The following is a 69,111-nucleotide window of genomic DNA, read 5'->3' as shown; positions in this document are numbered from 1 at the left end:
TGTAGAGGGAGCAGAGATGGGGAGGATGGGTGGGGGGCTCAAGGTCAAGGAAGGTTTGAAAGGGGTGGTGATCAGGCCCATTGTGTGCTGAGGAGGGAGGCTGATGGCAGTGAGGCCTGGAAAATGGGCCAGGCTGCTTGTCCCTGCTCAGTGAAGGGAAGACAGACCCTTGCATCAACTTGGGCCTTGTGCATTGTTCTGGATTCACTTCTGCCAGGAAGTGTGAGCAGGGCCACCGATCACCTGTGAAGTACAGGGAACAGTCAGACACCGAGCCCACGGGCAAGGGCTTCAGTGCAGGGTGGGAAGCCCACCCAGGACCTGGGTATGGGACTGGCAGGTGCTCACACCTCCCTCCCATGCTGTGCTCAGCAGAGGGTGGCCACATTGCTGTCACTCCCTGGGGCTCTAAAGTAACCCGAGTGGGGCTGGCTCCCAGAGCTGCAGGAGGGAGCGTCGGCTTCCCAGGCTTCCCACCGTCCTGGACTAGAGAGGCCCAGAGGACAAGTTGAGCTCCACACCTGTGTTCCCTGCTCAAGGGGGGACGAGGCTGGGCCCTGCTCCCTGGGGTTACTCCCCCAGCATACCCTGGGGGGTGGGAGCAAAGAGACCCTTCCTAGCAGAACCCCCGACAGGAGCTGGGCTTGGGAGGAGAGCAAAGGGGAGAGCTTGGTGTGCCCAAGACTTGCACCCAAGTCGAGTGACACGTTCTTTTTGAGTCTAACAAGCAGTAAGCATACGTTACACATATGGTATTTGCAGGCATTTGGAAATGAAAAAGGTGAGAATCCTTCCTTTAAGAGACTTCTAACCTGCAGCGCCTGGCTGGCTCGGTCAGTGGAGCACGCAACTCTTGATCTCAGCGTTGTGAGTTTGAGCTCCACATTGCGTGTAGAGATGACTTTAAAAAATCCTAAAAAAACAAAAACAAAAACAAAAACCCAAAACTTTCCAACCTAGAGGGGGAAATGGGGATCTTGGACCAGCTGTGGGGCAAGTGGGATGATGGGCTCTGGGGGAAAGCTTGGGGAAGGCTCTAGGGAGCAGGTGGCATTTGAGTGGGGCCTTGAATGATGGGCAGAGACAAAGGGCATTCTAGTGGGGGGCAGTTTTGAACAGAGGTGTGGAGGTGTGGGTCACAGGAGGCAGAGCTGGAAAAGTAGATGGGGGGCTAGTCTGTAGAGGGCTCTGAGCGACCTCTGGAAGAGACTCCCATATCTACACATCCCGTTGACATGACACAATTACATTGAATTATATGCAAAATGTATGCATTTCGTGTCTGTGTTCCCTGTCAGTGGTCTGCAGGAAGACAGGGGCCCACTGGGTGCTGTACCCCAGAGCCTGCCAGACTGGCACATAGCAGGCACCAGTAAATAAATGTAGTATCAGTGGCCAGGAAAGATGTTTAATTGGTGCCTGTGTGTGTGTGTGTGTGTGTATGTGAGAGACAGACAAAAACATCCACTGGGTTTTAGGACCCCCTGTCAGCTGTCTGGGAGCAGGGTCAAAAGCTGGGTGCCAGTGATGGGGCTGGGGGCCTTGGCCCAGGTAAGACATTTTGAAGGTTCAGTGCAGGGCAGAGAGCGGGCCCTGGGCTGGGAAGGGGGAGATTCAGGTAGGATTTGGTGCCAAGGGAAGGGGATGAGTTCTCAGCGGCCCTGGGGACTGCCCCTCTGTGCCTCGGGTGGGGCTGGCCATGCTCAGCTGTGGCTGCTGAGTTGGATGAGCTCTGTTGGGTAGATGTTTGGACCTGGCTGATGGTGAGGCGGGCAGGGCTGCTGAGACCCCAAGCCTGGTGGTGGGGGTGGGGAGAGCCCAGGCTGTAGGGACCTCCAGGAATCCTTGTCCCTGGGCTCTGCTAGTGCTCCAGCTCCCTTCCTTCCCTGCTGTCTGGGTCCCAGCTGCACTGGCCTCTGTTCCGTTCTTCAGACTCCCTGGACCATGGAACCCAGAAGCCTGTTCCTGACTGGAAACCCCTGGTCATCTTTTCAGCGTGCCACCGAGGCCTCATCACTTCCTCTGAGAGTCCTCACCTGGCCCCTAGACCTCCCGTGTCCACGCGCCGGTCCCCCTCTCTGACCACTCAGCATACCCTGGCTGTGGGGGCTGCATATATGGCAGTGGCGGCCCCAGGATGTGTAGTAAGGGATGCTGGAGGCACAGCCACTTAACTGCAAGGTGGGGTGTGGTAAGGAACTGTTTGCAGACACAGCTTCTCTTTACTTGGGACTCCTACACTTAGCACCCACCATTGCTGTTCCTTACATGCCTGTCCTGTCTCCTGCCACCCCCAGGAGGGTGCCGCATGCTACGGGGCTTGGGGCATCTCTGTGAATGGCAGTGATGAGCTGGGGCCTTCCCTGTGGAGGAATGGTGGAGATGCAGAGGCGGGCCATGTCTCCCAGGAGAGCCCAGCGGGGAGGCTGGAGGGCCGGCACCGAAGTTGGGGTATGTGGGGACCGCAGGGCAGTTTTGAGGGTGTGGGGGCTGAGGCAGAAGTGTGGGGGCTGGGAAGACGTGAGGGAAGTGTGGGTAGAGTGGCTGGGGAGAGAGGGAGAAAGGCAAGCCCTGAGGAACCTGAAGGCAACTTGCCGCTCAGGACCTGGAGTCCTCAAGGGGCCAGATGGGGCCCAAGAGGCCCAGGTCAGGGCCAAGCTGTCAGGTGCTCACTGGGGCTGGCGTTGGCTCGCTCACTTGGCAGACATCCCCGGAACCTTCTCTGCCCCAAGCCTTGTGCTGGGTGCTCGGATGCTACAGTGAGTGAGAGAGGTGGGCCCTTCTTCCTGGAGCCTATTCTAGCATGACTCATCCTAATGAAACATTCGAAATGCCCTGTGTGTCCAACAGTTGGGGATTATTAGAAGCAGGATGGAATGGTCGTACAATGAGCCATCAGAGGATGCGCTTTATTTATTATTTATTTATTTATTTATTTATTTATTTATTTATTTATTTATTATTTATTCTTCTGCAAAGATGCTTAGGACTTTGTTGCTGAGCAGGTAAAACGGCTCCAATGACTAGAGGTAAAGTAGAACTCCTTTTTGTAAAACAACAAAATCTACAGTTTTGCCCCATCTGTCTTTCTCCATCTACATGGACAAAGGGCTGCTTAGCTCTGGGTGGTGGGGATGTGAGGGTTTTTGGGAAATCTTCATTGCTTTTCCTGCTCCCCAAAAAAGATTTATGAAAATGTTAAACACTAGTGAGCCACAAAAGAAAGAAACCTCAAGTTTTAACTTTGCCTGTTGGTTTTCATAGTGGATTTTTAAATCTTTCCACAATGCCTGCATGTTATTTTGTAATAATAATAATAAAAATATACGGATACAAAAGTTTTTCCTAAAGAGCGCCAAGTCTGGTGTACCTCTGGCGGGGAGGCAGGAGGGAGAGGAGGGAGGAGACCTACTCAGATGGGCAGGCTTCCTGGAGGAGGAGAGCTGTCGGAGGACTGATGATGAGAACTTCAGCGGGCTGGACTCAGCAAGGGAGGGCTCCCTGGTGGGCATCTGGGCATCTGCAGCCTCTCCCGGGGCTGGCGGTGACCGCTGGAGCCAGCCCCTGCTCTCAGGATCCCAGCGAATGTGGGCTGAGTCCAGAAGTCAACCCCAGACTTGAGGTACACTTTCTCCCCTGCCACCAGCCTGGAATGGGGGTGACGATGGTGATAAGCCAAGGGAGGGATGGTTCCGTTTTCTAATGCTTGTGATACTGCGGAAGGTGGCTTCCCTACTCAGCAAAGGGACAGAGCCCGGAGTCCTAGCTTCATCCACCACTCTCCTCTGAGCAGGGGGCATTGAGGGCACTGTGCCCAGCTGGAGATGTCTGGCGCAGGATGATGTCTCTAGGGAGCACAGTGGTAGAGAGGACTCGGGAATCGGGCAGATCCGTGTGACCTGGGACAAGGTCTTCACCTCTCCGGGTCTCTCATTTCTCTCATCTGTGCGTGGGGATGGCAAGCAGTCTTGAGCCATGGCCCGGAGATAGTGTCCACAGCGCCTGGCATGAGGTCAGTGCCCCATGGTGTCCCTCTCACAGGGCAGACCAGCTGGTTCTGGTCCCAGTGCTTTTCCCTCTGTTCACTGCCACTGCTCTGTGACACTTAGCCCCCTCTCCGGGCAGACCTTTGCCAACCTCTACATGTAGGTGTCGACAGATCCCTCTTCCCTCCTTATTTGCTTAGGACTAGGTGAGGGCTTTTCCCAAGGGGCACTGCAAAGGCAGGCAGAGTGCAGGTGCCCCATCCCCAGATAACCAGAGCCCAGCCTCAGTTGGACCAGACTGCTCAGACCTCCACATGGGGACTTTGGGGTTGGTCTGTTCTCTAGGCAGACTGTTCTAGAATCTGCTCCCTAACCTCTGCAAGGGGTGGGGAGTGGGCTGGTCAAAGGGTGCGTGGGCTCTACTTCTAACTGTGTGGCCTTGAGCCAGTTACTTAACCTGTCTGAGCCTCAGTTTCCTTATGTATTAATTGGAGACAAATAAACATGGTCTAACAGGGATGACCGCACAATCCTTTGAAGGGGAAACACTTATGCAGGGTTTGCATTATCTCTCTCTCTCTCTTTTTGCATTATCTCATGTAATCTTTACCAGCCTACACGGGTGGGTGTGCAGGGGCAGAAGCACAAGGAAAGGACAGCTCTGGGGAGAGGGATGCACACCCGGGCTCTTGGGCTCCAACACAGCCATCCTCACTGCTGGGCTCAGTGATGCCCTTCGGTTCTTCATAGAGGTTTTAGAATGTACAGGAAAGCCTTTAGGGGACAATGGGCCTGAAGAGGACAGGGCAGGGGAGGCTTCCCTGCAGGTGGACAAGGACTCCAAGTAGCGAGAACCCCTGGGAAATCTCCGAAGTATAGACAGTGGGGCTCGTCCCATTGCTGCCTCCAGCCCCGGGCCCAGGCTCCAGCCTGGACCACACTGGCCTGGTGAGTCCTCCATGCACATTCTTGACCCTGCCATGTCCTCATCTGCCACTGCTGCTCTAGGATCCAGAAGCTGCCTGTAGCCTGACTTTGGGGTGTCCCTAGGAGACCTTGGAGCTGGTGGTTCCTGAGCCCAGCCCTTGTGTCTGGCCCTGTGTGAAGTGCTTAAAAGCACATCTCCCTTTGTCCTACTATGGGTCAACTATGTCCCCATTTCACAGAGGAGGAAACTGAGGTCCTGGTGAATGAAGTCACTGGCTGGCCAGGGAGGTGCTGGGTCTATTTCCTGTTCAGGTGCACATTCCTGTGGCCTCTCCCCAGAGACTTAACTGAAACATCAGGGTGGCCCTGGGCTGGCTTGTGCTGTCTCCACTCAGGTGGCCCCAGAGCCCTCCTCCTCCTCCTGTGTCAGAGCCCATCTCTCCAGGACCGGCCCCACATCCTTGTCCTGTGTGAGAGGCACCTACTTCTAGAGCCCCATTTCCTTCCGGGAGGCAGGGCCAGTCACACAAAGACAAGAGGAGGCAGGATTGCAAGGACCGTGATAGCCATTGTGGCTGGTAGCCATGTGCCAGCCTACAAGATATGCTTTCCTTGAGCCCTCATGGAGTCCCCATGGTGAGCTGAGAAAGTCACGTCACCTTCCTGCTCAGGGAGGGGGAAACCAGGGGGAGAGGGGGATGGCACAAGGACTCCAGCTCCCGTGAGTCAGGATGGAACCTGAGTTTGTCTGACGTGGGTCCTACATCATCAGCATGATGGGGCACTTCCAGCCGGGCAGGAGGAAGACTTCTGGTCCAGTGGAAATTGCTTATTGACCTAGGTGCTCCCAGTAGTCCTCCAATCTGGGCAGCCCAACTAGTGGACAGCATCCAGCAGGCCCCAAATCCTTGCACTAGCCTCTCTTTCATCCCCCAAATTCAACCCGCAAGCAGGTGCTATTGGAGCCTTCTTCAAATTATAACCCTAATCTGTCCACTTCTCCCTCACCTGCACCGCGGCCACCTCGATCTCAGCCCCTGTCAGTTCTTACAGGACCAGCGTGGCAGCCTCCTCTCAGGTCTCCTGGCTCCGCTCTGCCCTCCAAACCCTGGTTCCACATTGAGCCGCTCGAAGGTAAGTCCCATCATATTCTTCAAGTGGGTTCTCACCGCTGGCAGAACAGTCCACCACATGATCCAACTCCTCAGATCCCTTGTACTCTTCCCCACTTCCTGCCCCTCCAGTCACACTGCTCTCTTCGTGGTCCTCTAAGATGCCAAGCTCATTCCTGCTCCAGAGCCTTTGTACCTGCTGTATCCTCTGCTTGGACAGCTTGGGTCTCACGGTGAGCAGTGGTTCTGTCTGGTTGTTCAGGGCTCAGCTCAGATGCTGCTACCTCCAAGGGGCCCTCCCTGCTTTCTCTGAGAAGCTGCTGACGGGGCCTCCACCAGGCCAGCTCTTCTCCATCCTGCCCTCTGTTCTAGTTGCCTGTATGACTCTCATGATGATCTGAATTTATTATCTATTGATTTGCTTACTTGGTCATCATCTTCTCTCTCAATAGAATGTAAGCTCAGTTGGAGGGCAGGGAGCAAGTTTATCGTGGTCACCACTGACTCTCCAGTGCCTGGAACAGTGACTGTTCCACAGTGCACAGGTGCCCAACACCTGAGTGAATGCATGAAGTAGACTCCCCGTGCCTGGAGTCATCCTAGAAAAAGCTGGACAACAGGTGCTGGATGGAGTCCCGGCTGCCAGGCTGTCCATCCCCCAACTCCAGTACAGGAGCTCTGGGGCCCTGTGGAGAGCCACCCTGGCAGGTGGCCTAGGTGGACAACTCCCCAGTGTCCCAGGCACTGAGCTTTCGTGGTTCTGTGGTTCACTACCAAGCTTGGGCAGTACCCATCGAGCTCGACTGTGTGGACTTAGCCTTGGTAGGCTGGGTTTAAAGGAGATTCCCACCCCCACCCCAAGAGTGGAGGGGCAGAGGAGGAAAGAGAGACACTAAGCAGGAACTGCCCTGCTTTGGATGACCCAGAGATGCCCCCTGACATAGCAGGTCAAGTGTCCATCCTGGCTCTGAAGCCCCCGCCCCCAAACCACCAGGCCCCCCTTGCTTCCTCTCTGCCTCACAGCCTCCCCCCACCGGGGCCTCCCTCCTCTCACTGATGGGGCTCTTTCACAGCCACCTTCCCATGCTTTCCTGGCCCACAGGAGGTTGGGTCTTTCAGCCAACAACTTTATCAAGCACCCACTGTGTGCCAGGTGCTGTTCTCCAGATGCAGCGGCCTGTGAACTCCCTGCCCTGTGGAGTCTACACCCCAGCAAGGAGACAGCTGAGCGAGAGAAGGAATTCACGCTGGAACATCAGCCCGCTGTAAGGGTGACGAGAAAAATGTGGGTCAGGGTGGTAGAGGGGTACCGTTTAGGGGGGTGTCGGGGCGACACTAGAGCACAGACCCAATGGGGAGAGAGTTAGCCAGCAAAGGGCCGAGAGAAGAACCCCCCCCCCCCCCCCGCGCCCAGGGCCTAGCCAGGGTGGGAACAGCCTGGCCGCAGGAGGCGGGAGCACCCCAACTCACACAGAGTGGGCACTCTGCCGGGCTGGGGTGGGGGCACCCAGCAGGCTAGAGCAGGCACTCTGTATTCGCTCCCTGCGGGGCAGGAGCAGTGGCGGCTGGGCCTCCTCAGGCTGGCTTCCGGGGTGCAAGTGTATGCGGTGATGACACGGGGACAGCCGGAATTGCCAAGGTGGCCCGTCCCCACCACAGGGGTCAGATGTCGGCCAGGGAGGTACCACTGAGCTCTGCCCCCTCCCCAACGGGCTTTCAGCGATTACACCCCCGGGGAAGGTTGGGAGTTGGGCAGGCAGGCCGGGATCTGACTTCATGGTTCTCAATTGGAAGAGGGACAGTAGGAGAGCAAGAGGGAGCGGAGGGAGAGCAGCGAGCAGGGGAGCTCAGCACCGTCATCCAGGCGCCCCGCCTGGGGCCCTGCAGCAGAGCAGCTTCCTGAGGAGAGGGAGAGGGCATGTGGGAACCTCTTCTGAAGGAGGGCTGCCAGGGGTTGATTGAGGGCGGGGAGCAGGGACTGGAAGTGCATTTATGGGAAACAGTCCAGACGTTCTGGGACTTGGGGCCTGAACGGGTTGGCGATGGGTGGTACCATGGACTGGATGGGAAAGGCTGAGGAAGAAGCAGGAGTGGGCTCTCAGGCGTGTGGGTGGAGACAGGGGAGCTCTGAGATGCCTGAGACCCCAAGAGGATAGGTCACGTGGTGTTGGGACCCCTAAGCCACGTTCAGCATAGAGGTCCCAACTGGGGACAGTAGTCAGGGGGTTGGTGGGACTGCATGACTTGTCCAGGAAAAGGTGGCAGGAAAAGAGAAGGGTACTAGGGCCAGAGCCCAGGACTTCTCTGGCATTTCCAGGAAGGGGAGAAGGACCCAGCAAAGGAGATTGGGAAGATAAGAGCCAGGAGAGTGGAACCAAATTGTTCTTTACCAGCTGGGTTGTTTTTTTTCGTTTGTTTTGTTTTCAAGATCTTATTTTTTTTAAGTAATGTCTACACCCAAAGTGGGTCTCGAACTCAGAACCCTGAGATCAAGAGTTGCATGCTTTATTGGCTGAGCCAACCAGGTGTCCCTATTTTTTATTTAATTTTTTTCAGACTTTATTTATTTGTTCCTGAGGGACACAGAGAAGCAGAGACACAGGCAGAGGGAGAAACAGGCTCCCTGCAGGGAGCCCAATGCGGGACTCTGTCCCAGGACCCGAGGGATCACCTGAGCCAAAGGCAGATGCTCAACCACTGAGTCACCCAGGTGTCCCTGTTTTTTTATTTTTTAAACTGAGTTTGAGGAGTGTGTAGAGGAAGGACACTGGGGTTGGTGACCAAGCAGCCCCCATTCCTCTGGGAATAGGATCCCTTCTTCCCTCATGGAGAACCCACTGGAAGGGACTGAGGTGGGGCTACCAACCCCCCAGTCTTAGGGATAGACACAAGCCCAGACCTGGCCAATCAGAGGGCCCCTGCCTCCCATCTGCTGTGATTGGTTCGGGAATGAGCATGTGACCCAGGCTGTGCCTGTGAGCTTGATGGCTGGTACTTCTGTTGGGAGCTGTTGGGTAGGTGCCCCTGCTGCCAGGGTTGCTAAGCTGAGACAGTGTTGTCCTGGGGATGCTAAGACCAGCTGTGGCATTGTGGGGCCCAGCATCAAAAACAAATGCAGGGCCCCTTGCTCAAAAAGCAGGAAAAAGTACCATTAAAAGTACCTAGAATGCTTTTACTTCCTTTCGTAGGCTTGTACTCAACTTGTCATGGTGTTTTTTTATTTGCTGTTTAATGTCATTCTAGTAAAGAAAAATAAAAAAATTTAAATGATTAACATGGATTTTACCATTCATCTCTATGTTGTGCAATACCAGTTTTAAATGCAAATGTCAGATCATTTAATTCCTGTGCAGAATCACCAAAATTGTATAATTTTCATTTTGTGGCTTGTCCCTGAGGGTGCCTTGAGCTGGCCAGAAAAGACAAACACAAAGCAGACTCAGGAAGGTTATAGGAGGAGGAGTGGCTCCTTAGCCACACACAGCCGGCCAAGGGAGTGCTCTTGGGCTTGGGGATACTGCAGACCTTCCCAGACCCCGACCCTGCCCTGGGTGCCCAGATGCATTCTCCCTTGCTCCCTTGGGCCTGACGGTTGCTGAATTACCCCTCCCACCAACCACCAGACTGTGTCTAGCCCCTGGCCTAGAGGTGGGGCCTGGAGAGGTTGACCAGGCCCCCACCTCAGCCTGCAGCAGAGGTGATCCAAGGATCTCAGGCCTTGGACGAGGGTAGGTGGCAGGCTCGTCCCTGCCTAGACAGGGGCTCCAGTTGCATGCCAGACGAGCAGTGGTGTTGCCAATCCAGGGCAATGATGGCTGCTGGCACACCTTGTGATACCTGCCCCAACCCTCCCTGTGCCTGTGCCCAGGGTGGAGAGTGGCATGGTCACAAAGAGGGGGAGGCCAGGCAGGGCCAGGGTGCCAAGGGGTAAGGGGGCAGCTGAGAACATGTCCCATGGAGACAGAATAGTACATGGCCTGAAGCTCCAAGTCCTTGGCGCGTGCTCCATTGTACCATCAGATTTCACTTACAACACAGATTCAAAGACAAATGGTTATGGATTTCCAGACAGCAGCTGCGGAACGTTAAACCCCAAGCATGGGGTCCTTTGAATGTGAAGCCCTGTGTGATCGCCCTGGTCACAGGCCTGTGAAGCTGGGCCTGGCCGGTGGCCATCTTGCTCATGCCTCTGAGCAAACCTAGGAGAGGCCAAGGAGAGCCAGGAAGCACCAAGGGACGGTGAGCAAGCCCTGGTGACGTCACATGAGCCTCTGAGTCCAGCTGTGCCCGCAGCTGAATACCCAAGAACTTCCCAGTTCCTGAGCCAGTTAATCTCTTCTGTGCTCCAGCCAGCTGAGGCCTGAGTGCTCAGGACCCACAGAGGTGAGGATCCAGGCTTGCCAGTCTGGATACCTGGATTCCTTTCTTGACTTAAAAGAGTTTCATACCTGTCCATCCAGTTGGAATGCCTGTAGGTCAGAGATCTAACTGCCCTCCCCACGTGGACCTGTTCTGTTCTCAGCCAGGTCTATTATCTGTCTCAGACCTCCAGTTCTTTCTCGGGAGAAAGGAAAGCTTTATTCCTTGGCTTTCCCAGTGCTCCCCAGGCTGGGTAATGTGGATGTTGAAGGAGAACCTCAAATTCCACCCTGGAGTGTGTGCATGCGTCTGTGTGTGTGTGTGTGTGTGTGTGTGTGTGTGTGTGTGTGTTTAGTGCCCTGGAGGGCAACTGAGGGCATGGGGGTGGGTAATAAATGTGGAAGGTACATGAGAATGTTCAAGAAGCTTCCAGAAAGAGGGGAGAGGAGTTAGAGATGGAGGAGGAAGGGGGTGGGAATTGCCTGACTAGGGGAAGACAGGCAAACAATCCTATACCAACTGTTTCATCTTTACTCCTTGGTGGAAAAAATAAATAAACAAATAAACTACTCCTTGGTGGGACACCTGGATGGCTCAGCGGTTGAGCGTCTGCCTTTAGCTCAGGGCGTGATCCCAGCATCTGGGATCGAGTCCCACATCGGGCTCCCTGCGAGGAGCCCGCTTCTCTCTCTCTCTCTCTCTCTCTCTCTCTCTCTCTCTCTCTCTGTCTCTCATGAATAAATAAATAAAAATCTTTAAAAAAAATAAAGAAAAAAAAAATAAACTACTCCTTGGTGGGATGCCTGGGTGGCTCAGTGGTTGAGCATCTGCCTTTGGCTCAGAGCATTATCCCCGAGTCATGCGATCAAGTCCTGCATTGGTTTCCTTGCTGGGAGCCTGCTTCTCCCTCTGCCTGCATCTCTGTCTTTCTATCATTAATAAATAAATAAACAAAATTAAAAAAAAATAAACCACTCCTTGGAATGGACAGATAGCCCATTCACTCAGCCATCCATCTGTCCATCCGTCCATTCAATCTCTAAGCATATGTCCTGAGTGAAAAACTGTTAAACACACACTGAGTACATGTTGACTGTCAGGCATAGCCAGGCCCTAAAGATACCCAGACACCTTCCTGGAGATTAACCTTTTTGAAAACATGAGTGCCAACTATGGAAAGACAAAAAAAAAATTTTTTTTTTCAACAAAGTTTATAGGGTACCTCCTCCGCCCTCCGTCCCCAGCCCCAGAGTAAAAAGATCTGGATTGGATCTCTCTGAAGGAAGTTGCCACCTTCTTACTTCTTTGGTCATCAGTTTTGCTCACTAGGAGAGAGTCTGTAGAAAAACAGCCCTTATTTCTGCAGCGAAGATTTATTATCTGGGCAGATATCAATATCAGAACTCTCATGTACTGGGTGCCTACTATATGCCAGCTGTGGTGCCGTAGGAGACTCACTGTGCAGGTGAGTACTCACGGGCAACCTCATTTTGTAGACAAGGGACTGGGGAGGGCTGGAGAGGGATAAGTGAAGAGCCTGTTGTTACCTAGAAAGCGGCAGAGTCCAGTTCGCGCTCAGGTCTGTGTGCTTGGAAGCACAAGGCTGGGCTTTGGACAGGCACACCCAGTGGGGGCGGCCACCCGGAGCCCCCTGTTGCTTGGCCTCACATGTGCTGGTCCGCCTTTGCTCATCCAATATTACAACTTCCAGGGAGGGGATGCCACACAACCCATTATGCGGCACTGGGACCACCGCCCACCCGCCTCCCTCTTTGCTGAGGGTCCCTTGGATGGGTGCGTCCATGGGGCCCAATCCATTAGCAAGAGGGTCAGAGCTCCAACTGGCCTGGAGCCTTGGCCAGCCCAGTGTGACTAGGGAAACTGGTTGGGGCAGCTGACCCACACTGTGGTTGTACTGGCCTATCTCCTCCCTCTGCACCCCAGACACCCTCCCCCCGCTGACCTAGGGAAAGAACAGAAATTCCCAAAACGCCAGTAAGGGCTCTCCTGTTTCTTGAGTGCTTTCTGTATGCCAGGCACGGCTCAGCATTCCTCTGTAGGTCACAGCCGCATCCTCAGTCCCTGCCTTCCCCCTGGTCCCATCTCTTGCCACCGTCCCCTGTGCCCTCTGCCTCAGCCCCACAAGCTACCTTCCTGGTCCTCCGACCTGCCCAGTGAGGCCCTGTGTTCAGCCTCTGTCCTTGCTGCTCCTGCCTGGACTGCTCTGTCACTGTGTCCCCAGAGGCTAGTGGTAGAGATTTCTAGTACCCCACCACCTGCCCTTCACCTCCCCTTCCCAGGCCCTCCTGCCTGCCCCCAGCCCTGCTCCTGCTGGACCCCTGCAATTAGGAAAGGTCAGGAGTTAGGCCAGGTCAGGAGACTAACTGGGGCCAATGGCCCATGAGGAGAGGCGAGGGGACTCGCTTCCTGACCACGAGACTCTGCACCCCTGAATCACTGAGTCATTTTGTGGAGCATGCAGCTTCGGAGAGTTGCCAGTTTGGCTGGACATTGCTTTGTCAAGAACTCCATCTTCGCTGTGTTACACCTCTGAGATTTGGGGGTCAATTTGTGGTGACAGCATAGCCTATCCTATCCTGACCAATACAGCTGACCCATCCAGTTCTCAGCTGACACGTCACTTGCTGTGACCACCGCATCTGAGCGGCGCCACCCTCTTCTCCTGAGCCCTGTCTAGCCCTGTTTTTATTCTCCTGTAACACATAACTTAATGTTTATTTCTTCCTTTGCTTCTCGTCTGTCTCCTCTGCTGGAATGTAAGCTCCATGGGGGCAGGGCCCTTGGCTGTCTTGTTCACGGCTGCATCTTTGGTGCCTAGCACAGTGCCTGGCGCTCCATAAATATTTGAATGGCTGGATGCATAAGTTTCTTTCTTTCTTTCTTTCTTTCTTTCTTTCTTTCTTTCTTTCTCTTTCTTTCTTTCTTTCTTCTTTCTTTCTTTCTTTCTTTCTTTCTTTCTTTCTTTCTTTCCTTTCTTCTTTTTTTTTAAGATTTACTTATTTATTTTATTTTTAAAAACATTTTATTTGTTTATTTGAGAGAGGGAACACAGTGAGAGAGAGCGAGCACAAGCGGGGATGAGGGGCAGAAGGTTGGAGGGACAAGTGGACTCCTCACTGAGCAGGGAACCTGAGCAGAGCTCGATCTCAGGACCCTGAGATCATGACCTGAGCCGAAGGCCAACTCTTTTTTTTTTTTTTTTTCCAAGCCAAACTGTATCCAGCTTTATTAAAGATACTTCTCATAAACAATCATGGTATTTCAGGCAGGACATGGGCAGACGATCGTTAACAGTATACAACAACTTTCAAACTCCCTTCTTCAACGGACTACCAAAATCAGAAAGCCACTATAAAACCCAATGAAGTGGGATCCCTGGGTGGCGCAGCGGTTTGGCGCCTGCCTTTGGCCCAGGGCGCGATCCTGGAGACCCGGGATCGAATCCCACGTCGGGCTCCCGGTGCATGGAGCCTGCTTCTCCCTCTGCCTGTGTCTCTGCCTCTCTCTCTCTGTGACTATCATAAATAAATAAAAATTAAAAAAAAAAGAATATCTCATTTAAAAAAAAAAAAAAACCCAATGAAGTCTTCATGTGATGCTCTGAACAGGGAAAGTTTAGAGTGAGGGTTGACAGTTCACATTTAGCATGTTGTTTAACAACTTTTCACAAGCCGACCCTGATTTTCAGGAAATGAAATGAAAATGGCAGAATTATCAATCTGAAGATCCACAAGCTAAAAAAAGGAACTCTTTTGAGGGACGCCATCTCAGTGGTGACACCGTAAAGTCCAGATTGCCTGACATACTGGGAACCATTTCATGGGGTCAGGTTCCAACAGGTCTCTGGGTTTAAGGGAGTCAAGTCTATGTTGAAGGCAGAGAGGGAGAAGAGGATATAAAAAAATGAATTTTAGTTTTTCCACACCACCAAGGTGGCTCATGTGTGTCAACATCAAGGAATCCTTCCTCCTGGGAGCCAAGAGGAAGTTTCTCAAAACTAGAAGGGGAAGGTGTTTTTCCCTCTTGTTATCAATCTAGCTTCGGAGATATTCTATTAGTGACATATGCCCTTCCCCCAAAACAACAATGAAGTGTTCTGTGTGCTAACAACATAGCTTAAAAAAAAAAGTAAAACAAAATTCTGCATTTTTATAAACTTGATAAAAAATAGTATTTCAAACTGTACAGTCACCAGAAGTACACAGTTATCAAAAATGCACATACTTCACTTGGCATCTCCAGCACCTTCAGCTTTCTGTGCCTGGACTGTTTTGGCATCTCCATTTTCTGCAGGGTTATTTCCATCCTTGCCAGCATCAGCTTTCCCCTTTATCCCTTTGGGTACCTTCTCTCCCTTCTTTGCAGGGGCCTTTTTAGGCTTGGGCTCTGGCTTTGGAGGAGCAGGTTTAGCAGATAACCTTGCAGATCTTCTCTGTGGCTCATCCTTCACCTTGGCTTTATCTCCTTTAGCATCCCCTTCAGCCTTTCTCTTGGGCATGGTGGCGACGGCAGCAGGACGTAAGCGCTGGACGCGGGGATGTGGCGGCACGCGGGCTTTGGCCGGTCCGGGGGTCTCGCCTCTTCTTCTTCACATTGCTCCCGAAGGCCAAGTCTTAACCGACTGAGCCACCCAGGCGCCCCCAGATATACCTATTTATGTTAGAGGGAGAGAGAGGGAGAGAGAGAGAGAGAGAACGAGCAGGAGGGGCAGAGGGAGAGGGAGAGAGAATTTTAAGCAGACTCCACGCTGGGCATGGAACCCAATGTGGGGCTTGATCTCACCACCCAGGGATCAGGACCTGAACTGAAACCAGGAGTCAGACGCTTAACTGACTGTGCCACTCAGGTGCCCCCGAATGCATGGATATCTTGAGTGCGTGAGACAGGCAGATGACCATTGCTCATGGGTAGTTGTGGAATCTGATAAATGCCTCCTGCATTTTCCTTGCTGTGATTGGACATAAAGCCTCAGATCATCAGAAGGCTGGAAGCAATGGCTGCTTTTTTCCACTTTGGGGTCTTGATTTCTCTCCTCTTACCGGGTCTCCACAGGTGAGGGAATGTGGGCCTGATAGGAGAGGGACTCTCCTATCAAGGTAGGCCTGAGCCAGAACCTCCCCTCTGTCTCCAGACTCCTGATCCAGTGCTCTCTAGGCCGAGCTTTGCCAATTGCTCTTTGGTTTCAGCCTCGGTTGCTGAAAACATTTACCAAGCACATTTGCCTCTTCCTCCCCACCTTGCCAGGTTATCTAGCAACTCGGAGCAAATCATTCGGGTGATGATTGATGGGTAGGACTGGGTGGAGCTGGGCCAGGGGTCAGAGGTGAGAATGAACAAGGCTCCCTCCAGAATGCCTCCTCAACAACATCCTCAAGATGAGCTGTCGTTTTGTCTCACGCCTCTTTTAACAAAGACAGAGCGCAGGAGGGTGAATTCTGGTGAATCAAGGCTTTTTGGTGTGTATTCTGTTTCTCAGGGGGTGAGCCTGCCCCAGACAGGCTGAATATAGCGGCTCCCCCTCTCTGCTCTGTAGCAGGCTGTACATCGATTACAGCACCTGTCACGTCACATTTTTCTCTGAAAAATGTCTTGTTCATTTTTTCTTCTGCATAAAAAGCAATACGTGCTCATTGCAGAAAATTTGGAAAATATGGAAATGTATTAATGATCAAGCAAAGGTCATCTGTAAAGTCCCCACCTAGTAATAATCACTAGCATTTCAGAGCTCGTAGTCAGCCTTTTTTTCACCTGCACATGAGAAGAGATGTTACCTGTACCCCAGATGTCCCCAGACTGCACCAGCTGGGGGTATGATTCACCTAGGCATGGCCCCTCCCTCTCCATCCCGCTGGCACCCCTTGATCACCCTGGCCTTTCTTTCCCCAAAGCCTTTGCTGTTGTATCTGGGAGTGCTTGGAGGGGGCACATATGAGCTCCAGCCAAGTCCTTCCAGTTTGGCCTCCCCGCAGCTTGCCCACAGCTCTTAGCCCCTCAAGGGTGGCCCTTGTCACTGTCTCTGTCACGGAGCCCACTGGCTCCCCCAAGACCCTGCCCCCTGCCCCGGGGGGCTGCAGGCTCCCCTCTCCTGGTGATTCCTGAGTGGCAAATCTGGGAGGCACCAGATGGCCCTTGGAGCCTCATTACTTTGGGTAGGAGCTAGGAGAATGTTCCTTCCTCAGGGGCAAGCCCTGAAGCAGCCATGCCTGTGCCCTGGGTCTCCCCAAGTCTCACGTCTAAATGCTTCCTTTAGCTTGGCTTGCAGCCCCTCTCTCTGGAGGACATCTTTGGTCTGCCACCCTGTGCCACCCACTTCTGAGAAGAGCACCCCTTTTCTGCCCAGGAGTTTCCAGTGGGGACTACCAACCGCCCTCTGACCCTAGCAACAGGTCCGGCACAGGACACAGGCTTGGGACATGATAGGATCCTTTCTTGAGATTTTCTGAATTAAAAATAAGAGGACAGTCCCTGTTGGGTGGCAAAGCTTTGTGATGGGAAGCCAGGAACTGCCGTCTACAGCCATGTTGACAGACCCCCCAAGAAGTGGGTCTGCAGTTGGGGAGTGGTAATCTTAGTGCAGAGAAGGAAGTCACAGGACACACACACACACACACACACACACACACATACAGAAAGAGAGAGAGAGAGAGAGAGACAGAAGGGAGGCCATCCTAATGATTTGTCCCTGGATCCGGTTGTACCTGAAGCCAGATGTACCCCTGTCCACTGCGCAGTTTAGTTCCATCAGCCAAGAAATCCCACCTTTTACCCAAGCTGGTTCCAGTAACGTTGCTGTCCTCTACCATAAGCATCCTGAAAAGTACCAGAAATAGGTCAGTCTTTGTCCTGGGCAGGGTGGGATACAGATACCATGGTCCTGTGTGTCCCTCTGTCTATTGCCCAGGGTCCCAGAGCATGAAGCAATAAAGCAGTGGGAGGGCGGTGCTCCCAACCTGCTAGTTGAGGTTCAGCTGGAACTTATCAATATTACCATTTAGATGAGACTATTGCTGGCTCACATTGTGTCATATGTTACAAATTCCTCCCCACTAGACTCTGCATTCCAATAGGAAGCCTGGCCACTTCTTAACTGCGTGACTTTGGGCAAGTTTTCTCATTTCTAAAACAAGGATGCTAATAGTATCTATCTCAGAGAAAACCATATGAATGAATCCATAAAAAGGGACTTGCTGTTCTTTTATTTGCTGTATTTTTTGTGGTGCTTAGCTCAGTGCTCTGCACAGGCTAGGCGCCAAGTGGGTGCTCTGTAAATGTGTGACCAGTGAGTGGGGATGCAGAAAGACGCAGCTCCTGGTGGGCATGCCCTACACCGGAGGAATACCATGGACACTTACACACCCTACACCACGTCAAGGGCAATAAGACCTGCAGTGTTCTAGGAGCACAGGGAAGTGTGTGTGTGTGTGTGTGTGTGTGTGTGTGTGAGGGGTGGTGGTAGTGGCGATGATGCTGGTTAACCTGGTGGGGCTTGCAGGAGTTTTGGCTTTCTACTGCTCTCTGGAAACTCCCCCTCATCACTCCTTGGGTCCCCCAATCTCTTCTATTCTACTTCCAGCACCCTGACTCCTGCCTGGGGCCTCTTGTGGGGTGTGGCTTGGTCTTTTGACTGGAGAAAGAGGGCGTTATCTGCAGATTTGGATCTATGGACTCCTACATGGACGGAGGGGCTGCCCCCTTCCCCCTTTCCAAGGACTGTCATGGCCAGGCATCATCTGCCACCCCAGCCTTTCAGTTGTGCTATGCACCAGAGTATTAGTCTCTCAGGATGTTTGGGCCGGCTGCGTGCTGTGCGGTACCCTGGGGGACTGAGTGGAATGAAGATGCCGCTTAGACCTTCTGGTGTTGGGGACCGTGTGGCTGGGTGTGGCCCCCCAGCGTGTTGTGCAGCATAGCAGCAAGTGCTTGTGTTACTGTTTTCTATGGAATGTCTTAGGGTGAGGTGTAGATGGCCAGTGGGTTGTGTTTTGGGTCACTGCATATTATGGTCAGGGCATTAACCCCTTGCGTGGATGTCTGGGCCCTGAAAAATAACGGGGGTAGAAGGGTGCCTCCCTTCTGGGTGCTGTCAGAGTCTTCCGTTCCCATCCCTCCGCCAGTTAGATCCTAATGTGCCTGAGTCTCCTGGTATTGCTGAAGCTCATAAAATCTGGCAAAAGGGAAGGGAACACAGGTCCAGGGTCCTGCTGGGTTCCGAGCTCTTATTTGGCAGCTTACCACCCACATTCCTCTGCCGTAGGGAGCCGGGCGTCGTAAGGCGGGGACGCCGAGCCCCTTGGCCGGTCCCTTCCCGTGCCCAGGTCCTGCGCTCCCAACAAAGGCGACAGGCCACGTGCCCCCTCCTCGAAGCGGGCCTGGAATGGGGACGCACGTGGCCCCGGGCTCCCGCTCCAGCCGGGGAGGGATAGGGACACTGCGCTGCGACCCAGGTGGGCGCTGACCCGGCCCCCAGCCCCAGGCCCGCGCCCCGGGCTGTGCCTCGCCCACTCCCAGGAGCAGCCGCCGCAGAGCGCGGGAAGTGGCGCTAGGGGGAGCTCTGGCAACTGGCTTGGTGGATCAGAGCAGAACCGTGCAGCAGCTCTTCCCCGTACTTGCAGGGAAAAAATGGGGAGCGGGGAGACACACTGGTCCCCCTCCCCAGCAGCTCCAGACTCTTCCCGTGGGAGGCCGAGAAAACAGCCCTCGGGGGTGAAGGTGCCGCTCCTCCCCCTCACTCACGCCTCAGTGCTCTCTCTTCCCCCACCCCCCTCGCGGACCTTCGCGGCCCCCCGCCCGCGCTCTGGAGTGTCCCCGAGTACTAAGCCTCGCGCCACCCGGGGCCCCGGAGCCGAGCGGGCCCCTGGGACTGGCGTGCGACCTCTTCTCGGAGCTTGGGGTGGGGCCTCTCGGCGGCGGCCCCTCCTGTCGCTGCTGGAGGCGTGGAGGCTGAGCGGGGGGCGCGAGTGGTCCTGCCGGGTGGCTCGCGCCGGAAAAGGGGAGAGCTGGGGTGAGAACACTGGGGAGACGGCCGGGGACGGAGGGACACCGAGAGCCACTGTCAAACAAACAGGAGCAAGCTGCCACTTTGCTTGTTTTTTTGTTTTCTGTTTTTTTCATTTTTTTCTTTTCTTTCTTTCTTCCCCCCCCCCCCCCCAGTCTTTCTTTCCTATCCCCTATTTGCAAAGCTGGAACCACCCCGCGCGCCCCCGGGCTTGAGCCGCGGCTCCAGATGTGAATTTGGTTCCAGTGGGGAGAATGCGAGCTTCCTCGGGGCCTTGGCACATTCTCCCACTCTGAGGTCATTCCGTAGGTGGTCAGAGGGGAGAGCGCGCCTGGAGCCTTCCTGCCTCCATCCACTGGGGAGGGAAGAGAGGCGGGCGGGAGGGAGGAGGGAGGGAGAGGGGAGGGGCCGAGGAGGGAGGGAGACGCCGCCAGCACACCACCAAGTGGCACCGAGCAGTGATAACAAACTCAACTTAAAAAAAAAAAAAAAAAAAAAAAAAAAGGAAAAGGAAAAAACTTCCCCAAGTTGCAGCCCGAGACGTGCGGACTAGCGGGCGGAGGCGCGGGGCGGGGAGCGTGGGTGGCCCAGAAGCCCCCCGGCGTCCCTCGGCTGCTTTCCCCGGCCGCAGAGAGCTCAGACTCGAGGCCGCTCAGGCCCTGCGCCCCTGGCTGCGCAGGAAATGTGCTGAAGGCAGGCTCGGCTTCCTGCTGGGGTCCCCGGGCGGAGGGGGGGCGGCTGTTCCCGAGGGGGGCAGGCCCCTCTGCGGAGGGCGGCCGGGGAGGCGCACAGCACTGGCTTCATCCCCAACAACCAACACCCTCCCCCCTACAGAACTACCAATCCCGCTCCCACCCCCCGGCCCTGCGGATGTGGGCAGGTCCAGTCCGCCCAGGCCCCGGGGAGCTGGGATTTGCACGGGGGTAGGGGTCTCTCCCCACCTCCCCCAGTTCTCCCCATCACCTCCAGGCCTGTCTGAAAACAAGACACCGCCATCCTCTATAGCCGACTTTTTATTAAGATTATAAATTTAAACAAATCATCTGAACAGTTTTACCCGGTGATATACAATTCAGTATGCACAAAAATACAGAAGGACGAGGGAGAAGGAAGGGTTGGCAACTTGTTTGGGAGTCCACATGGGCCGCCGCCGAACCCCACCTTTTTACAACAAAAGGCTTTAAATTAAACAAAATCTATCGAGCCGAAGACACAGGACAGGGTTCTCACAGCCTCGAACAATGCTGGTTTCATGAGACGCAACCGAAGCCTCAACCAGGACAGTGCAACTTAGAAGCACACACACAAACACATCTGACCGGGAACTTAGTGAAAAGTCTCCAACGCAGTCGGCGGCCCCGGCCCCTCCCTCCCTCGGGGCCGCGGGGGATCCAGGTGAAGGAATCGACTTCCTTTTTTGTTTAGTGAGGACCGCAGTGCTGGGCATGATGGGAAATGTAGTCCGCCGTGCCCGCCCCCCACCCCTTCCCCAAACGGCGTCCGGGAGTGTCGGGGTGTCGGGCGCCACCCCCGAGTCCGGGAGACGGGTGGAGGAGGGGAAGAGGGCCAAGCCAGAGGGGCGGGGAGAGGAGGGGTTCAAGACACCCGCCCCGGGAAAGAAAAAAAAAAAAAAAAAGTTGAAGTGTTTTCATTTCTGCCTTCTCATTTTGAGAACTTTGGAGGCCGCCCCCGGAGAGGAAATGTGACCCAAACGTCCCTTTCGGAGATAGAGAGTTTGCCTTTGTTTTTGCTCGGGATTTCACAAGACCCAGTCCTCACCCCGCGGAGGGACTCGGGAGAGCCGAGCGCCGGGCTTTCCGGGTCTGACAACTGATTGGAATCGGCGTCCCGGGCCCCGCGCCCTCCTGCGCTGCTCCCCCGGCGCGCCCCGGCTGCCCGGGCGCCCTGCCTCGCCCCCCGCTGCCCGGCATCTCCTCCGGGCAGCGGCCCTCCCTCACGTGGCTGGCTCCTCGCTAAACACCACTGCAATCACTACAATAAAAAGAAAAAAAGAGTAGGAGAAACACAAAGCATACTTAAATAGGCGCTTTTTCTCTCTGCAAAAATAAAGTCCAACATCTTAGATTTCTTTCTTTCTTTTTTTTTTTTTTTTTATTTTACAATTTATAAAACATCAGCCGCCTCCCCCGGCTCACCCCCAGCTCAGCCCCGGGTGGCCAGGCGCCCGTTCACTCCCTCCTCTCGCCCCTTGGCCGAGTCTTTGTCTGGCCCCAGCCCCGCGGGGCCCCGGGTCCCCGTGCCCTCGGGGGTCCCTAGAAGGCGACAATGGCTCGAGTCCAGGCGCCGAGGCTGGCGAGCGCCTGCTTGGCGCACAGCTGCCCGTTGAGCGGCGGCGGCTGCTCCGAGGAGTCCGGCTGTCGGCTCACCAGCCCGGAGAAGCCCGAGCCAAAGATGGAGATCAAGTTTGAGATGTTGGACGCGTCCGGGGACGAGTCCGGGCAGAAGTCCTCGAAGCGGGCGCGCTTGCAGGGGGCGAACGGGGCGCCCCCGGGGGGTTCGGCTCCCAGGTCGCCCGCGTCCTCCTCGTCGTCTTCGTCCTCCTCCTGGCCAGGGTAATACTTGCGCTTGCAGCCGGCGGCGGACGCCAGGCCGGGTCCTGGGGCGCCCTGGCCACAGCAGGGGCAGTGGGCGGAGGCGCAGCAGTCCTGGTGCAAGTAGCCGTTCTCCACCGTGGTCACCACGTGAGTGTCCAGGTCCAGCACGGTGGTCTGGCTGCTGCAGTGCACGCCGAAGTCCGAGGGGGCCGGGTACGCGCCCCGGTAGAAGCCTGGGGAGGAGGCGGGGGCCGGGGAGGCGGGCGGGGAGGCGCCAGCAGCGGCCTGAGGGGCGGCCGCTGGGGGCGCGGAGCAGGCGGCGGAGGCGCGAGGGTCCCGCGGGCAAAGCGCGGCGGGCGCGGGCGGCGGCAGCGGCGCAGGACCCGGCTGCAGCGGCTCCAAGGGCTGCCCGCGGTGGGGCGCGCCGTGCGGCGGCTGGAGCGCGGCGCACCCGGGCAGCTCCGAGAGCGCCCCCGCGCCGCCCGCGGGCGCCCCAGCCGCCGCCGCCGCGCAGCCCCTGGGCGCCGGGTGCTGGTGCTGGTGCAGCTGCTGCTGGAGGTGCAGCTGGTGGAGCTGGTGGAGCTGGTGCAGCTGGTGCCGGGCGGCCGGCTCGCGCGCCTCCGCGTCCCCGCCACCGCCAAGTTGGAGCGGGCCGAAGTCGGCCGCGCTGGCCGGCATGCCGGGCGCCGCGTACGCGAGGTGCTGGTGCTGGTGGTGGGGCGGCTGCTGCTGCTGCTGCTGCTGCTGCTGCTGGCGCCGGTAGAGCTCGGCGTAGCGCTCGCTCAGGTAGAGCTGGCGCGCGTTGCGGAGCACGTAGGACACCAGGAGGTTCTTGTGCAGCTTGATGCCGCCGCGCTGGGTCCGGGAGCTGTGGATCTTGCGCAGGGAGATGCTGATCAGGCTCTGGGCGTCCAGGGCGCACTCCATGCTCCCGCGGAGACGGTGGCGGCGGAGCAGCCGCGGCCGCTGCTGCTGTTAGGGCTGCTGCTGTATCGGCCTCCAGCCGGTCGCCGGGGCGCGCCGGGCAGGGGAAACGGAGCCCGGGTCAGCGGGTCGGCTGCGCTCCGAGAGGAGCCGCCACCATGCGCTGCGCGCCACCCGCGAGCCCGCACTCCCCAGTCGGCGCCAAAGCAATGAGCCTCGGCCGGCCCCGGCCCCAGCTATTTAGCCGAGCGTCCGGGCCCCGCCCCACACCTCGTGAGCCAATAGGAGCGCCCGAAGCCTCCCGAGTGACAGGCGCTGCCCGCCCCGGGGCCACTCGGCTGGCCAATCAGACCAAGGCGGTTCCTTTGTGCTATTCAAATACCGAACGGACCCGGGGCCTCCAACGCTGCCGCTGCCTCGAATGTTCTCCTGGGGCTGCCGCGCCGCGCGGGACTCGCAGCCGCTGGGGCCGCTGTGTGCAGCCCGGGTCGCCCCGTAACCGCCACGTTGGAGCCCGCTGCCGCCCTCGGCTTAGCTCCTAGGAGCCGGGGGTCGGCTCACCTGGGTGCTGCAGCAACGGCTCCTCCCCCTTCCGCACGGCTGGGCCTCACCTGCAGCAGGTGCGCGCAACTCTCCGCTCCCGGCCACGCGGCACCTCCTCTCTCACCTGCCGGCCCCGGGTGACCCAGGCCTTGGCAGGAGACGAGTGGGGCCACGGGGCTGACTTTGGGCACCCCCAAGGGAGAAGGGTTTGGAGGTGCCTCAACCGCAGAGAATATTGGGCCTGACACCCTTGACTTTTTTGACCGAGGGGTCTCAGGAAATACTCAGGGAAGCTCTGTTCTCCCCATTCGTCTGACGGGAAGACCCAAAACGGGGTGAATTTTGGTCTTCAAGGCATGCCCCAGAGCAGAGAGCCTACGGCCTCGAAACCAGCTGAGGTCCGAAGACGAAGGCCTCTGAGCCCGTGTGTCCTTATCACCGGTTCTGTAACCTTTCCTATCCTTCCTAACTAATAATAATGACAATGAGGGCTATTATTATGTGTCTCATGTGGGACAGACCCTCGCCAGAAACAGCCTGAATCCCTCATGGTGACTGCCTGCAGAGCAGGGACCTGAGTCTCAGAGGAGTGGGGTGATGTGTGGAATCATACAGCTCCCAGTGTGCAGAGCTAGGATTTGTGCCAGGACTGTGAGCTCCGGACGGGAGGCGAATACCAAGGGCCCAGGAACTCACCAGCTTAACTTTTGTGAACACCGTTTCCCTTTGGCGCTGAACCATCCACTGGCCAGCTCCTCCCAGCTGGAGATTGAGAGATGGGAGAACAGAGGGATAGGATTGGGGGTTCTCCGTCTGGTTGGGGGGTGACTGCTGCTTGAATGTGGGGTCCAGAGGTTTGTCTGAGGAAGACGTCCTTGGGTTGGCCCCGTGAAGGAGGACTGGGTTTCAAGGAGACTGTGAGAACCAGGCAGGCCTTGTGGGGGCAGGGGTGGGAGTGGGGGCCCAGGAGCAAACTTTTCCTGGGTGCCCTCTTTCCTTGGGCCCATTGTCCTCAGCACCTATTTTTGTCCCTTGGTGGGAGTGAGGAGACCCAGCTGGTCCATCCTCCAGCATCTGGATCTCTCTTCATTCTTAGGGATTCTTCAGATTTGTTTCCACAGACACTTTTCAGCATCTACTCAATGTCAGGCATCAATGGTGAAAACAAAGTTAGGGAGCATTTACCCTATTTTTCAGGCAAGGGAACTTGGTGCTGACAGCAGACCCGACTTGCCTGAGGTCCCACAGCTCCTGGTGAAGACTCTGTCCTTTCTGGGCTGTCTCTGTCTGCTCTGAGCCCTTTGGCTGGTAGCATCTCTCCCCACCCCCATCCAGAGAAACCAGAACTGACATTTTAGGGTGACTGCGGAAAAAGGGCATTTTACTTCCATTCTATGGAAGAGGTGGTCTGGTGATGGGGACACACAAGAGTGGAACTTGCCCATGAGATAATATGTGCCAGAATAAAAAATCCATTGCCCCTTACTTCCTTAGGGTCTGTCTTCAAGATACACACAAGTTTCATTCGTTTACTTTTGAGACATCAATAGCATAAGAAGGAAGGTGGGAGGTTCTGTCTGGTTTTATGGATGTGAGGACTCCATATGCAACAGTCATATCTGGGATCCCTGGTGTCTGGCCAGTTGCAAGAGTCCAAGAATGGATTATTAATGCTGATTTCAGGCCTTCCTTCTGTCCTCACTCAGAATTTATTAGAGGAAACTAAGAGAGTTTATGGTTCTTGCCCAAGGTCATATCACACAGCCAAGCAGGGGTAGAGGCAGGATTTGAACCCAGGTCTGTTCGTAGGCCTGGAACTTCCTCTGGTTTCTTCGAAATCAGTGGCTTACTTCTGCCCTCGGTGGATCCAAGTCCGATTCCCAGGCCTCAGCCGAGGGCGACACATGACCTTGATGTCATCAACATCCACTACTTCCCTGCCAACTGCTCAGAGACCAGCGTCTCCAGGAGTCACAGAGAAGTAAGTATCTGTTCCAGCCTCAGCTCATCATTCACAGCCAGGCTCAGAGCTGCACCCCAAAGCACACCTCTGGGGGGGCGCCCAGTTGGGGAATCAGGTTAGGGATGGAGGTGGGTTCTCTAGCCACAGGAGGAGGCGGGGGCTAGGCCCCTCACTGGGGCAGCTCCCCTTGACACTTCCCAGTCCCCTACTCACCCCTGCCCCAAGGCAAGTTTGAGTTCTCCTAAGGCTTTTTCACTTCTGGGAATCAGCTAAGAGGAGGTCAGCCCATCCATGTGACCCTATTCTTTGGGCCTTCTTGTCTGGGGCCCACACTCACTTTGTTTCCTTTCCTTCTCAAAAATTGAGAAGGGCTAGTGGGGAGAGCGAAGCAGTTGTCTAGCTTAATAAAAACCCTTGATCTTTTTTGGGGTGGCCTGGGAGGGGGGAGTTGCCGCAGCTGTTGTCACCAAACAGTTGCTGAAGGAAGCAATGGGACAGCTGAGGTCTTTGGCGCCCCTGGGAGCAGTGGAGCTTGGGGCACACAGTAGGAATTCACAAATGTTTGTAGAATGGGCGGATCCCACCCAAAGCTTCTGTTCGGATGCACCAGGGATGGCTCAAAGCAGAATACCAGAGACTGCGAGGGCAGTGAGTGTGTACCTGTGTGTGTGAGCATCCATGTGCATCCATGTGGGGATGAGGGGCCTTCAGACCTGCACGCCGTGCAGGAGGGCAGCAATGAGTGATATGAGGCTTCTTTGGATGGAGAGCTGGCCTTATTTGTCTGGGCACCTGAAAAAGGTTCAAGTACTCACCTTTTCCCATGGAGCTGGGGGATTACATCTGGCACTGAGTCACTGCTCCCTGGAGGAAGTTAATTAATGCCTAAATATTTACTGAGTGTCTGCTGGGACAGCACAGAGCATGGCACAGAACCCCCATCGGGACCTGGGCTCCCATCAAACCCCCAGTGGTGTCAGCCCCATGCCAGGGCAGTTAACACCTTGTAAGTGCCACATATGCCTTGTGAGTCTTTTTGGTTACCCAGATCGCAGGAGGGAGACATGGCTAGGAAGGTTGCTGGTCAGCAGTGGGATTGTGGGATTTGTCTAGTGGGTTCCTAGTGATTGGCTTAGGAAAAAGGGATGCAGAGGCAAAAAGCTTAATGAAGGGTGTTGTGTTGGGGTGATGGGGGGGAGATTTAGAATTTATGCCTTTGTTGTTCATTTGCCCAAGAGGATTGTCCTCTGGAATCCCTATGAATGGGTCAGGGGACAAGATGTGGTCCTGTAAGAACAGGAGGCCACAATTCAGAGGGAGGCAGACAAGTTAAACAGAGTGATTAGTCTGTGATAGGAAGAGGGACAGGGCTGCAGGAGGGCGAGGGACGGCCCCCAAAGCTGGTCTGGGAGGGCCTCCTGCAGGAAGCTGAGCTTTGGAAGCCAAAGATGGGGAAGGGCCTTCTAGCAGAGAATAGCTCAGAGTCTATCTAGTGTAGGGTCTGGTACCCAGTAGGCACTCAGTAAATGCTTGTGGATTAAATCAGTCAATGAACGTGAATATGCAGGGGCCCTAGAGACCAGGATCCCCCCCACATACACCCCACGCTTCTAATTTCCAAATGGATAAACTGAGGTCCTGCAAGGAGGAGAGATGTATTAAGAGTGGCAGACTGGAGCTAGGGTTGGAACTCAGCTGTCCCACCTCCTGGTCCAGCGCCTGGCTGCCACAGCTCACTGTCTCTGAGACTTGGAGTGTTGCTCCATGGGGACTGAGACTGGGGACTGCAGACAGTGGCAGAGAAGGCAGGAGGGGGGTTGCTACTGACCTCGGGGATCACTGCTGAGTCCTCTCTGATGCTGAGAGGCTAGTGACACTTGGAGGTGAGAGCCCTGTACTGCATCTCTGGGGGGCGGGTACTGGGGAGCTCAGCTGGGGTCCTGGACCCCAGATAACCCCCACCTCCTGCCCCACAGAACCTCTACCCTGTCACTGTCCCTAGTGGATGCTAATGATCTACCAATGTCCGTGTTTGCCCAGCATGGTCCTGGGCATCAGGCCTGGTGCCCAGCAAGCCATCATAGTTCCTGGCTTCAAGGTCCTTAGGTGTGATGAGAAAGACTGATGGAAACTTGGCTTTTCAGAGCTCTTGCTTTGTGCCAGGCACCAGTCCCAGTGCTTTCCGTGGTGATATTCTTGTGTCCGGACCCCAGCCTGGGAGGCAGATTCAGGTAAAATCCCCATTTTATGGATGGAGCCATTGAGTGCAGAGAGCTTGGATGACTCGCCTGGGGTCACATACCTGAAAGAAGTGGCTCCAATCCCAGGGCTCTGGGGAAGTGGGAGCACCATGAGCAGAGCAGCAGGGGAGGATGGAGACCCCCGCTATTCCTCTTGGATTTATAGGCCTTTCCAACAAATTCTGTCCTTATTAATGGAATGTGTAGAGAGACGTGATTGGATCTCTCAACCAGGGTCTCTGCCCGAGCACCTGGGACAGGCCGGATGTCTATTTGTTCATGCATCCATCCATTCATTCATTCATTCATTCACTCAATAACTATGGAGTTTTAAAATGCTGGCCAGCGTGCAGGCGCTGTGCTAAGCCCCTGGGAGAACACCAGGCAGCTCGCACAGCCTGGAGCGGAGCTGAGGATCCTCTTAATCTCCCAGGCCAATTCCAATTGATTGGTAGTGTCTGCCTGGAGCTCTGGGTTGGAAGGGATTTGGCATGTGCCCCAATTGATTAGTGATGTCTGCCAAGGGCTCAGCTGGGAGCCTCTATGGCAGACCTGCTGGGTAGCTGCTCTTGGGATGAGGATGGAGTCTGTGCGTTCAGTTCTGGACATCTGAGGTGGTCTAGCTGGCCGGGTGGCGGCTGGGGGGAGGTCAGGAGAAATGGGAGCGAGCCCCAGACTGGCCTGTATCGCCTCGTTTTGGGGCTCAGTCTCCTCACTCAGCACCTTCCTCCAGGAGGTCCTGTAAGCAGCAAGGGACTGCAGAGTGCTTTGAAGAGTGGAAGGGATTAGTATTGAAATGAAACGCGAGACGTCCCCCTTTCCCTCTTTTCTTTTTTCTCAAAATCCTGCCAGAAGCTGAGCATGCTGGGCAGGCCAGAGTTAATCCTAGGCCAGCCCTGGGTGGGTGTGAGAGTGGGTGGGTGGGTGGGTGGGGGGCGGCTCAGGGGTTCCTGGCTAGGAGTTGTTTTTATAACTCACTTAGTACAGACCTTTGTCCCCTCACCCGACTCAGCTGGGAGTTTCTAAGGAGTGAGAAGCTCCTTGGATCTCAGGAACTGAATCTTCGAATTCTTTTTCATTTGAGTGGTGGGAGCTAGTGAATATGCTGCCTGCCTCCTCCACCCACTTCCCCACTCAGTGGATAAAGCTATAGATCATTGTGCTAGACACAGAATCATGTTTAACACGGATGTTTTTCTTCATTCATCTCTGAGCAGTCGAATGAGGTAGGTATATCATCTCCAGTTATCATCTCTAATTTACAGTTGAGGAAACTGAGGCTCTGAAAGTTGTTCTGGGGCCACACATATTCCCACGCCGCTGCATGGGTACTGGCCCTGGTCCAAGCTAGGGAAGGGCTGTCATCATCCGTTCTTGATGCCCTGTGCCTCGCCGTTGCTCTCTTGTCCATTCATCCGTTTGCTTATTTATGGACTCTTGCCCTTTGGTTCTTTCACAAATATTAAGTGCCTACTACGTGCCTGGCTCTGCATCAGCTCCTAGAACCACCGCAGTCCCCGTCCAGTCCATGTTACTTACATTCCAGACCAGATGGGAAGCAAACAAGAAACAAACAAGCAGAGAAATAAACAAGATTGCAATGAGGGTGATAAAGGAAGTAAACAAGGCTTTGTGATGGGGACTAGCAGGAGGGGAAAGTGAGCAGCCTCACAAGGCCTCCTGGGCAGAGGGTCCCCAAGACCCCAATGCTCTCCCCTGGGGGTCTCCCCAAAGCCCGAGTCCCCGAATCACTGGTCCAAACTCTGGCAATCTGTGCCGAGCTCAGCCTGCACTCCTGTCCCTCTCGCTCCCCACAACTGGTGAATTTTTAATGCTGCTTACACGGAACAAAGCAGAGTTTTTGTTTTGTTTTGAGAGCATTTCTCAAAAAAAAAAAAATCATTTCTCAAGTGTGTGTGTGAGTGTGTGAGTGTGAAGAGAGTGTGGGAGGGAGAGACAGCCCAGTGAGTACTGATCATCTGTCCTCAATTCATCTCGCAAGCTCCTTTTTATTTTTTTAAACATGGGGCTAAAAAGGATTTTAGTTCTGGATCTTGTGCTGGAGAACAGGCACCCGGCAGGACCCTGGACATCCATGTCGTCAGTGAACCCATCCAACTTCTTGGGGACCCAGGTGCTATCATCACCTTTGTCATACAGTTGAGGACACCAAGGCACAGAGACAAGAAGCTTCTGAGCAGCGTCCTCCTAATGAGTGGAGGAATAGGGGGCAGGATGCACACTTGGTCCTCTGAAACCCAGCTCTTTCCTCCCTTCCACCTGCTTTCCCCCACCCCCTCCCAGACACACACACACACACACACACACACACACACAGGGCTCTGGCTGCAGGAGGGGTGGAAATGTGAGCAGGAGCCCTGCCCGTGACCTCAGAGGAGCTGGATTAATTTGGCTGAGAGGGACAGGAAGGGGAGAGGCTTCCAGGTAGGAGGAGAGTGGAGCCTTGTGGTCTGTGCTGGGGGCAGAAGCCTTTCTCCAGAACTGACCTCCCAGGGGTGGGGGTGCAGCAAAATGGGTCTCTGCTTTGTGTTCTTGGTGGTGGCTCCCAGTGGCTCTTCTTAGCCTATTTATTGAGTACTTACTATGTACCGGTCATTAAGTTCTTTACACAAATCATCTTGTTGCATCTTCATGATAGCATCTATGACGGACGTACATTGATTATCATGCCCATTTTAGAGATGAGGAGGCTGGGGCACAGAGAGGTTAAGTGACTGAAATCTAGACTGGTTTGCCTCCAGGGTCGGCTCTTTTAACTCAACACCTGGGGAGGCACTTGGCAGGTAGATGGTGGTGCCCAGGTTTTGAGAGCTGAGGCTCGTGATCGTCCATGTGGACCCGTGAACCTTCCATGCTGCTTCGGTTCATATATTCAACTTGATTTCACTGGTTTTCAGCGTTCGGGGTTGGGCTATGCTCGGCTGCAGGAAAAATCGTTCCTGAAATCTTAGAGGCTAGACCCAATATAAGTTTCTTTCTTCCTCCCGTTGCAATCCAGCACAGACAGGTCAGACAGCTTTCCTCCAGGTTCCAGGCTCCTCCGATTATGCGGTTCCACCATCCAAGAAGTTTTCTTTGCTGGCAGCATCGCAGACAGAGGCGGTAGGACCGAGTGTGAGGACTCAGCAGGATGTTTTAGAGCAAAACCCAAATCATCATGCCTCCCAGTTTCTTTGGCCAGAATTGAGTCTCGGCACACCTAGCTGCAAGGGAGGCTGGGAAATGTAGTCCTTAGGTGGGCTCAGCAGGTGCATAGACCAGTTCAGTAAACGCACAGCTTTGTCACTGACAAATAGTCCTTGATGAAAGATAAAGGGGAGCTTTGGCCAATTCATGGATCACACATCCCACACTACCAAGAAAATGTTTGTTTACTTACTTTTTTTTTTTTTTTTTTTTTTTTTTTTACATGTGTATGTGTCTCTGCCTCTGGGCTGTAAACTGAGGGCAGGGACAGAAGTTTCTGTGCTTGGCAGCTCAGTGTCCAGCAAATAATGGACGTCCAATTAGTGTTTGTTCAATGAACAAATATTGCCTGTGTGAAAGGATCCTGATGAACAAGTGTTTTAGCTTTACAGATGTGAATAAAAATATATTTAAATATCAGTGTAGCCGAGAAGTCTCTCTTGAAAAGAAAAAGGTTTTAACCAGTCTTCCCTTCCCCTAGTAGTGAACACAGTTCCTGAATCAACAAGCAGTCCTGTTGATTCATCCGTTGGTTCTGTGATGAATCGAGGGATAGATTGATTTACATTTTCAACAGATATTTGTTGAGTATTGACTATGTGCTAAACTCTTTATGGGACAAAAGAGAAGGGGGAAAGGACAGTGTGTTCTCCAATGGTATGCATATTTTCGGGGAGACAAGGCTACTCCAAGGTAATGAAATCAGACATTATTCAACACGTTGATTTCTTACTGTATTATCAGACGCTGAACTAATTTTGTTTAAAAGATTTTTATTATTAAAAAAAGATTTTTATTTATTTACTCATGAGAAATACGGAGAGAGGCAGAGACACAGGCACAGGCAGAACAAGCTTCCCACGGGGAGCCCCATGTGGGACTCGTTCCCAGGACCCTGGGATCACTACCTGAGCCAAAGGCCGATGCACAACCACTAAGCCACCAGGTGCCCCTGAACTAATCTTTTCTAAGACACTCCCCATCCTATATCTTATATCTCTGAAACCTGGATATATGTTAAATTTTGACAAATCTGGATATTTTACTCATTGGACTAGTTAACGTTTATAAGCACATTATACGACATATCTCATCATTACATGTTTAGTGACTAGTTCTGTTCCATATTGATTAGGGCGAACAACTTGATATTTTGGGGGGTCATGAGAAGGGAGGGGAACCATTCTTTGTTGAGGACTGAGTGTGTACTAGGCATTGCACTCAGTGGTTGACAGCATGGGATCTCACGCATCCCATCCGGCAGCTAGTATCTTCCCGTTTTACAGATGAAAAGACCAAAGCCTTTCAGGAATTCTTCATCAGAAGAACTGAGAGTCTAACCCCATGCCGCCCCCATTCCAGAGCCAGTGTTCTGAATCATCCTTCCACCCTCCCATGCAGATGCCCACATGATAGTCAGGAGCCCCTTTTCCCAGATGAGGAAGCTGAGCTTCCCAGAGCTTACTTGCTTTGCTTAAATTTAGTCAGAAAGGGGCAGAGTGGAGTTTGCACTTGAGTTTTTTTCTTCCCCAGAATCCAGATGTTTCACTACTCTACTCTCCTGCCTTTGGCTTCCTCATGATTTTGAAGATAAGGCTGCACTGACTGGGGGAATTGTCCTGAGACCAGATGGTGAAGAGAGTCTGCATGAGTCTCTTTATCTTCTTGTTTCTGGGCAAGGACACCCACCAGGCTAGTCTTAGGCCAGAGGCACTCAGATACCATTGGAGCCGAAAAGGCAGCTGGGAAAATTAATGCTGCCAGCCTTGCTTGGAGCACCAGAAGGGGCCTGAGGATGGGAGGGGATCCCTGTTGTGGACGTGTTAGTAAGACTCAAGCAATTTGGGAAACTCAGCAATGAGATTTGACCGTTAACAAGAACATGTGTGGCACTGCTAGTGGGCTCTGTGGTGAACTTCCCAATATAGGCTCCGGCTCTTCTCCATCAAGAGACAACGCTGTGGTTTGGGTGGCATTGGCTCCAAGCCCAGCTTCAGGATTTGCAGCCCCATCCTCCCACTGGGCAGCAGTGGGACATAACCCAAGTCCAGTGCCAACCAGTGCAGGGTTCAGGTATGGTGAGCTTAGAACAGAGCTCAAGAGTTTTGTCCCTACAAAGAGGTAGGAATTTTCATCAACTTCATTTTATAGATAAGAAAACCGAAGCTAAGAAGGCAGGACAGGTTGAGTTATTCAGCAATTATTCAATCCCCTTCTTGAGGCAGAATAGATTTCCCTGCTCCCCTGACTTTGGCCTTGGCCATATGACCTGCTTTGGCCAATGGACTATGGGGAGCAGAGACCTCATGCTTATGAGGAGACCTGGGGAGGTACTGCTTGTCTTTGCTATACATCTTGCATCTTTGTGATACGTTATGACAAACTATGTCCCATTTAGCTTCTTATCCAAAAAGAATGAGGAGACAAATGGGACAGACTTGAATCCAACCCACATCCTGAGACCAAATTCAACTGATCCACATCATGAAACAGAACTGCCTGGTGGAGCCCGGCCTAGAGCAGCCAAATTTCAGTCAACCTACAGACCAGTGCATGTGAGAATAAGTGTGTGCATAGGAGGCCTCAGAGAGCTTGTGGTTGTTTGTTATACGGCATCATTGTAGCAAAAGCCAACTGCTGCATAAATGTTAGGTGACTTGATTAGAGTCACACAGCTAATGCATGGAAACACCAGAGCCTAGAACTTTGGCCTCCTTAGAGTCCTTATCCAGTGCCCTTCCGGAAGCTTCAGGCAAAGGCAGCCACTAATGAGAACAGAAGTGGGGGTGAGGGTTCTCTATAGGACTTTCTCTGGTTCACTTTCATTTTCTGTCTATCACAGATAGTAAACCCAGAGCATATCTACACATCTCTGTTACTCCTGGAACTTCATCATCACCAAGTCTAGAGGTGGAGAGTTTCTGGAGAGGAAATCAAATATGAACTTTCTTGGGTTTTATGAGCTTTAGGGAAACTTGGCAAGACAATCTAGGCAGAAGTTTCTCCCCTTATTGGGGGCTGCTTGATGAATAAGTCACCTTTAAAAATTTTTATTTTAAAGGAATCTCTTTCTTAGGAAACCTTAGGTATATTTATGGATATGAATTTTCCTTTTGAGTATTGCTTTGGCTGCATCCTGTTTCAGCATTCAGCACTCTCATTTTATCTAATGTCCACACAGTATGAAACATCTAAATAGTATATAATGTCCTTTCGAATTCCTTTTTATCTCAAGAATTTTTTGGAAATCACTTTCCAAATTCCCACCAAGTTAGATTTAAAAAAAGAAAATCCTCTAGCTATTAATTTAAGATTTTGTTTCACTGTGTTGAGAATGTGTTTTACTTTGGAGTTTGTTGAAACTGTCTTTGTGCCCCAATACCACGATCATTCTTTAAATGTTCTGTGGGATTATTATTTTCCAGAAGGCAAGTTTTGGACAGCTCCGAATACCTGCAAGTACTTACAATCCTGGTAAATGTAGCCACCCTTCCACTCCTCGGTATCATACAAATAAAGTGACAGTTGGGTGCATTTGTTTTAAGAGAAAACTCTCCCAGGTCCAGCCCAGCCAGGTGTCTGTTTTGTTGGTGACTTTGGGCTCCTCCAAAGAGATGGTTTTGGGGGCTGGCTCCTGCAGCATTTGTTAAAACAAACACAAATAGATCCTGCAAACAGGGGGTTCGAGTGGAAGAAGCAATTAATATTTGCCTCTTGCTGGGCATATTTATGGGGTTAGTGGAGGAGGCTGATTTTTTTGTTTTCTGGTTTATCCATTTTTCTGCTTTTCCCTTCTGCTAATTACTACATTAGGCTCTCCTCTCTGTTGATCAGATTTGCATTTTAAAAATGATCTGGGAGATACTGAACGACTATTTGGTCACAGTGGGCTTGTCACAAACGAAATGATCCTCTGGTTCTTGCACAGTCTCTGGGCCATCTCCTGGGCTACATAGAGGTCAGGGCCATGGCCTCATTGCTGTGGCCGCTTACTGGTCAAATGTGTGGAATAGCAGTCACCACCATTTATGTGTAGGGCCCTTCCCCTGTGCTAAACGCTCCCAAGCACCATCTCGCTGTTTTCACAGCTATGCTACAGGGATGGAGGGGCCGGGGGGGGGGGGGGGCGGCTTTCACTCCCCTATTTTCCAGATAAGGAAACTAAGACCCGCACAGGTTAAGTCAGAGGGTTTCAAACCTGGCCTGGCCTTGGAACCACCCGAGGGCTTGACAATCATGCAGAATTTGGGGGGAAGAGGGTAAGGTCACACTGACTCTAACAGAAGTCTAACCTCCCTCCCCAGACTCCTCTCTGGCCTCCCCTGTCAGCCAGCACTTCTGGCCCTCCCAAGCCGCCACACCCCCACTGCCCCATAGGGAAGAAAGGGAGGGCTGCAGTCATGGGAGATGTGGGAAAAAGTGAGGGCCAACCAGGGGGGAAGTCATGCTAGGACTGTGCAAGAGCTCCTGCCATCATTGCCCGCTCACCCTGGGGTGCCTGGGGGCACTGCTGGGTCTCATTCAGTCCTTCTCTCTCCCTCTCTTGGGCCCTGGTCTGTGATAAGTCCTGAGGAAGATTCTAGAAGAGCTCACGGACTGATGGGGAAAACAGTCAGTCATCCCCCACCTGCAGAGAACACAGTGGAACAAGTGCCCAGTGCTCCTGCCCAGAATACAAGCCTGTCCCTGCTCTACCCCTTCAAACTATCCTCATCAGTTCCATTCACTTCTTCTTCTTTTTTTTTCAAGATTTTATTATTTATTTATGAGAAACACAGAGAGAGGCAGAGACACAGGCAGAGGGAGAAGCAGGCTCCATGCAGGGAGCCCGATGTGGGACTCGATCCCGGGACTCTAGGATCATGCCCTGGGCCAAAGGCAGACGCTCAACCGCTGAGCCATCGACGGGCCCCTGTACCATTCACTTTTCTTTGTCCCCATGGCTCTGAGCATCTCTGCAGAGCAAACACTGCATGGTTCACACTGGTGTCTGTGCAATCTTCTGTCCTCCTACCCTCCATGGCCAACTCCTCCGGGGAGGGTGGTGCGGTGGTCAGGGGCACCTGCTTTGGAGGCAGAAAGACCTGGGACTGCCTGCTGACTTCCTTCCCCGGGGACCCTGGGGAAAATGACTTCATGCCTTGCGGGTCCTCCTCCCTCCCCCCCATACCTGGGGATGAGGCCTCTGTCCCATCTCATCTCTCCAGCTCGCCAGCCCTGGCCTGCCACACGCTCACCGGGCAGGGTGGGTCAAGCTAGTTAACCCCCAAGCCTCAGTGTCCTCATTTGCTAAACAGGGCTTAGGAGAGCCCGCGGGTCCCAGGGTGGTGGGAAGACTTGGTGGGGACGATGCACAGCATTTGGCACGGGGCAAGCTTCGTCAAGGCCAGCCCTTCCCAGATAGTAACCAACCTGGTAGCTGATTCTTTTTATTCTCCCCTCTATGGAATTTGGATTCACAGGTGAGAGGAGCTCCCTTCCTCTCTCACCGGCACAAAAAGGAAAGAACCTCAGGGGCCACTGCCCTTGCAGACCCACCCAAAGTCCCAAACATTTATTTTTCAGATAGAAAAACTGAGGCACAGAGATGGGTAGGCACTTGCTCGGGGTCACACAGCATGGCCTAGGGGAGGCTGGCCGGGACCCCAGGCCTCCTCGATCTGATGGGATTGTCCGTCACTACCCCCTTTATGTCTTTGCAGTTTAGGTGCTGCTGTGTGCGGCGCAGGGCACCTGGCAGGTCTGGTCTGCCTCATCCATCCATCACTGCAGTGCTCACTCATGTTTATTAAGCAGCTGCCCTGCGCTGGCCCTTGTGCGAAGCGCCACGAGTCTCCTGGGTGGCCTGGTGATGAGTCAGGGTTTGCTGTTAGCTTCATGGCACAGAACCCCGACTGAGATGGCTTAAGCACAGAACCCAGACAGTCCTGCAGGATGCAGTCAGGCCCGGGGCAGCCTCTCCCGATGCCCCTCGGGCTCCGGCTTCCTGCTCCACCAACCCAAGTGTGGGGCTTTCATCCTTAAGGTACAAAATGGCTGCTTCACCTCCAGGAATCATGACAGCATTCCAGGCAGGAAATTTAGGATGAAGATTGAGAAAAAGTGAAGGGCAAAGAACAAAAGCTGCCCCCCTCCCCCCAGACGGTTTTCTCTCTTTTTAGGAGAAAAACAACTGATTTCCTGGATGTTCCCAGCAGGAGCCTCCTCATTCTTACAAAGGGAGGTGAATATTTTATCTGAGCTGTAGTTGCCTACTTGAAAAGCAAGTTTCTGTGAGGAGGGAAGAAAAAGGTGAACCAGACACCCAGTGGGAGGCTAGGGGCTCTGTTCTCAAGGAGCCCACATTTGAGGGCCACGTGCATCCCGACCTTTTCACTCCAGCATGAAGCAGGAGGCAGCTGGGATGTGTTGTGCAGAGACCCTCAGCGCTCTTACCAGCTTTGGCCACAGTGTCCGGGCACACAGTAGGACTCATCAGCGTATGCTGGGACAGAGAGGAGGAGTGTCTAGATTGCTGTCTTCCCAGGGCTTCTACCATGAGCCGGTCTAGCTCTTGTGGTGGTTTCTGTGCACCTTCATTAAATGCCTCTCCTGTACGTGAGCTGGTGTGGGGCATGGAGGCAGGGGTGGCCAAGACCAGGCTCTCTCTCAGGGAGAGGAGACAGCCCCCACTTCTGCGGTAGGCTCCCACGTGCAGGCCTTGCCTCTGAAGCCCCTCTGTGAGCCCGAGCACCAGCCAGGCTGGAAACCGCACCCTTTGCGGAGAACAGGTGCTTGTCACGCACCATCTCACACTCCGCTCGCGGCCAACTCTGAGTGATGTGGTCCCCACACGGCCCCATTCTTCAGAGGGGGAAATGGAGCCTCAGTTGCTCACCCAGGGTCTCTGGGGTTGTAAGTGGAAGATCTGGGATTTGAACCCTACTTCCTTCACCCAAAGCAGCCACCCTCTGGACCAGATGGCTGATGCCGCCTCCCTCCTTTGTGAGGACACAGCGGTCACCTGCTGGCTGGGCTGGGGCTGTGTGCCTGGGTGGGGACAGAGTGGGTGGCGGAAAGGCAGACGTAGGGCAGGAGAGAGATGCCGGAAGAAGTGCCACACTGTGGGGGGCACACTGGGGCCCCTACCCCCCAGGGGCACTCCGGCTTTAGGCAAGGGCACGTGCCCGAGCTCTCCCGGTGCTGACACCAGGCCTGGCGCTCCGCTGGTTCTTGCCAGAGGCGGTGTGTCTCTCTTTCCTCCTTCCTTTTTTTCTGAGACACAGTGATCTTGGCTGTGGTGCCACATTCACTCTATGGGAAAAACTTGTTTTTGTCGGTAAACTCTGGCGCTATGACTCAGAAGACACCCAGGGAGCAGCCTCCTGGTGTCAAGGGGCTGCTCTGCTAATGAGCTCATGTTTATAAAAGTGCTTTGAAGACGAAAAATTCCACGTGAGGACGGAGGGTTTGTGCTGTTATTTGGGGGGAGAGGGTGAGGAAGGAGGATGGGGTGGAAGGAAGGGGCAAAATCTCGCTGAGGAACAGTCCTAAAGCCCTTTGGGCCATGCAGCCAGGCTGGCTTTGCTTAGCGTTGCTGATGCAGGCGCCCGTCTGGGCAGCTGCCCCTTTGTTCAGAACAAGGCAGATCTGATTTAGTTTTACCTGTAGCAGGGAGTGCGGTGGGGGTGGGGCCTGGTGGTGGTGGATGGGACTATAAGTGATCCCTGCCGTCAAGACCAAGATCTTGGGGCACCTGGGTGGCTCAGTGGTTGACTGCCTTCGGCTCAGGGTGCAATCCTGGGGTCCTGCGATCGAGTCCCACATCGGGCTCCCTGCATGGAACCTGCTTCTCCCTCTGCCTGTGGCTCTCTCTGTCTCTCTCTCTCTCTCTCTGTGTCGCTCATGAATAAATAAATAAAAAAAAGAACAAGATCAAGTACTGAAGTAGCCCCTTCCCCAGTGCTTGGCACAGTCAGCAAGTAGCTCCTGTCATTCATTCACTTGACCAACACATCCGCCTGTGCCAGGCATGGGCCACAAAACTGGAACCAAAGAAGATGGGTTCTGCCCTCTTGGATGTTACATCCTGGATGGGATATGGCATCTAACAGAAGGAGCTGTCACCTTCTTACAAACGTGAGTGAAAGGGCAGGGGAGGAGAGACACTGACAGTCACAGGTGTGGGAACCAGACCTGACCCGGGCCATGTCCGGGCACCAGTAAGGCTTTCCTAGGAGGAGACGGCTCTAAGGAAGGTGTGGAGTTCCCAAGTGAAGCGGGAGAGAGAGCACATGGGGCAGAGACAGCAGCATTAATTACTTAATGAATCCAACAAACCTTTAGTGAATGCCTACTATGTGTCCGGCACCTGGGATGCAGGGTAAGTGATACAGGCAAAAATCCCGACCCCCTCCCACAAAGCTCACATTCTGTATCATAAGCAAATGAAGAAATGAAAATGCCAGAGAGGATCAGCTAGCAATAAGGAATGGTGGTAAAAATAGGCAGGGTCACGCGGTAGAGGTGTCTGGGGGGACCCCCTAAGATTGTGCAGTGGGCGTGGAGGGCCTTTGAAGGTGGCACTGAAGCTGAGCCCTCAATGATGGAAGGTGCCAGCCATGAGTAGGTGGGGGGCAGTGCAAAGGTCCTGGAGCAGGAATGAGTTCAGCCTGGTCAAAGAACCCAAAAAGGCCAGCATACAGACTGGAGTACAATAAGCATCCTGTAGGATTTGTAAGGACACAAATAAGACCGGCACTAAGCAAGGGACACTCGGGCCAGGCTGTGTATTGTCAGCATCATGTTAATTGCAGATAAAGAAATTCTACTACAGTAGCCTAAACAGGCGAGGGATTTTGACTTAGACAGGGATAAGCCCGAGCTGAGCCATAAGGGGTGGGTGTGGTGGCTTACAGATGCCACCAGGCACCCTGGCTCTTTCTGTCTTCCTTTTTGCTATCTTCAATGAGGAGGTCTCACGTTGTTACCTCATAACCATAACATGGCTGCTAAATCTCCAGGCCTTGAGTCTGTGTTCCAGGCAGAAAGAAGGGAAAGAGCAAGAGGCCAAAGGCCTTTGCCTGCCAGACTCCATCTCTTTATTCACGAAGGAGATTGCTCCCCAAGGGCTTCTGTTCTATCTCATTGGCTGGAACCAGGGTACATGGTGACCTTGAACTGCAGGAAAGGCTGAGGAAATGGAGTTTTTAAATTTTTCTTGTCTCTACAGCAGAGGGAAGAAAGGGAGAAGTGCCTGTTGGGTTGCCAATTCATAGCTTTGGCCAAAGGTCTGCTAAGGCCCCCTTGGAGGGAAGGGCTTGGTGAATTCTGAAACAGAAGGCCAAGGAGTGGGCAAGGGTCAGGCTAAGGGTTGTGGACGTCATGTGGACGGCTGATGGGAGCCATGGATGGCTTTATAGGAGGGGTGACATGGTCCGATGTGCACTGAAGCTCTGCGGTTTCACCTAAACACCTGTGACATGTCACTGGGAACATAACATTCCATGCTTGCCTTAGAGACTTGACTGGGTTGTCCTCAACCTCAGGGCTCAGATGAAACTTTGGCTCCTCAGAGAAGGGCTTCGAGCCATGAGGGTCTCCTTTGCGGACCTCCAGCCCTGGCAGCCTGTCCCCTGGCTGGCACCTGGCGGCAGTCTGTAGATGGCTCCTGGCTGTCCCACGGCATCACATTGGGGCACAGAACGGAAAGTGACTCACACTGGCACCTCTCCTGCTTGTAAAACGCTGGTTGCATATCCATCATCTTTGGTTTTTCTGCTAGAATTACCCCATGAGGGTCACTGAGGGGGAAACAGTTTCAGGGAGGTGAAGACCTTCGGCAGAGTAAGGGCTGGGCTCTGCCCAACGGAGGGAGGACTCTGGGCATTAGATGTCTGTGCCTGGAACTCTTCCTCACACCCACTGTGTGCAAGGCTGGGTGAGAGGCAAGTCCCCTCGTCTCTCTGGGACAATTTCTTCTTGGGAATAATGAAGAAGTTGGCAAGGATGGGACTTGATTTTCTCACCCCACCCATCAAATTCACCCTTTGAATTGCAAAGATTCCAGCCCATTGTCTATTCTCTGCGTCTCTTTGGCTCAGAAAATAGTCACCACCACCCTCCCTGTCACTCCTGCTATTATAGCCTTATGCTGTACTCCTCTGGATCCGGCACAAGTAATTAAGTACTTGTGCAATTAAATGTCCCGTGTCGGCCTCCCTGCCTGGACTGGGCGCTCACAAACACGGGGACCATGTCTGTCTTCCTCTATCCTCCCGGAGATTGGTACTGGGTCCAGCACATAGTAGGTGCTCACAAAATTGAGTCGCTGTTATTGTTATGAAACAATGCTGGGAGAGAGGCTGCTGGAGAGAAAGGCCCTGCAGCCAGGCCAGCAGGCAGCCTGCTCCCTCAGCCCCTCCCTTCCCGCGGGAGCTGCGTAGCCTCCCCATTTCCCAGAGCGAGCGCCTAGACGCCCTCGTCCTCAGGCCGCGCTCCTCCGGGGAGAACTACAACTCCCAGAAGGCCGCGAGGGGCGGTGCCGCCGGCGTTCGCTCCGCCCGGGCCCGCCGCGGAGCGGGGCATCATGGGAATTGTAGTTGAACCCCTGGGTCCGGGGCGCGCCACCGCGGGCCCGGACCTGCAGGGAGCCGCCGGGAGCGCTCGGGCGCGCTGTCGGCGGGGAGCCCAGGTCCCCTGCCCTGTGGGGTCTGGGTGCGTGGAAGGCCCTTTGGGTTAAACCTCACGACGTCGGGGACCCCGGGACGGCTCCGTCGAGTTCTCCAGGACCCTTTAAGGGGCGGGGCCGGGCGCCTGCCCCAGCCTGGACTCGTTCACCCTCCGCTCTGTAACCTCAGCCCCGCGGCGTCCGACTACACCCCCCAAACCCCCCAAAACCCGTGATCTGGCGGGAATCTTGCCATTCTCCGCTGGCTGAGCACTTACTGTGAACTGTGTCTGGCCCTCTGGGTACACAGTGCTAACGGTCAGGGTGGGTCAGGGTGGGGGCGAGGGGGAATCAGAGCCATTCAGCCATCAGTAACACATAAGCTGACCCTAACAGAGTTTGGGGCGGGCACAGGGGTCGGAACGAGACCCCAGGTATGGGCAAGCCTTCAATGGACAGACGCCAGGCTTGGCCAGGTCAGGACCAGGGAAGGGTGTTCCAGTCTGAGGGAACAGCATGGGGGGAGGCCCTAGGGCCAGAGGGGACTTGGGGCTTTTGGAGCAGTAGGAGAGGGGTGTCCAGAAGGCAGAGGACAGTGAGGAGGGGGCCAGTGTGAGAGGTGGTGAGGTACGTGGGGGCCTCTGAAGGAGCTGGAACCGAGGAGAGGAGTGTCTGTTTAATCTCAAGTGAGTGGGTGGCTTTTTTGGGCAGGACCCAGAGCCCAGGCTTGGCTGGGGCTCAGTGCCGGGCCTGGACTCAGCCCCCTACCCCCTCCTGTTTCAGGGTCCTGGCTTGTCCCAGGAGATGGGCAGGGAGATGGGGGATGAGGGAGGGTTCGGCATCCTTGTTACTTAGAAGGGAAACTGAGGCTCTTTGCAAATATCTGCTGAGTGAGCCTCTGTGAGATCCCAGACAAGCCTTTCCTACATCGGGCTCTTCAGCTGTCAGAAGCCAGTGGTGGGAAATTGGGGCGGGGGGGGAGGGTCGTTTCTATGCCCCCATCCCAGATGTGACAGAAACAGGAAGGATTCAGGCCAGATGTTGGGGGTTCTCAGGCCCAGTGCGTTCTGGGGGGGGGGAGCATCTTTGCAAAAGTGGGCTTTAACTGGGTTGCTGGTCTTGTTTTCCCAGCTCTGGTGCTGTGGCCAAGAGACTCCCAGGGATGGGGACGTGCTCCCAGGCTCTGGTTACATCTAAGAGAAAAGCAGGAAGCCCCGGCCTCAGCTGACAGCACCTGGGCTTTGCCTCCTCGGTAACCTTGGCAGATTGTTCTTGGCCTACTCATCCCTTCCGCTCAGCACTCCCTGCCGGGAGCCCCAGCTTCCTACCTGGTGTGCTGGGCCCTTTGGCTTCTGGGGAGTGTTCTGGACACTTGAGGAAGCTCAGCGGGAATGAAGGCCCCGTGCCCCATCAGAGGTGCTGGGTGTCCGCGCCCCGGGCAAGAATGGCACCCTCTCCGTGTGGCCCCGCTCCCTAGATCAGAGGCCCGGCTGGCTGTGGTTTGCCTTTGATTAATAAAGAATGGGGAAGCAAATCGATTACCTCTTCACACGCGCAGGGAAGACTCTCTCCAGGCTTGGCGGACTCTTCTTCATGAAGAGGTTGGAACACGCAGAAAGACTTGGCCGGAGGACCCCCCCTTCCCACCCTGCTGCCCCAGTCCCGGTGGGAATTGTACATCTGTGTTGGAACCCGAGAAGGGACTGAGTATCTCAGTTAAAAGCTTCGGGTATGTGGGACCACGAAGGATGGGGAGGGACAGGGGTGGCACCTGTCCCTCAGAGGTCCTCTCACCAGTGGGATGCTTGGGCTTCTGAGGAATGAGAATTATCCGCACCTGAATCCCCACCCCTTTGGCGGGATTTCTGAGCTGATATTCTGGAAACCAGATGGTGTTCCCAGATGCCTGCAGGTCTGGCTGTCTCGGAACCTCCAGGAGGGCGGTTAATGCAGATTCCAGGGCTGCAGCAGGTCTGAGGAGGGGCCCGGGGAATATGGGATTTTCAGCAGCTTCCAGGGCAGAGGCGCCAGGACCGAGTTCGAGGGCCATTGGTCTAGAGTGGAAGGAAGCAGCAGGGTGTCGGGGACACCGCTCTGCGAGCACCCAGACCCGGGGGCCAGTCCCAGCTCACATGGTGAGAACCATGTGACACTGGGCGGGTGACACCCCTTCTCTGATCCCAGGGTCCCTGCCTGTAAGATACTGAGGATGCTAGCTGTGTCGTAGAGTGGTACAGGGCCTGCCCAGTGCCCAGTCCGGGGCAGTTCTTGTTGTCACTGTCCTGTCCTTGTCCTTGGGAGGGAGGAGGGGAGAACTGCTTTGGAACACTTGTGTGGTCTCTGACTCCAGTTATCACTGCCCCCTCACCCTGAAACCCTCCACCGGAATCAGGACCAAGTCAGGCCTCCTCTCTCTGAGTCTGGGTTGCTGCCCTGTGGGGGTGGTGGGGGCCAAGGACCCCTGGGGGAGGAGGGTTGGGAGGCAAGTCACCCCCCGCCCCCTGGCCAAGGGGCCAGCCTCCTCCGCGGACACCTTCCGTGGGCCATCTGCTCTGGCTGACGTGGTGAGGCTCCCAGTGATGTGTTTACGTGTGGGTTTCCTCTTGGGGCTCAGTTCTCTGAAGAGGGCCCCTTGTCTACCCTTCACTTTCCCCCAGAGCAGCCTGCAGATTCACCCCAGGAGGTGACACTGGGAACGTTGAGGTGGGGGGGGGGCGGCGGCTGTTGTTTTTACCTGCGCAGCACCCAGCCCTCCCCCTCAGTTCCCTAGGTCATGTGGTTCCCCATCCTCTGTTGGGGACAAGCATGTGATCCTGGCCTGGCCATCCTTCTGGCCACAGGGCTTGGTGGGCGCCATCATGTGAAGGTGAGGCTGTCTTTCTGCTGGCAGTCTGGGCTGGTAGGGTTTATTGCTGGGGTCAACCACATGGACACCTGTGCGAAGATGAAGCCAGCACGGTAGAGGGAAGGACAGAGAGGGAGAGAAAAAGAGATGATAGTATTTGAGCACCTGGATCCAGCCTTGCCTGAGCCCGCTATCTGCTTTGGCTTACGCAAGTTTGAGTCGGGTTTCTATACTTGTTTCACCCACTTATCTGTCCACCTTCTACTCTTCCATCCCACATTTGTTCAACTCTTGCTTCATACCAGCCTCTATGCTAGGACCTCAGCCCTCTTGGCTGGAAGGGGGAGGTGACAAGGTGACACAAGCTTTTCATGGCTAGGGAAGCTAGGAGCTGCCTCAGAGGTGAGTGCTGGGGGCTGTGGATGTGAGAATTTCCATGTTGTGGGGAGGGGGGAATCCTGGCAGGCTTTCTGGAGGAGGTGACTTTTGTGCAGGGCTCTGAGGCAAGGCAGGATTTCACCGGTTAGAGAATTGAGCAGAAGGAGTCAGAAAAAGGCAGGTCAGAGAAGACCAGGATCAGTTGAACCCTGCTGCCCCGTGGTGGAGGGGTTGGGATTTTAGGGACTGTTGGGCTGTATGTAATAGTAATACTCACTGGTAATCAGTCACCAACATTTGTCCAGCAAGCGCTGTGCTAGAACTTGGTGCTTATTTCTCATTGGTTCTCTTCACCTCCCTGAAGGGGGAGAATGTACATATGCCCATTGATAGGTGAGGAAACTGAGGCCCAGTGGTGGCAACCTTCTTGAGGCTTCATGAACACCAAGGGGCCAGCATGGCTCTCTGACTTCCATCCCAAGTTCTTAACTGCTCAGGCCCACGTGAGTCCTTCTGGGGCTCTGTGTCTTTAGCTGCGTCCTTGGGAGGAGGTTGGGGTGGAGGCCAAAGACAAAGCCCTGGAGAGTTCTGGAGTTTCCAGGCTGTGTGTGGGATGGGGGCTTGCCCTGCAGGTCGTTCCCAGGACTGGGATGGAGACACTGGGTGATTGCTGTGGGACCCTCAACCCCTGTGCCCTCCCCCAGCCTGCCCTCTCCCATCTTCACCCTGGCAGCCAGAGCGATGGAACCTTTGAGGGCATTATCTGCTCAGGTATCCCTTGCCAAACAGTCTTCAATGGCTCCCTATTGCCCCAGACTCTCTTCCTTTGCTAACAGGCTTTTCATTCTCTGGCCCTGCCCCCTCCCCCAGCCTCTTTTCTGAGGCTCAGACTCACACTGAACAGTGGCCACCCTCCCCTCTGAGTCCCTGGAGGCCTGGCACCCTTCCAGCCTCTGTGAGTCAGTCCAGGTACCCTGTTTCGGTGGAGACTGGGGCCCTTTCTGGGCCTGCCGCTCACTCTTCATGGCACTTACTGCTGAACTACCAGCGGGTGTGTCTGAGTCTCCAGCTTGACTGGATTCCCCCTGAGACCAGAAGCTCAGGTCTTGGCACACGGGGGCTCACGATCGGTGCAGGAAATGCATGGGTCCAAGCTTTCTTGGCTTCTAAAGAGAAGCCCTCACCACTCCAAGAATCACCTCATTTCCAGGGCACTGAGTAGAAAAATGAGGAGAGAGAGACACCCCCACTCACCCCAGAAGTTTGCCTGCAGGCTTAGCTTCCGTTAAAGCAGACTGGACCCCTGAGCCTCGCTGTGCTGTGCTGACAGCTGAGGCTTCCCCTGAGATTCCAGAGTTCCAAGGTGGGCTGTGGAGAGGGAGGGGTGGAGGGGCGGAGAGGGTCCCTTCCTGGATGGCTGTGGGGTGATGACTTCAATAGGCTGGGCGGAATGGTCCTGCCCCTGCCCTTCGCTTGGCCGGTGAATGTGATACCCCCTGGTGAGCACGGTCCCCTTTTGGCCCACCACCACTCAGCCAGAGCCCCCCTGCCTCGAAGGCCCTGAGGCTGGCTGGACCCTGTGGGACAGGGACTCCGTGGGACAGATGGCTCTAGTAGTGCCCAGTGCATCCACCTTGCTCGCTTCAATGTCCGCGCTGTCTTAGCAGGTGCTTGATACATTTTATTTTGAGTGTGGCAGGAATGATGGTTCCCGAGTTCCCACTTCTGGAAAGGGGGCCGCCCCTAGGATCTTCTCAGAGAGACTTAGAAAAAACAGACACCTGTACTGCCATGTTCATAGCAGCATGAGTCACGGAGTTATAATGTGGAAAGAGTCCATGTGTCCACCGACAGATGGACGGACGGACGGACAATTGGACATGATGTGGTTGGCCTATCGGAACAACAGAATATTAGTTGGCCTTCAAAAGGGAGGTGATGTTGCCTCCTGCTGCCTCCTCGGGCAAAGCCCAGAGGACATGGTCTAAGCCAGGGAGGCCAGTCACAAAAGAACAAGTCCTGTGTGATCCCACTGGTGTGGGGGACCTGGGGTCATCCGGGGTAGAGGGTGGGACCAGGGGTCAACGGGGACAGGATCTCAGTTTCGCAGGAAGGAAAGAGGTCTGGAGATGGACGGCGTGAATGTACTTTGTGCTGCTGAACCGTGCACTTAAGAGTGGTCAGGATGGCCAATTTTACATGATCTGTATTTTACCACAATAAAAAATATCAGAAAAAAACCCCGACAAGCCCTTTATACATTTTTTTTTTTATGGTGGGAGCTTTCACCTTCTCAGATGGAACTCTCCAAGCACTTAGCAGAAATGGAGAGAATAGGATAATGAACACGGGTACCCATTGCCCAGGTGCGCCAACAATCACAGTCGGGTCACCTCACCTGTCCCCACCGATTCCTGTCCCTATTTCCTTTGAAGCAACTCCCAGCCGTGATATATATATATATTTTTAATCTGGAAATACTTCAGTATGCAGCTCTAGAAATCAGGGCCTTTCAAAATGTAACACGTAGCTACGATACCTCCCAAACTCGAATCAATATCATTGCATTTCTTTTAAGTGTAAATATATTTCACATATAATTATATATGTGGGATGCATAGGTAGTGTCATCAAATTTCCAATGGCCTCCATTTATATTTAAAATATAAACACATATCTTTTTTTGTGTAGTATTTAGCGTATTCACACACTAGGCATTTAATCTATAATTATATTTATGTATTTAATATGTAATTGCATATTATGTGACATATATACCACATGCATTCCTACAGAATTATTTTCATTTGAACCAGGATTTAAATTAAGGGCCGCACGTTGAGATCGGTGTTTTAAATCGCTTCTTAAATAGGGTCCCTGACCCCGTATTGTCTTCCTTGTGATGTATTTGTCCTGGAGAGTCTCCCTCGGGCTGGACTTTGCTGGCCGGGTCCCCACCGTGTTTTCTCACCTAAGTCTGTGCTCCTTGTATTTTCTGTAAATTGCCGTTTGGGTCTAGAGGCTGGTCCTGGTTCGGGCTCGCTGTTTCTGGTGGACAACCTCACAGGTGCAGAGTGTTTCCTCACTAGGCACAATACCCTCTGTTTTCTCTTTTTTTTGGTGGGGGAGGTTGGCAACCGGTCACCCAGCACTGCTGGAGCGCATTAATTCATGAGGGGCTGCCCAGTGGAGACAGCCCGATGCTGCCACTGCTTCACCCATGAACTGGGGTGTCCCAGCTCTAGGTTTGGGCACCATGTGATACCGTGTCTAGGAAGATGCTCAAGCCTTACCTTTTATTGACCATCTCCCCGCCTCCTCCTTTTTTTTAGAGAGGCAGAGGGAGAGAGAGAGAGGTGGAGAGGGGCAGAGAGAGAGAGAGAGAGAGAGAGAATCCCAAGCAGGGCTCCACGCCCAGTGTGGATGCCCAGGAGTTGGATGCACTTCACCTTCTCAGATGGAACTCTCCAAGCACTTAGCAGAAATGGAGAGAATAGGATAATGAACACGGGTACCCATCACCCAGGAGTTGGATGCACTTCACTGACTGAGCCACCCGGGTGCCCCCACTTTTTTAATTGGGAGGAAGCTGAGGCTCAGAGGCACTGTGTGACTTGAATTTTGGGTCACAGAGCAAAGGGCTCCAGTGGGCAGGACTAGAACCTCACTATCCACCCACCGCCGCCCCCACTGCTCACTTCTGCAACCCAAAAGATGAAAGGGCGGATGTCATGTTGGAGCTGACCTTGGACCACAGCCTCGACCCTGAGTCCCCCGGACCTCCTGTGCTCACTGGCTGGCTCGAGTGCCTCACCTAATTTGCTTTCGTGGGAGAGGTGGCTGGTGCAGGTCCCAGTGAGCAGTGGATCCTCCTTCCCCGTAGACTCCGCTGCTCCATCTTCAGGCTGGCCGTTCTCTCTCTCTCTCTTAATCTCAGCCTTTGGTTCTTAAGGAGAGCCAGGCCTCCCTTTGGCCTCTTCTTCAGGGGCAGCCTCCATGTGGGCCTGACCTCCCCTCTCTGTGGCCAGCCCCTGTGGAGCTCCCTTGAGCCTCCCAGGTTCTCGCTGTGGATGCTAAGCTCCTGCCCCGGCTGAGGCTCTTCAGAATCAAATCTTGTACCAGGTACCAACATTTCATTTATTGACTGATTTTTTTTTTCTTTTCAAAAGATTCTTTTAATGGACATGCAAGAAATGGCACCTGTTTGAAGTGTGCACTTTGATAACAAACCAATAATTTACTGAGCACCTATTATGTGCCAGGGATTGCCTGACAAGCCATGGAACAGAGGGGCTTTGATGTCAGACAGCTTGGGCCAGAATCTCAGTTGGAATCATGGTAACAGTGGTGTCACCTTGGGCCACTTGTGTCCCCATGTGAGGCCCTGTGTTCTCACTTGTGAAACCCCTTGCAGGCAGATTGGACATCATTCTTTTTTTTTTTTTTAATATTTTATTTATTTATTCTTGAGAGACACAGAGAGAGAGGCAGAGACACAAGCAGAGGGAGAAGCAGGCTCCATGCAGGGAGCCCGACGTGGGACTCGAACCTGGGACTCCAGGATCAGGCCCTGGGCCGAAGGCAGCCTTAAACCACTGAGCCACCCGGGCTGCCTTGGACATCATTCTTAAATTTTCACTCTCTCCTGTAATAGAGTTATACATCCATGCTCTTCGCCATGTAACTCTGTGGTCCCTGCTTCTGGCATAGGCAGGGTCTGTTTCCCCAGCCTGCTGAATTGAGGCCTTGGCCACCTGACTTGGTTTGGTTGATCTGCTATTAGTGGATGTGACAAAAGCATTGGCTTGAAATATGGTTGGGTTTTCGGCCTGGCTGCTTAAGCCTCTGCCATGTGCTATGAGGCACACAGGGCATAGGGAGCTGATGGTTCTAGAAGGAGACATGCACTTAATGTTGACCTGAATCTGAGCTGTGTCCTGTTGCTGAATCCAGCCGACCCACTAGAGCCAGCCCAGTTGACCTGCAGACCTATAAGAGAGGAGGAGAAATGTGACAAGCCAGTGGATTGGTGGGGTTGTTCGTTACACAGCAGTGTTGTAGCAGAAGCCTGACCGATCCACATGTATGATGGTAGTACCCCTACACAGGATCACTGGGAGGATTAAACAAGATAACATTTAAAAATACAAATTTAATATATTAAAATATTTGTTAGAGTCTGGCATATAGTCACTCTAAAAATATTAGATATTATTAACCAGAGATTTTATTTTTTAATTTAATTTAATTTTTTAAAAAAGATTTTGTTTATTTATTTGAGAGACAGAATGGGTGAGAAAGAGAGAGCACCAAGCAGGGGCAGAGGGAGAGGCAGACTCCCAGGTGAGCAAGGAGCCCCATGTGGGGCCCGATCCCAGGACCCTGAGATCATGACCCAAGCCAAAGGCAGACGCCCAACTGACTGAGCCACCCAGGCACCCCACCAAAGATTTTCTCATGTAAAAATGTGTTTCTCAATGCATACCATGACATGCTGATACATTTATTTAACTTACTAGCATTCTTTTTTCTTTTCTAAGCCTCGAAACATAGAGTAACTCTGTTATTTACGGACACTGACCACAGTTCCCAGCCTGGGGTATGGATTTCCGCAGAGGCCCTCCAGTCCCTCTCTTCACTCCCACCCCCGCCCAGTGCAGGAACCCTGTCCCCCTGTCCCTTTCTAAGCCTTGCTCAGCGTCTTCTTGAATTCTCCCTGCTTCACATCCAGCCTGTTTCATTTCTGATCTCCCTCACGGTGAAGAAGGTTCTCTCTCGATGCAGGAAGACTCTTTTGGACAGGGCTAGAGATTTTTATTTTCTTTAAAGATTTATTTATGAGAGAGAGCGAGAGCGAGAGAGCACACATGAAAGTGGGGGAGTGGCAGAGGGAGAGGGAGAGAGAAAATCCCAAGCATACTCCTCACTCAGTGAGGAGCCTGACATGGGGCTTGATCCCATGACTCTGAGATCATGACCCGAGCCAAAATAAAGAGTCAGATGCTTAACCAACTGAGCCAACCATGCGCCCCAGGGCTGGAAATTTTTAATAGATTGTTACTAGCAAGAGTACAGTCTCTCTTGGTGCTGTGTGGCCTTGGGCAAGTGGATTCACCTCTCTGGGCTGCAGTGCCCTCTGTAAAATGGGATGGGGAGATAACAAAAAAAATCCACCTCCCAGGGTGTTGGGAGGATCAAAAGAGAGACACCGAGTGGGTTCTGCAGAGGAGGGCGCGAGGTCACGTGTACACTGAGGTTCTTAGGGTACAAGACATTCCCCTTGCTATGCAGAAGTATTCTCTCATCTTTCCCTCCTGTTTCACGTTTCCCTTCTCGAAGTTTGAACATCCCCAACCCACAATTTTCCAGGTTGCTTTGGCATGTGCCTCGGAGACGCTGTTGGCTGAGGTGCCCCTCAGGGCACATTCTTGCTCCCAATGTGCCAGGCACCCATCTAGACCCCGGATGTTGCAGCAAACACTCCGTCCTCATGGAGCCCACATTCTGGGGGTGGAGGTGGGCATCAAACCGGCCCATACAGCGTTGAAGGTTAGGGTCATGGAGGCAATTACAGCAGGGAAGGGCAGAGGGAAGGTGCGGTCGGGCAGCCTTGGGGAATTCATTCTTAGGGCGCACAAAGAGAAACGCGATGTCCAGAGCAAAGAAGGGGGGCCTCCTCCTCTGTTTTCTCTGCTCAGGCCCAACTGGCAGTGCTCTCTGTACTGAGCATCAGTTGCCCCTTAGTGATGACAGAAGCAAAGGGCAGGGGGCCGGGCGGGGGGACAGGATGGTGGAGACACAGAGAGCCACATAACTGCAGTGATGGTAAGAACGGCTGCTGCTCCTGAAGGCTTGTCCTCCACTGAGCACCCTGCACTCCTTTCCCCCTCTATTCTTGGCGTGAGGTGTGTCCGGCTACCCTCGTGCCCACTTTACAGAGGAGCTAGCGAGGCTCGGCATGGAGGAGTGACCCGCCCAAGTTTGCACAGTGAGTTGCAGAAGGGGCAAAGTTGGAGCCTGGGTCCCTTGGACTCCAGAGGTGATTCTTGTGATGTCTGCGAAACCGTGGGTGCCACTGGGTGCCTGGGCCTGGACGGTGGCGTGCATGCTGGTAGATGGACAGCACCCAGCGCCCCCAGGAGAAGAGAAGCTCTGATTTGTAGCATTTGCCCATTTCCATGGGGTCGGTACCCCCATGATGGTCAGTGTCAAGCTACGAAAGGGAATTTTGGGGGAACGGAAGGGGCCAGGACGTGGTGTGTGACTGGACGGAGAGCAGTCCAACGGGCTCCAGATCCTGCGGCTACAAATATGAGGGTCTAGGGGATGCTGGAGGACCCCTGGGAATCCTAGCCTGTAGCTGCCATTGCCTTGCAAATGTTACCAGAGCTCCTGCAGAGACAGGGCTTGTCTTCGGCCCTTGGGGGCCTCTGCCCTCCTGGTGCACCTATCTGGGAGCACTGGGGTCTTGGAAGCCATCACCATCACCCCTATCGTAGTGGGCTCTCTCCAAGGTCAGAAAAGGGCAGGTGGCATTGGGAGGTGGAGCCTTGTCGCAAGGAAGAGCCTGGTGCTGGTCATACCCGCACACACCCGGGTGGGGTCACAGCCTTCCTGCTCACAAGCCTGTGATCTGCGGTGTGACGTCCACCCTCTGGGGGCCTCAGTTTCTCCCTCCCGCAAATGCAGAGGCGAGAAGGATCAGCCCTGAGGTCCTCTGGGCTTGGCCCTTCCTCCACCAGCACCGTGTGCGGAAACCCAGCCGGAGCTCCTGCCTGCACGCGCTAGCCTGCCTCTCCTCCCTGCTGCATTGCTATTTAAAGTGGCGGTGGTTTGGCTCACTCTTTTTTTAAAAACCATTCCCGTACTGGAGCCGAGTTCCACAAGGCCAGCTGTCACCACTAAAAATGTCTGTCGTGTGACAGTCACCAGTAAGGAGGTGGGAGGAGGCGGGAGGCCCCGGACAGGACCACACAGTGGCTGGATTTGAAGCAAAAAAACAAAAAACAAAACCCCCAAAACAACACTGCAAGGCAGAAAGAAAAGATGGGAGGGGGTTGCTCTCCTGTCTTTCTCCACCCCTCCTTTCGAGCTCTGAGCTCCTCGTGGGCTCTGTTAGAGGATGGAGGCCGCAGGCACCGCGTCGCCGTGGTGACGAGGTGTGCAGGGGCGCAGCAGATAGGACCAGTCTTTGCCTTTCTCTTGCCCCAGCCCCTCCCCATGCAGGCTCGCTGAGCCCTGGACCCTCGCAGGTCCTCCCAGCAGCCCCATCTGTGCCTCCCGGGCCATCCTCAGCCCTCCTGGGGTGACCGGGGAGGTGACCTGTCCAACACTGCTGTTCCATGAGGGGCCGAAATAGGGCTTCACCAGGGAGGGAAGGAAACCTCTGATGAGCCCCTTCCTCAGACTCTTCCATGAGTCAATTTTCAAACAACGAAGTTTTCATGATACATTTGAAAAGAAGACTCTAGCCCCCCATTTTACAGATAGGGAGACTGAGGATCACACGGTAGAGCACCCGCATAAGGCAGTGAGGAGTGCAGACAGGTTGATGTGACATCGGACTTGGGACACTCTCACAATGTAATCGTGAACAAGTGATTCTCTGGCCTCAATCTCCCCAGCTGTGAAATGCAGCAGGAATAGAGCTGCTTCCCAAAGATGTTGTGAGGATGAACCTAAAACCAGGCATATCAAAAAGTAGGTAAGGTGACTGGGGCACAGAATGTGCTGGAAGGTCAGGAGCTGGGACAGGATCCAGGGCTGTCAGATTCCGGAGGCTGAGTTCTTTCTACCACATGTCTGTGGCCTCTCAGGGCTGCTGGGAGAAGGGCTTGGAGGAGGCCTAGGGTGGGTGGGGAACGGGAGGGGGTTACCCCCTGCTCTCTCCCACGCCCTGCACCTGGGTGTGGCCCCCTTGGACTGTTGGGGGGCTGTGGGCTTCCTGACCACTGGTCTGAAACTGTAGCTTCTCCGATGGGCCCCCTGGCCCTCAAACTGTCTGGGACATCTTATAGCAGGGAGGGTGGGCAAGCAGAGACCAAATGGCAGAGACTTTTTGAAAAGTAAAGGGAACTTATACAATTAGTGGGGGAAAAAAAATTCCAAAGAAGAATTTTGTGTCTCTGGAATTGTTTCATCTTTTCATCAGGGTTCTCCCGGCTTCACTTCTTGCTCACAGGCCCAGGTAAGTAATTTATACTTTAGTAATAATTATAGTAGCTACCATGTATTGAGCATCTACTCTGTGCCTAATACTTCTAAGAGTTTTCCTCTTAAAAAGCTTTGCTTGTCCCTCTGAAAGTTATGTATTCATCTATTAACAGGTCTTTTATTCATTCAACAAACATTTATTGAGCAATGATGGTATGCCAGCTTCAATGCAGCGTGCAACATCAGTAGGCCCTGGAGTATGTGTGAAGGAGTGCACAGTTGGGCAGGTGGGAGTAGCTCTGGGATGATTTTCACTCCTTCCACAGGGATCTATTAAGCACCTCTGACACGGCCCTGGGATGGGACATGGCCCTGTGCTCACAGGGTGATGTTCCAATGGGAGGGACACACGATCAAATACACACTTTGATTTGAAAAACAAAGCAGGTGAAGGGTGAAGAGTGATGGAAAGGGGGCGGCTTTAGTAAGTTTGGTCAGGGAGAAGCTGTCTAAGAAGGCTGAGATGCCAAAAAACTACATTTGTCCATTTATTAATACATTTTTTTGTGTGAACATAAAGAGTACTCACGTGATTCAAATCCCAGAAGATGAAAAGCTCCTCTTCTCTCTCCACCTCTATCTGCTTGGTTTCCCATCCCCAATAGTCACTGTTCTTCATTTTTAAATAATCTTTCAGAGTTTCTTTAGAAAGATATAAGCAAGTACAAATATTCTAATCAAACACAAAAGTCAGCACACAATAAGTATTAACATTTGGACTGAGACTTGAATGAAAAGGAGCCAAACCAGGGAGAGTTTCTGGTAGAGGGTGGACAAGTGAGCCAGGGGCCAGGTGGTGGACAGGCTAAGGGCACAGACATGGGCTGGACTTTGAGCAGCTGGGGGCGGTGGGCCGCAGTGAGAAAGAGGCCTACCAACCAGGAGGCTGCTGTGGATTGTTGATTGGAGTGTGTGCCGATGGAGCACAGGCTTTAACAGGATCCCTTTGGCTGCTGTGGGGGTGAGGGCAGGTGCAGAGATATGGCTGGGGAGTTGAGAATTCATGCACAGGAGCCACAGTGGGTGCCAGCACACATGTATTTTCCATTAACAGTCCAGGGAGGTGGGTGCTATTATTACCTCACCTGTGCAGGGGAAGGAGCTGTGGCACAGAGAGGTTAATTAGGCTGAGGAAGGTCACACAGGCAGTGAGCAGCAGAGGTGGGACAGAAGCTCCGATGGCCTGACTGGCGAGCCTGAGCTTTTAAATCCTGTACCCACCAGCCTCTCCTAATGGCTACATGAGGCACCAGCATAAAGAATGTTGAAGGGCCACCTGGGTGGCTCAGTCTGTTAAGTGTCTGACTTTTGATGTTGGCTCAGGTCATGATCTCAGGGTCCTGGGATAGAGCCCCACTTTGGGCTACATGTTGAGCAGGAAGTCTGCTTGAGGATTCTCTTTCTCTCTCCCTCTGCCCCTCCCCCTGCTCACATTCTCTCTCTTTCAAATAAATAAATAATTCTTAAAAAACAAAAAGTTGAAGGCCACACAGCAAGGAAGGGATGGAGGTGGAGCTCACCCTCACGTTTGCAGGTGCCAGATCTTCCAGGCTCTTCCAATGCAATAATGGGCAGTGGCGCCCCCCCGCCCCCCGCCCCGACCTGCTGTACCAGAGTCACCTGGGCTGGTAGTCAAATGCAGGTTCCTGGGCCTGGGCTAGACCTACGGAATCAGAGCCTTTGAGGATGGAGCCTAGGAACCCACATTTTAAACCAGGAGTTCCCTTGTCACCCCACCTCATCCCCTTATACAATACATATCTTGAAATCTGGGATTCCAGGTGGTTGGGGGTGGAATCCCCCTCATTCACCAGGGTCAAATCGTTCCCCTCTGGGGTCTAAGCCGAGCCCAGCCCTTGCTGAGAAGACTGGTAGCAGCTGGCCGCCGCAGCCACGCTGGTGCCTTGAGGCCAGGATGGAGTTCTGGGTCTGGCTTTGCCCCTCTACGCAGAAACTGGGAGGGCAGCCTCCCCTGAATCCACCCTGAGTGATGCTCCTTGTCTCACCTCTGCCACGGCAACTCCTCAAGGGATGGGATCCCCACCCTGACTCATGCTCCGAACCCCACCCCCAGCACGGAGCCTGGCACACTGCAGGGCCAGCACAGCCTGAAATGAACCCGTGCCTCAGCGGCTCCCTGTGTGTGAAAGCCTGTCGCCAGCTGCCCCCACGAATTAACACCCATGACGCTCCCTCTGCTCCCACCCACAGGTTGCTTTTCCTTTACAGGAGAAAATGCAAGTGAAAGCACCTAGCGTGGGGTGCCCAGGCTCTCACTCAACACGTCTGCCCACCTCAACACGTCTGTTATTCTGGTTGCTAGGGTCATGGGTTCCTGGGGCCCCCAGGGCAGAAGGCACCGCAGATCCTCTGGAAGCCCCACACCCCAGGGGGGTGGCTTGCTCTGGGGTCAAGGGCAAGAAATGGCAAAAGGGGACGCCTGGGTGACTCAGTGGTTGAGCATCTACCTTTGACTCAGGTTGTGATCCTGGGGTCCCCGAGTCGAGTCCCACATCATCGGGCTCCTTGCATGGAAACTGCTTCTCCCTCTGCGTGTGTCTCTGCCTCTCTCTCTCTCTCTCTCTGTGTGTCTCTCATGGATAAATATACAACGTCTTTAAAAACAAAACAAAACAAAAGAAATGGTCAGACCAGCATTCAGAGCCAGGCCCACCGCCCAGGGCTTGTGTGCCTTCCTGTGGTGCCAGAGTCAGAAGGGACCTCCCCTTCATTCAGTGAGTGTTTGCTGGATGCCGTTCGAGTGGCCTTCTCCTGGTGGGGACAGATGACCCGGAGCCAGTCACATGCTCCCCTCCACACGTGGGTGAAGCGCTGCAGAGACACCTGCATTGTCAGCATCCCAGGGCCACAGCGGGCCCTGGAGGGGTGCCGAGGACTGACCTCTCCCTGGGCCCCTGTGGCGGCCCCTGTGTGCTCAGGGTGGGCTCTGTGTTAATACATTGGTCCCGCCATGTATGTATTTGTACGCTCATCCCTTTCTGGGTTGTGCCTTTCTGATGAATCCCCGTCGCACATGCTTCTCCAGCACACACGAGTGCGGCAGGCTGCAAGCGCACAGGCTGAAGAGCCAGCTCTGGCCCTCACTCTGCTTAGGGAGGCAAGGAGGCCTCTGGACGATGGGGGCACAGGGGACAAGGGCTCTGCAGTTGGGGGGAGCCCCCCGGGGGCCCCCACTTCTCCCAGGGACAAGGAAGGCTTCGCAGAAGAAGTGACATTGGGCTCAAGCCTTATAGGAGGAATAAGGCCTGCCTCATGCCCCATGGAGTGGTGAGAAGTTTCCAGGGCCTGGGGTTGAGTAGAGGAGGAGGAGCCTTTGAAGGAGGTGGGGCTGGGGAAGTAACCTAGGGTTCTAGGGAGCCACTGAAGGTACTTGAGGATGGGGGTGACCAAGCAGAGCTGTCAGCTGTGACAGAGTAGACCAGAACTGGAGGCCCGGAGAGATGGGAGAGGCCTGGGGCCACCTGGCTCTGGTTCTGCCCTCTGGTGGGCGCCCCTCTGCTGCCTGGGCCTAGGGGCTCCCGTGGGTTCCCTCCCCTGCTCCAGCTGCATAGCTCACCCTCCTCCTGCCCCTGAACCACAACTTTGGAGCAGGGCAGGGCAGGACCGGGGTGGGGGACGGCGTGGGAGAGGGGGTGGCCGCTGCTTGATGACAGGCTCAACCCCTCTCCTCTGGGTGCTCCCCTAAATCTCGAAATAAATGAGGCAGAATCAAAATCAGACTCTCTTCATCAGGAGAAATTACTCATTTCAAATATTTGCAGCCGCTTGAACTGAAATTTAGCGAGATGAGGACTTAGATGAATAATCTGGGGCCTTTTCAAAGACAGTTTTTACTCAGCAGTTTTCCTGATTCCTGAGCAGCCCCCTTCCCTGCTGAGCCCCCTCCCCGGCAGGAGCCACCCTCCTGTCTTCTTCCTCGGGCTCCCTCCCTTCACCCCCAGCCCTGGTCTGTGTCTCCCTGTTTCATTCGTTAAATCTGCAAATATTTGCTGAGCGCCTCCTCCTGCCTGGCACCGAGCTTGGCCTGGAGACCCAGTGGGGACAAGACCGTGTAGCCCCTGCGCCCCCCACCAGCCTTAGGAGCACCGGGGATTCCTGGATTGGGACCCGCCTTGTCCTTTGAGGGGCATTCGCCCCCTTATTTGCTCTGAGTGGCCCTCCTTAATATTTGCAAACATTTCCTTTCCACCCTTTTAAAAAAGAAACTTTATATAACCAGCTCTCTGGAGGCCCTTTGGAGGCTGGGAGAAAATCTGGAGAATTCTCCTCCCCCCCCCCCAACCCCTCTCTCCTCCACATGGGCCTGTGGCCTTCGGGATGGGCGGCGTTTGACAAAAGCCAGGCCTGAGCTTGACCACCCTCGGCAGCAGGGCAGCAGCCGGGGCCCTACAGGAAGTGGATGGGCGTGCTGGGTGCCCCGGAGGAGGCGTGCGATGAGAAGGCAGGAGGTTGCCAGAGCTTTCCTGCCCTGCTGTTCTCTGGAAGAAGCTTCCAGACTGGATGTAGAGGCCAACCATACTTCCTGCTCCCAGGGTCCCAGGCTGTTGAGTCTGCTCTGTCGGCTGGTGGGGCTGGTGGGGTGGGAAGAGGGTGTGCTCATCCTGTCTTCCCTGTTCAGTGGAGAAATGTGTCCACGTCGGAGGGCGGGGGCAGGGGAAGGGGGAGGATGGGGATAGGAAGGAGGAGGGCAGAGGCAGGGGCAGTTCAGGCTGCGAGTGCAGGTGGGGCAGAGGCATAAGCCCCTCTTGCGAGCAGGCATGAGGCCTGTGTGAGTTGGTGCCTGTGGGGACACTGGGGGACCTAGAGTCAGATGCCCATGGGCATTTGTGCCCGGTGGCCTTTCAGATCATGCCCCTGCACAGTCTCAGCCACTTCACATCCTCCTCTGTGCCACAAGGAGCTGCTTTCAGTTCCTGGAATGGATCAGGGCCTTAGCACATGCTGTTTCCTCTCCTATAATACTCTTCCTTGACCTGGTCATCTTGCTGGTGGCACTGGATCCTCGGGTCTCAGCGTGGCTGTCATGGTGGCCCCAAGAAATCTGTGCTGTGTGCTAGGCAGCTGGACTGGCCGGGGCTGGGAATAGACTGGGAGTGGGTACTGTGTGGATGGGGCTGAAGCTAGGCTTGCAGGGATCCTCCCACAGGCGTGCATGGAGATCACCCAGGCCAGAGCCCCAAGGGGCAGACATTTAGAGGACCTTCAGAAGAGGAGCAGATTGTAAAGGAAAACCTGACAGGCACATGGAAAAATTTTTACCTTTATTTTTAAAAAATATTTATTTATTTATTTATTTATTTATTTATTTATTTATTTCAGAGGAGAGAGAGAAAGAAAGAGCAGGAGTAGGGGCAGAAGCGGGGAGGGAGAGGCAGACACCTCGCTGAGCAGGGACCGCCCCCCCCCCCCCCCAGTGCAGGGCTCGATCCCAGAACCCTGAGATCATGACCCGAGCCGAAGGCAGATGCTTCACCAACTGAGCCCCCCGGGTACCCCAACAGGGAAGATTTTGGAGAGGTCCTGAACCTACTCTGTCTCCCTCACACACACACGGAGATGTCGATCCAGTTAGGGCACAGGGTGCTGCCACCAGCACCCAGAAGCTCCTCGTGTATCCTTTACTGGTCATACTCTTTTTCCCCCTTTACTGGTAATTCCCGTTTTGACTCTTGAAGAAATCGCTTCCTTGGGACTCCTGGGTGGCTCAGCGGTTGAACATCTGCCTTCAGCTCAGGATGTGATCCTGGAGTCCTGGGATCGAGTCCCACATCAGGCTCCCCACGGGGGGCTTGCTTCTCTCTCTGCCTGTGTCTCTGCCTCTCTCTCTCTGTGTTTCTCGCGAATAAATAGATAAAAATCTTAAAAAAAAAATCACTTCCTTGTCTTTCTTTAGCATTTGATGCACGTCTAAATACCAAGGTTCAGGCAGAACCTGGGGGGCTCAGAAAGTGAAGCTTCTGCCTTCAGCTTGGGTCATGGTCTCAGATGTGGGACCGAGCCCCACATCGGGCTCCCTGCTCAGCGGGGCGTCTGCCTCTCCCTCTGCCTCTCCCCCTGCTTGTGCTCTCTCTCTCTCTCCCTCTCGCTCACTCTTTCTTAAATAAATAAATAAATAAATAAATAAATAAATAAATAAATAAAATCTGTAAAAAGTACATTCATACATACCCGGGTTTAGGTTTGCTTTTTGTGATGAGAAAGCAGAGTGATCTGTGCAGTGGTCCCAGCGAGGGCCACCATCTCAGGAGGGGAGGGGGAGAAACAAGTGAACAAGATTCTGCTTTCCTGACGGTTCATGGGTTAAATTCTAGGAGCTAATTTTATGGCGCTGACGGAGGGAGCCCTTGTTGCTCCAATGCACCTTGCACCCTCCCGGGGCGCACACACACACACACACACACACACACACACACACACTCACACACACAGAGCCAGCTGGGCAAGGCTCCTGCTCTCATGGAGCTCATGACCTTCCTCCTCCTCCTCCTCCCTCCTTCCCACAAACATTTGCTGAGCACCTACTGTATGGCAGGTGCCGTCCTGGGCACTGGGGAACAGCCTGGCAGCGGAGACACAGACCCTGAGTGCACCCATTCCCCAAATAAGTAGATGAAATGGACCTGCCCCAGGTGAGGAAGGCGCAGGGCGCTCGGGCTGCGTGTCATCTGGGGACCTGGCTTGTTCTGGGTGGGGGTGAGGAAGGTCTTACTTGGCACAAGTCTTAAGTGATGGGCTGTGAGTGCTAAGCACGTGGCACCCCAGAAATGCCAGCTGTTGCTCTTCCAATCTTTTTATTTCCAGGGTCCCTGGAAAGTGGGTGTCTGCCGAGCTCCCCCTCTCTGCGTCTAGGGTGGAGGCTGGTATGAGGCCTCAGGCAGGCAAGCGGCTCTGCCTGGAGGTGCTCTGGGGAGCTCTCTGAAGTCAGTGGTTCAGCTGTGGGTTCAACTTGAAATGCCATGTGAATTTTTGGGTCCCTTTGATCTGAAATCAGGGGTTTCCCACCCATAAAAGAGAGGAAATGGGGAGGCGGCAGGGGCTTAGAACAACAACAACAAAAATGCCTTTTAGTCTGAAGCCTGTGATGGGGACAGGGTTCATTCATGGAGGGAGCCTCGGGCAGGCACAGTGGGAGGGTCCACAGTCCCCAGCATGGGGCCTGGCACAGAGCTGTCTGTGAAATGCATGGTCGAGTCGGGGCTCCACGGCCTTGTCCTGCAGAGGCTGGCACAACAGGAGCCACCCCACATGAGCCTCTGCTGTCATGTGTGCAGCAGGCTGCACTTTGACCTCAGGCACCAAGGAGCCACGGATGACTCTTAAGGAAGGGCATGACATAAGGACATCATGGAATTGGGGTTGCCTCATAAATAGAGCACATCCAGTTAAATTTAAATTTCAGATAAACAGTGAATAATTTTTTAGTTCAAGTATGTCCCAAATAGTGCGGGACGTGCTTGCACTAAACATATTATTTGTTTATCTGACATTCAGTTGTAACTAGACATTCTGTGTGTTTCTGCTAAATCGGGCAACCCCGGAGGGAATGACCTTTCTCCAGCCTTCTCTTGACCTCTCGTAGTCCAGGGTGTGAGACGCAGACGGCCAACAGAGGAGGCCACAGGCCAGCTGTGGGGTGACAGCATGTCCCGGGGGCTGCCTTGGCCCTGGCCTTGGCATCAGAACTTCTTCCTGAAATGGAAGGCAAACTGGAAGGGCCACGGAGGTGTGAGCATTGCTGGGTAGGGGGGCTGGGGTCCGGGGTAGGAGCCCACCTGGGTCTGTCTGACTCTGGGGCCTGGGACTCTCAACCCTGGGACCGTCTGCCCCTCCCAGCCTTGGGCTCTCCCCTCTGACCCCTAACTCCTGACCTCCCTTTGGCCTGGCTTGGCCCCTGCTTTCCCTCTCAGCCTGCCTGCCCTGGGCCTGGGGCTTTGTCTCCCCACATCCTGCCCCCTGACTTGGCCGAAGGGTGCCTCTCATTTCCTGAGGGTCAAACAGGAGAGATGGCACCCATCACTCCATGGTCCCCCGAGCCCACAGATACTCAGGCAAAGGCTGTTTCTCCAGTTAGCTTGTCACAAGGGGCCAGTAGACCCCCACTCTCCCTGAAGAGTAATGTGTTTGCCAAGCTCTTTTTTTTTTTTTAATTTTTTTTTATTTTGTTTATTTATTCATGAGAGACACAGGCAGAGGGAGAAGCAGGGTCCACGCAGGGAGACCGATGAGGAACTTGATCCTGGGACTCCAGGATCAGGACCTGAGCCAAAGGCAGATGCTCAACCACTGAGCCACCAAGGCGTCCCTGTTTGCCGAGCTCTTAACACACTCAGGCCTGGGCCTCGCCATGGGATCCCACTGGAGCCCCACACTGACCCAGGGAGGGAGGCCTGCCAGGAGCCCCGTTTCACAGAGGTGGAAACTGAGGCTCAGAGAGGCCCATCACCTGTGCGCCTCAGCCAGTGCAAGAAGTTCAGTGTGCCCTTTGTGTCTCAGTCTAAATGTTAGGTTTCTGGGGAGGTTCTCTCCTACCCCCCAGGCTGGCTTCCCCATTGCATGCTTTTTAGGCATCTGACGTTTCTTCCTTTGCCCCAGTTAATGGGGTAGTTGGTGAATTGTGGGTGCTGGGTGGATGTCTGTCCCTCGCGTCTTGTTTGCAGCTATAACACCAGTACCAAGCTCAGTGCTGGGCATGAGGCCGGAGCTGGAGACCCAAGAGAGGCTTTGGATGCAGCCTAGGTGGCGAGAGGCTGGCGCCCAGGCTTGGGAGGGCCTGTGGCCTCTGTCTGGACTCAGAGGTTGAAACACTGACCCCCTAAGGTGACAGTATTGGAGATGGTGGGGCCTTTGGGAGGTAGTGAGGCTTAGACCAGGCCATGGGGGGCCTCAGAATGGGATTAGTGACCTCTTCAGAAGGAAGAGATAGACCTTTCTCCCCACGGACACATCCAGGAAGGCGGCCATCTGAGAGCCGGGAAGAGGGTCCTCACCACACAGCCCGACCACACAGAAACCCTGATCCCGATTCCAGCCTCCAGAACCGGGAGGAGTAAAGTATGTGCTGGTGAAGCCCCGAGTCTGTGGGGTCTGTTGCAGTAGCCCGAGCTGACCAGGGAGGGTAGTTGTCGGGCACACCAAGTGGGGCCCTGGTGACAGAAGCTTGGAAGTGGGACATAGCCTGGTGTGTCTAAGAATCGTGTGTCGTGGAGGAGGGCGGTGCAGTGGGGGTGGGGGACAAGGTGCAGGAGAGAGAAACTGGGGACAGTATGGGGTCTGGCCAGGGGTCCCAGATGCCTGTGAACTTGGTATCATTTAGGGACACTCTTGGTTCTGTTTTCATATAATATAATGAAAACATCCTTTACCTGAAAGGGAATTTATGCACATTCCTGGGCTGGCTTCTAGAAGCAAAGTCTGCTCATTGTTTGGAGTTTCTCATGAGGCAGGACCTTGTATCCTTTAGAAACGCCTTTAGCTTCAGGTATCAGAAAACATAACTTCCAGGGGCTTAAACCATTAGACTCACTAAAGTTTACCTTTAAAAACAAGACCAGGGGCAGCCCCGGTAGCTCAGCGGTTTAGCGCCGCCTGCAGCCCAGGGGGTGATCCTGGAGTCTCAGGATCGAGTCCCACGTCAGGCTCCCTGCATGGAGCCTGCTTCTCCCTCTGCCTGTGTCTCTGCCTCTCTCTCCCTCTCTCTCTCTCTCTCTCTGTGTGTCTATGAATAAATAAATAAAAAAACTTTAAAAAAAATAAAAACAAGACCAGGAATGATGTCTGCAGGTTTATTTAGCGACAGGATCAGACTCTAAGTTGCCTCTCTGATTCTCTTCATGGTGATAACAAGCTGCCATAGCAACAAGCATCAACCTCATGGTGATAAAGTGGCTGCCACAGCCCCAGGACTCCACGTCTTCATGGGGCCACATCTCCAAGTGGGAAGGGAGAAGGTGTGCGTGATGAGAGGCATAGTGAAGGTGTGAGAGAGTGCTCTCCTCTGGGACTTCTCCCCTTTAATCAGGGAGGAAAAGATCTTGAGGCCCCTGCAGATTTTGCCTTGTATACCATTGGCCGGAACATGGCCCCATGGCCTCTTCTGGCTCTAAGGGATGCTAGGAAAATAAGCACATGGCTTTTTAGCCTCTGTAATGGGAGGCAGGCAGGGGAACAGGGGTTTGGGAATGGCTGGGGGCAAGAGGATCTTCAGTGTCTGTTAGTGTCCCTTTCTCCAGCATGTGACCCTGTTGCTCTCGCAGGCCAGCCCCAAATGTTATTACCTCTGTGAAGTCAGCTTCCACTGGAGCTGGTCATCACTTCCTCTGCCTCCCACCCCACAGTGCCTGGGGGGACATCCTGTGACAGGAATCCCTTCCTTTCAACATATATATTCCTGAAGCCAACTCACGGCGAGCGAGTGTGGGAACGTGTCGCAGACTTGAATGTGGTAATGGGGCTGTTCTTCCCCCGACATGGGAAAACATACAAAATCCCCTTGTCTTTTTAGGAACAGTTGTCAAAGTGCCAGGTCCAGGATTTTGTGTGTGTTTCAGTTTTGTCATTTCACTTCACGGTTTCCACCCTGCTTGTCCGGAATTCATCTGGAGCACTTCCAGAGGAGTGTCAGGATCTGTGGCTCTTGGAGGGTCTCGTGATGTCTGCCCTCGGTCACGTTACCCTGACGACACCCGGCCCTCCTCCCTTTTGGCTTGTGCCTCTGCCCTTGCATCTTCCAGCTCCTTTTTGTAAAATAAGAGAAAATGCAATAAAATGTTTCGTGAGTTCCCACTTATAATCGTTGTAGTCTGAGGGGGTGACGAGGGGCACCTGGGTGGCTCAGTGGCTGAGCATCTGCCTTTGGCTCAGGGTGTGATCCCAGAGTCCCTGGATCGAGTCCCACATGGGGTTCTCCGCAGGGAGCCTGCTTCTCTCTCTGCCTATGTCTCTGCCTCTCTCTGTGTGCCTCTCATGAATAAATAAATTAAAATTTTAAACAAATAACAACTACAAAAAACAAAGGTGGTGATGAAGAACCACAGACAGGACATCCGCTCATAGGCCGGGTGCGGGGGGATGCACTGTGCTGATATGACCTCTCAACTAAGCCGACTCCAGCTCGGGGAGGTAGAGACCACCCTGGCCCCTACTCTGCCACAGAAGAAATGGAGACTCTGGGAGGTTGAGCTGCATTCTACCCCCCACCCCTGTGGCCACTAGGGCTGGGGCCCAGCCTAAGGGGTCACATTGCTGTTGTGGTCGAGATGATCCGCACTGACCCACCGAACTTCTGCTTGACTCCTCACACTCCCTGGCCAATGGGTGGAGAGGTGAGGTGACAAGTGTCCCCTCCAGGCTGGGGCTCCCATTTCCCTGTTGTCTCTTCTCCTATTTCAGTGACCCTTGCAGATGGGGAGCCGTCAGACTGGGGAGCCCCTGGTGGCCTGGGTTCCTGAGCGACTGTGTGGAGCGGAGCCCCAGCAGTGGCTGAGCAGTTAGTGGGAGAGGAACTCCTATTCTCCGCCACTCACGCTACACGTGCAGGTGGGTGAGCGCGGCCCTGCATCCCTGCCCCCGGGGGTGCTCTGTCATTGCTGCTGGACCCTGCTGAGCCAGGCTGAGCCGCACAGCTGCACAGGGTATTCTGGATGTGGCCTCTCATCCACACCAGGGCGTTGGCAGGGCCTTTGGCTCTGGCTGGCATGGGACAGCCTCCCTTTTCTGTCAGGCCGTTCGGAACCTGGCAGCGTCGCGTGGAACCTGGGCACATCTGGGGTCCCCCCTGCACGCACCCCTCTGAAGCCGGGCACTTCACAAAAGCCCCAGCTGCCACTGGCAGGGCAGAGGGACATCTGTGCTGCACTGGCCCAGGTGCTTCTGGCAGCGAAGGCTGGGCTGGCAGGGACATGGTCTGCTGGAAGCTCAGGGCTCTGGGCCTCTCCAGCCTTGTCCCTGCCCTGCCCTGACCCCGTCCCCTCCTCCCTCCCCACATCTGGACCCTTCTCCACCACCATGCTTAGGGGGTTCAGGGGGCTCAGGGGGTACCCTTCTGTCTTCTCTCATTGCGCCCACTCACTTTTGCTGCTTTGATATCACCACCGTCACTTGGCTTTATATCCCCGCCCCCCCGTTGACTTGTCTGTCTGCCCTGGGAGGCTGTGGCCCTCGTGGGTGGCAACCGTGCCATTTCTGAGCCAAGCCCTGGCTCGGCACAAGACTGGTGCTCTGTCAACCGTGCCTGCAGTGAATGATGGATGCCTCCCTGGCCCTGGGAAGCCGCACCTGTTCATTGAGCACCTGCTATATGCCGGGCCTGTCACATGTCTGCCGTGCTTGGACTCCAGTTGTGCCACCATCCTCTTGCGTCGTCACCACATATGCTCGTCAGGCCATGATTAGCATTTGCCTCGGTCTTAGCCTGAGCTGCCCTGGAAGCAGAGCCTGGTGAGGACCCGGGTGTGCATCCTTTGCTGGGGAGTGCTCCAAGGGGGCAGCAGGAGGGGACAGGGGAGTGAGCCCACCCAGAGAAGCCCACACAGGGCTGGGGGTGACAGGGCTGATAATCACTACAGGCAGCTAGGCCTCTATCTTGCTGGGCCCTCTGCTGCCATATGGGAAGCTACCCAGCACCTTCTACAGGGGCACTGATGGAGGACGGCCCTGGGGGCTTGAAGTCCCCTGCACTCCCTCTATGCAGGCCTTTGGGATGGCTCCCCCTGGTGCCCCACGCTGCACAGAGTGAGCAGAAGGATGTGTGGGTGGGGTGGGGGGCACAGGGTCTGTGTGCAGAGTCTGAGCCTGCCTGCACCTGTCCCCACCTGGAGCTCACCTGGAGCAGAGATGAAGCCAGAGGGATGTGAAGTGGGTCCAAAAGGCATCTGATTCAATTCCCACTTGACAGACAAACTAGGCCCAGAGATCGCTTGCCTCTTTCCTACTGTCACCTAAAGGATGTGCCAAACACTTTGAAGACTGTAAAACTCACTCTTTCATCCTTCCAAACGACATCCCTGGTGCACCTGCTCTGGGCCCTTTGCTGCCCATGGGACATAATACGATGAATGAGAAGCCTTGCCTGGTGGCTTTGGGTCTGGTGGGTGGGATTACTGGGTCCTAGCGATCCTGAGGTTCTGGGTGGCCCTGCTCAGGGGTTCGGCAGAGCTGTGTGGAATCCTGGCTCAGTCATGGGCAAGTCATAGTCTCCACCTCAAACGGCTGTCTATGGGGGTAGGTCCCATGAGCCAGGTCACAGATGCCCAAGAACAAGGAAACTCCCTATGAAGCATGCAATTATGACCCCATTTTACAGATGAAAACTGTAAGTCTCAGAAGGATCAGCCACTAGCCCAAGGTCATGCAGCTGGCTGTGGCTGAGCCGGGGTCAGAGCCAGGTCTGTCTGCCTTTGACCATTATGTGGCAGACAGGACCATGAGCCTGGTGGTGGAGGCCCCAGCCCCCAGCATGATTCCTAGAACACAGTGGATTAGGAATAAAACTGTACCTCCTTGGGGTTAGGGTCCTGGTGGCAGAGGGAAGCCCCTCACCAAGCTAGGCTTGTGTTCTGATGCAAATGGAGGACCCTGAGTTTCCCCCAAGGGCTCTCACTCCGCATCCCTGGCTCTCATCTGAAGTGCAAACCACCTCCCTCCATCTCCATCCTCACTTCCCCACCTGCCATCCAAAGAAGCAGCAAAGAGGCCGCTTCTGGCTCTGTGCCCACAAGGGCAGTGTTTGACCGGGACCCAGTTTGGGGGCATTGCCAGCTCTCTCCCTCAGAAATTGGGGTTTCTCTTCCGAATGCTGGCTGGGTCCTGGCTTGGCAGTGGGGCCCAGACGGCTCTCCCCCTTCCCCCACCCCTGTCTTTCCAGTCCTTCCCTTGTGCAGGTAGTGAAATTTTAAACAGGCACACTCCTGCTGCCCGATTTTCATTAATTGGATCTAAAAGGGTTTCTATTTTCTCCCCGAACGCTGATTGATCCAGCCGAGGTAAACAGCACCACCAAAAATGAGGGGGGCTGTTGCTGAGGGAGATGGGGTAGCTAATGTTACTTGACATTTACTCAGGGAGAGGAGGGGAGGGAGGTGAGTCACACGCCAGAGTCTCAGCCCACAGATTCTGTGGAAATGAGCAGCCTCGAGGCAGGCGGGAGCAGGAGGGCTCCGGGAAGCATCGGTTCTCCCACTCTCGTGGGCTGTGGGGAACCCTGGGGGTTCTCACTCCTGGAGGACAGGGTCTCTGTCCTTACATGGCTGTGCATTTAGCTCCAGAGGTGGCACTCTTGAGGATGCCAGCCAGGCTGGGCTCATGCTTTCCTCTTCGTGACAGGGAGAGATGGGAATGTAGGCACCTCCCTCCGTGGAAGGCCTTTGCAGGATGGGAGGCGGTCGGGGTGGTAGGGAGCCAGATAGGAGGGGCTGGGTACTTGTTTTTCCACCCACCAAAACCAAAACAAAAAACCCAAAACAAAACAAAACAAAACAAAAAAACCCAACAACCAACAACAACCAAACAATCTTTTGCCAAGCAATCTTTGCTTGTGACTGCCTCAGTTTCCCAACGTTGTGCTATTCCCACTGGTGTTTGCGGGAGGCATAATTATGGTTAGGGAATCCCGGCTGAAGGGGAGCAGGTGTGGCTTTCTGCACCAGGACGGAAGAAGGAAACCAGCTAAGTGCTGGCCTCACCACTGACACCAACCACAACCACCGACTGTGTGCCGGCACCTCTCGCTTGGCTTGCTCAGCACGCGTGGGCCGAGCACCTGTTACGGACCAAGCTCTGCGGGTTGCTGATGCTCCTAGGGAGCGGCCTGCCGCTGTGTCTCCCTGCCGGGCCTGGCCCTTTCCCATGGCCTCCCGTCACCCTTGCTGCCTTCTGGAGCCGTGGGTGCTGTGCTCTCCAGGCTGCCGCCTCGCAGATCTTCCCCTTTCTGCTGCCTGCCCTTAAGAGCTGATTGCACTACCTCTTCCCCCAGGGAATCCTTCCTGTCTCCTCCTGCCCCAGGAGCCTCCTATCCCTTGGGTACCAATGGACTTGATTTTCTGCGGCGACCACATCCCAAACTAAGCCCACCAACCCCCTAAACCTGCTCCTCCTGTTTCATCTCATGGCAGCAGGGCCCGTCCAGCCAAGCAGCCCCCTTGCCAGACTTGACCTTCACCCTGCTTCTTCTTGCCCTCC

The 69,111-nt window shown here is 54.3% G+C and overlaps 3 protein-coding genes and 2 long non-coding RNA genes across 11 annotated transcripts in view; 2 read left to right on the top strand and 3 right to left on the bottom strand.

The window, feature by feature from the left end:
• PTPA (protein phosphatase 2 phosphatase activator) overlaps positions 1 to 9,197 on the top strand; it is a 44,607-nt gene extending 35,410 nt beyond the window's left edge. For 4 of the 7 annotated variants that reach the window (XM_049114992.1, XM_049114993.1, XM_049114991.1 and 1 more), the window contains one exon: positions 1,933 to 9,197. In XM_049114992.1, the coding sequence (XP_048970949.1) occupies positions 1,933 to 2,082 (150 nt within the window). In that variant the 3' untranslated portion in view covers positions 2,083 to 9,197. The remainder of the gene's footprint in view (positions 1 to 1,932) is intronic. The other 3 variants (XR_007413266.1, XR_007413264.1, XR_007413265.1) reach the window with 3 other exon arrangements.
• A 5,342-nt stretch (positions 9,198 to 14,539) lies between these two features.
• LOC112677301 (non-histone chromosomal protein HMG-17-like) lies at positions 14,540 to 14,996 on the bottom strand. The gene has a single exon (XM_035721058.2). It carries the CDS (start codon positions 14,901 to 14,903, stop codon positions 14,631 to 14,633), a length of 273 nt encoding a protein of 90 aa, XP_035576951.1. The 5' UTR covers positions 14,904 to 14,996; the 3' UTR covers positions 14,540 to 14,630.
• A 5,401-nt stretch (positions 14,997 to 20,397) lies between these two features.
• IER5L (immediate early response 5 like) lies at positions 20,398 to 23,094 on the bottom strand. Its single transcript, XM_025475427.3, has one exon. It carries the CDS (start codon positions 22,880 to 22,882, stop codon positions 21,674 to 21,676), a length of 1,209 nt encoding a protein of 402 aa, XP_025331212.3. The 5' UTR covers positions 22,883 to 23,094; the 3' UTR covers positions 20,398 to 21,673.
• A 13,277-nt stretch (positions 23,095 to 36,371) lies between these two features.
• Positions 36,372 to 37,875, bottom strand: LOC112677304 (uncharacterized). Its single transcript, XR_003146956.3, has 2 exons — positions 37,268 to 37,875; positions 36,372 to 36,877 (listed from the first exon to the last, which is right to left on the bottom strand). It is a non-coding gene; the product is annotated as an uncharacterized LOC112677304 (long non-coding RNA).
• On the top strand, positions 37,850 to 46,887 carry LOC112677303 (uncharacterized). Its single transcript, XR_003146955.3, has 3 exons — positions 37,850 to 38,266; positions 38,740 to 38,950; positions 42,612 to 46,887. It is a non-coding gene; the product is annotated as an uncharacterized LOC112677303 (long non-coding RNA).
• The last annotated feature ends 22,224 nt before the right edge of the window (positions 46,888 to 69,111 follow it).

Source organism: Canis lupus, chromosome 9 (assembly GCF_003254725.2).
Source record: "Canis lupus dingo isolate Sandy chromosome 9, ASM325472v2, whole genome shotgun sequence".
In the NCBI taxonomy this organism is placed as follows: domain Eukaryota; kingdom Metazoa; phylum Chordata; class Mammalia; order Carnivora; family Canidae; genus Canis; species Canis lupus.
This window is presented reverse-complemented; position numbering and strand designations above follow the sequence as displayed.

Bases quoted from the DNA above. Each gene is read 5' to 3' on its own strand.
- IER5L (XM_025475427.3), bottom strand. From the start codon at position 22,882: ATGGAGTGCGCCCTGGACGCCCAGAGCCTGATCAGCATCTCCCTGCGC.
- LOC112677301 (XM_035721058.2), bottom strand. From the start codon at position 14,903: ATGCCCAAGAGAAAGGCTGAAGGGGATGCTAAAGGAGATAAAGCCAAG.